At 54.4% G+C, this 67,155-nt stretch overlaps 1 protein-coding gene across 1 annotated transcript; it reads left to right on the top strand.

The window, feature by feature from the left end:
* Nucleotides 1–25,560: 25,560 nt before the first annotated feature.
* On the top strand, nt 25,561–53,571 carry DRGX (dorsal root ganglia homeobox). Its single transcript, XM_084903615.1, has 7 exons — nt 25,561–25,589; nt 25,807–25,878; nt 29,916–30,013; nt 30,878–30,979; nt 33,770–33,948; nt 34,037–34,149; nt 51,893–53,571. Exons 2-7 carry the CDS (start codon nt 25,845–25,847, stop codon nt 52,156–52,158), a joined length of 792 nt encoding a protein of 263 aa, XP_084759741.1. The 5' UTR covers nt 25,561–25,589; nt 25,807–25,844; the 3' UTR covers nt 52,159–53,571.
* Nucleotides 53,572–67,155: the final 13,584 nt, after the last annotated feature.

Here is a 67,155-nt window from a genome sequence, read left to right as displayed (position 1 = left end):
TCCGGGCCTGGCCTCTGTTGCTCTGGTTCATTCCACAACCAGCTGCTCCGGGTCTGGTCACTGCCGCTCCCGACCTAGTTGCTCTGGACTTGGCTGTTGCTGCTACAGGCCTGGCCACACCCGACCCGGCTGCTCTGGGCCCGGTTGCTCCGGTCCCGGCCGCTCCGGGCCTGGCCGCTCCCAGCCTGGCAGCCGCTGCTCCAGGCCTGGCCGCACCAGACCCGGCTGCTCCGGGCCTGGCCACTCCCAGCCCGGCAGCTGCTGCTCTGGGCCTGGCCGCTCCCAGCCTGGCAGCCGCTTCTCCAGGCCTGGCCACTCCCAGCCTGGCAGCCACTGCTCCGGGCCTGGCCGCACCAGACCCGGCTGCTCTGGGCCTGGCCACTCCCAGCCTGGCAGCTGCTGCTCCGGGCCTGGCTGCTCCCAGCCTGGCAGCTGCTGCTCCGAGCCTGGCCGCTCCGAGCCTGGCAGCCACTGCTCCGGGCCTGGCCGCACAAGACCCGGCTGCTCCGGGCCTGGCTGCTCCCAGCCCGGCAGCTGCTGCTCCGGGCCTGGCCGCTCCCAGCCTGGCAGCCACTGCTCTGGGCCTGGCCGCACCAGACCCGGCTGCTCCGGGCCTGGCCGCTCCCAGCCTGGCAGCCGCTGCTCCGGGCCTGGCCGCACCAGACCCGGCTGCTCCGGGCCTGGCCGCTCCCAGCCTGGCAGCCGCTGGTCCGGGCCTGGCCGCACCAGACCCGGCTGTTCCGGGCCTGGCTGCACCAGACCCGGCTGTTCCGGGCCTGGCCGCTCCCAGCCTGGCAGCTGTTGCTCTGGGCCTGGCCGTTCCCAGCCTGGCAGCCGCTGCTCCGGGCCTGGCCACACCAGACCCGGCTACTCTGGGCCTGGCCGTTCCCAGCCTGGCAGCCGCTGCTCCGGGCCAGGCCACACCAGACCCAGCTGCTCCGGGCCTGGCCGCTCCCAGCCTGGCAGCTGTTGCTCTGGGCCTGGCCGCTCCCAGCCTGGCAGCCGCTGCTCTGGGCCTGGCCACACCAGACCCGGCTGCTCCGGGCCTGGCTGCTCCCAGCCTGGCAGCTGCTGCTCCGGGCCTGGCCGCTCCTAGCCTGGCAGCCGCTGCTCTGGGCCTGGCCGCACCAGACCCAGCTGCTCTGGGCCTGGCCGCTCCCAGCCTGGCAGCCGCTGCTCCGGGCCTGGCCGCACCCGACCCGGCTGCTCCGAGCCTGGCCGCTCCCAGCCTGGATGCTCCATGCTTAGCTACTGCTGTTCTGGGCCTGGCTGCTCCCAACCCGGCTGCTCTGGGCCCGGCTTCTCCGGGCCCGGCCACTCTGGGCCCGGCCACTCCGTGTCTGGGTGTTCCTGGACTGGCCACCCTGGGCTTGGCCGCCTCTACCTCAGGCCTGGCTGCCACTGCCCCAGGTCTGGCTGCTCCAGTGCTGGCCGTTGATGCTCTTGTTCCTTCTGCTGCTGCTCTGGGGCCTGGCCACTGCTGCTCCGGGCCCAGCTGCCACTGCCTTGTGCCTGGCCACTCTAGGCCTGGTCGCCGCTGTTCCAACATTCTGTCCCTTTTTTCTCTTTTTTTTTTTCTTTTTTTTTTTTTTAAACAAAAAACAAAAAACACATTTATGTTGCAATGTTGGCTGGTGCATTGAGTTCTGACTTAGTCTTTGATTTTTCAAGATCTTCTTTGTATTCTTTCTTAAGTAATTTTACTATCATTTGCTCTCACTTGATTTCTTTACATTGAGGACTTCTTTGGTTTCTTCCTCCTTGTCCTGGGAGCTCAGCAGGTTGGCCTGTGGCACCCCTTTGTTCTCCGCAGGCTCCTGTGCTGCTTCAGCCTGTTACTGGGGTCGGCGCCGCCCAGGAAGCAGCCCCGTCCTTGGCTCCGTTGCCCGCGCTCAGCAGTCGAAGGCTCAGGGGCACCCCCCCCACCCCCCCCCCCGGGGACCCCTTCGCCCGGCTCCTTGCTGGCGCCCGGCTGGCCGGTGTTCGGCAGGGGCTCCTGCTCCTCGTCGCGTTCCTCCAGTCTGGAGCTTTCTTTCTCCCTCCCACTAGGGGAGTCCAGGATCAGAGTCAACAGACTGTCCTCTGCGTGCAGTGTGCGCGACTCCGGGGGCTTGGCCTTTCGCCGCGCTCCCAGGACTCCACCTCACAGCCCCGTCTCCCCCTGCCCGAGCCTGGGTCCCCAGGGACTGGCCCAGACCTGGAGTTCGGGGCGGTCTGGACTGAGGCTCAGCGCCGCCGCCGGAGGCTTTGTTTCTTCCGGCTAGGGTAATCCAGCATCAGAGTCAACATTCAGTCCTCTGCGCACCATGTGCGCGCGACTCCGGGGACCCCGCCTTTCGCCGTCCCCCGGGATTCCGCTGCACAGCCCCGTCTCCCCTTGCCGGAGCCTGGGTCCCCAGGGTCTGGCCCATAACTTGGGGGTCAGCGCTGCCGGTTCGGGGGTTCAGCCCAGGCTGGGGGTTCTATTTCCTTCCTGCTAGGGAATGCCAGGCAGCACCCAGCCCTCTCCTCCTCTCCGGCTGCGACCTCTCCGCGCGCGCGTGCGTGCGAGCGCGCAGCATGTCTCCGTACCTTAGGCTTTTTTTCAGCTCCTCTAATTTTCCTTCTGGTTTTCTCCCTCCTTCCTATTGTAGAGTTTTCAGTCAGTCGACTACCTGTAGCTCTGGGCAATGTCCACTCTACATTTTAGTTGTATTCCATTGAAATTGTTGTGAGCTGCTGCGGCTAGGTGTCTACCCGAGCCGCCATCTTCTCTTTTCATGTTTCTATATCTGTATGCCCTCTTTGGATAATGTTTATTCAGGTCCTCTGCCCATTTTTAAATCAGGTTGTTTGTTTTTTTGGTGTTGGATTGTATGAATTCTTTATACATTTCAGATATTAATCCCTTATATATTCTGCCATTCAGTGGGTTGTCTTTTCATTTTGTTGATGGTTTATTTTGCTATTAAAAAACTTTTTAGGCCGGGACCAGTTTGGCTCAATGGATAGAGCGTCGGCTTGGGGACTGAAGGGTCCCGGGTTTGATTCCGGTCAAGGGCATGTACCTTGGTTGCAGGCATATCCCCAGTAGGGGGTGTGCAAGAGGCAGCTGATTGATGACTCTCTCTCATCGATGTTTCTAACTATCTCTCTGCCTTCCTCTCTGTACAAAATCAATAAAATATATTTAAAAAACAAAAAACAAAAAAACCTTTTTAGTTTGATGTATCTTTCATTTTGTGTCCTTTGCCTAGGACAATATGCCAGAAAAAATATTGCTACAAGAAATGTCCAAGATTTTACTGCTTATGTTTTCTTCTAGGATTTGTATGGTTTCAAATCTAACATTTATGTCTTTAATCCATTTTGAGTTTATTCTTGTGTATGGTGCAAGAAAGTGGTTTAGTCTCAATTTTTGGCATTTATCTGTCCAATTTTCCCAGTACCATTTATTAAAAAGACTATCTTTTTCACATTGTATATTTTTGTCCTTTGTCAAATATTAATTGACTCTAAAGGCATGAGTTTATTTTTGGGCTCTCTGTTCTGTTCCATTGATCTACACTGAGTGGCCAGATAATTATGACCTCTGAATGTACCTATAATAATTTGGCCACTCAGTTTATATCCTATATAATAAAAGGTTAACATGCAAATTGTCCCCTTCACCAGGAGTTCGACCAACAGGCAGGCCGGCCAACTGCCCATGTCCCCTCCCCCTGGCCAGGCCGGCCAGACCCCACCCATGCACGAATTCATGTACTGGGCCTCTAAAAAAAATACACACACACACACACACACACACACACTGCTGAGTGGCCAAGTTATTATGCATTCAGAGATCATAATAATCTGGCCACTCAGTGTATATGTCTGTTTTTATGCAATACTATTCTTTTTTTTATGACTATGACCTTGTAGTATAGTTTGGTATCAGGTAGCATAATACCTCCAACTTTGTGTTCTTTCTCCAGATTACCAAGGCTATTTGGGGTATTTTGTGGTTCCATATCAATTTTTGGAATATTTGTTCCAGTCTGTGAAATATATGATTTGATAGGGATTGTGTTGAATCTATAGATTACTCTTTGAGTATGAACATTTTAAAGGTGTTAATTCTTCCTATTCATAAAATGCGAAATGTGCTTCCACTTATTTTTATCTTCTTCAATTTCTTTTTGCAGTCTCTTATAATTTTCTGTGCACAGGTCTTTTATACTCTTGGTTACATTTATTCTTATGTATTTTATTCTTTTTGAAGCAATTGTAAAAGGTGTGGTTTCTTAGTTTACCCTTTCTGCTAGTTCACTACCTGTATATAAAAATGCAAGTGATTTCTAGACATTTATTTTGTATCCTGCTACTTTCTTGAATTCATTGATCAGTTATGGTAGTTTTGTTGGTGGAATTCTTAGGATTCTATATATGTAGTATCATGTCATCTGCAAATAATGAGTTTTACTTCTCCCTTTGGACCTTGGATGCTTTTTATTTCTTTTTCTTATATGATTGTTGTGGGTATGACTTCCAGTTCTATCTTGAATGGTGAAAGTGGGACATCGCTGACTTGTTCTTGATCTTAAGGGAAATGCTTGTATTTTTTTGTCCATTGAGTGTGATGTTGGCTGTGGGTTTGTCATGTGTGGCCTTTATTACATTGAAGTATGTTCCCTCTATTCCCACTTTGCTGAGAGTTTTGATCATAAATTGGAGCTAGATTTCATCAAATGCTTTTTCTGTAACTATTCATATGATCATGTGGTTTTTATCTTTTATTTTGTTTACGTGATGTATACATTTATTGATTTGCTGATATTGTACCAACATTGCTTCCCAAGAATAAATCTCACTTGATCATGGTATATGATCTTTTTAATGTATTACTTGATTTGGTTGCTAATATTTTGTTGAGAATTTTAGCATCTATCTTCATTAGGCATATTGGTCTATACTTTCTTTGTTGTGTTTTTATCTGGTTCTGGAATTAGGATAATGCTGGCTTCAAAGTGAGCTTGGGTGTCTTCCCTGCTCTTGAATTTTTTGGGATAGTTTAAGAATAGGTTTTAGCCTTAGTCAGTTTAGATAAGATAGAGCGTTGACCTACGGACTGAAGGGTCCTGAGTTCAATTCTAGTCAAGGGCACATGCCTTGGTTGTGGGCTCAATCCACAGTAGGAGGTGTGCAGGAGGCAGCTGATCAATGATTCTTTCTCATCATTGATGTTTCTCTCTCCCTCTTCCTTCCTCTTTGAAATAAAAATACATTTTTTTTGAGAAAGAAAAAGAATAGGTTTTAGTTCTTCTTTGAATGTTTGATAAATTTCACCTGTAAAACCATCCAGTTGAGGACTTTGGTTCACTGGGAAATTTTCATTCCTACTTCAATTACACTAGTTGTAATCTGTCTATTCAGATTCTCTGATTCTGTCTGATAACATTTTCTCATAATTCTTTGTATTTCTTTGGTGTCAGTTATTACTTCTCCTTCATTTCTGATTTTATTTATGTTTCCTTTCTCTCTCTCTCTTTCCTTCTCTCTTCCTCTTTTGATGAATCTGGTTAAAAGCTTATCAATCTTGTTTATCTTTCAGAGAACCAGCTCTTGTTTTCATTGATCTTTTGTATTGTTTCACCAGATTCTATTTCCTTTATGCTACTCACTTTGGTCTTTGTTGTTCTTTTTTGAGGTTCCGTTAAGTGTAAAGTTAGATAGTTTATTTGAGATTTTTCTTGATTCTGGAGAGAGGCAGCTGACTCCTCAGCAGGGTGTAAGCTCCACAAGGTGGGGTGAGAGTGAGCCCAGAGGGTGGGGCTATTGCTTTCTTCCAGGCTGATGCCTCTCGAAGGGCAAGAGAGATGGTGCCTTAGGTGCCAGAGGGTGACTCAGCGCAGAATCCTAGGGGCCTCTGTTCAGCTCTCTGCCCAGAGCCACAAGCCCCAGTCTATCCTCATGCAACTCTAGTCCACTCTATCCTCCTTTTGCCAGAGCCCAGGATGAATTGCTGCAAATGAAATTTTGTGCATTGGCCTTTTAAGAGGGTGCCTATGTTTCTAGGGGACTCTTGTCTTCCCTGGCAGACGGAACCCCATGCTGTTTTCACAGCAAATATTATGTGGGCACCTCTTCCCAGCTCTCGCACTCTGGGCTTGGAGCTCAGCCTGAGCTCCCACATTTCTCAGGGGGAACACCCTCAGCTGAGATATCCTCCAGATCCTTAGCCGCAGCCTGTGGGAGCAGAACCAGACTATCATGTCTTACCTTTCCTCCCAGTCTCCACGTGACTTCTCTCCAGCTCATCTTCAGTTGGTTGTTCAGGTTGATTGCTCTATAATTTAGTTGAATTGCCATTTGGCCCTGAGAGAGTGCCTTCTTGGATCTCTCCTGTTCGTTTTTATTGGGTTGTTTGGCCTTCTCATACTCTTGATACCAATCTGGTGTAGGGTATATATTTTTCAAATATTTTCTCCCAGTTTGTAACTTGTTTTTTGTTTTCTCTTTAAGGTGTTTATTGATGAATATGAATTCTTAGTTTTGACATTGTCAAATTTATCAATCACTTAATTTAATGCGAGTGCTTGCCATGTATTGTTTGAAAATCTTTTCCTACTGTAAATTCCGAAAAATATTTACTTATATTTTTTACTAAAAATGTTACTTTTGCTGTTTAAATACTTATGCCAGCCGGAACTGACTTTTATGCATGGTGTGCAGTAGAGGTTTAATTTCATTTACTTCCCCAAATGTTCACGATCTCCACTATTTTCTTCCTTCTAGAGTTTGCATTTTAGGGTTTTAGCTTGTTATTCTTTTAATGATGTCTTGAGTTGGACTCTTGTTTCATGATTTTTTGTTCTTCCTTGTTTTTACATGAATTTAAAGTTTAAATTTCCTTCTAAGTATCACTTTGGGAGCATCCTGTAGCTTCTGATGTTATGCATTCATCATTATTTGATTTTAATTTCTAATTTCCAATATGATTTCTTCTTCACCTCTTAAGCTGTTTACAGGTTTGAATTTTCAAATACACTTGCAAGACTCACTCTTTCCATTTTTGTTTATAATGCCATTTTTCTGTGGTCAGAGAATTGGTCTACATGGTGTGGGGTTTTGATATTTGTAAAGGCCAACCTTTTTGTCTAGAAACTGGTTAGATTATACAGAATTCTGGGCTTACTATAAATACTTATTAAATCAAGCCCGTCAACTGTGCTATTTAAATGTTTTGTGTTCTGCCTTAACCAGTTTGGCTCAGTGGGTAGAGCATCGGCCTTAGGACTGAAGGGTTCCAGGTTCAATTCTGGTCAAGGGCATGTACCTTGGTTGCAGGCACATCCTCAGTAGGGAGTGTACAGGAGGCAGCTGATCGATGTTTCTCTCTCATCGATGTTTCTAACTCTCTATCCCTCTGCCTTCCTCTCTGTAAAAAAAAAAAAAAAAAAAAAAAATCAGTAAAATATATATTTTAAATGTTTTGTGTTCTTATTAATCTTTTTTTCCCCTATGCCTGATCTATCAGATACTGAGTGGGGCTTTATAAAAATTTCATTATGATATCAACTTTAAAATTTCTCTTTACAAATATATTGACTTTTGCTTTATTGGTCTTGTGACTGTATTGTTAGAAACGTACAGATATGGCCGGGGGTGAGCGGGTGTGCCTGGAGGATGAGGGAAGCATGGTGTCTGTGGTCTCGGGACTTGGCTGGCCGCGCAGAGGGTAAGGGAAGCCCAGGGCCCAGGCGGCGGGGTTGTCGGTTCAGTTTTAGTCCCAGGTAAAGGCTGACTACAGGCAGGGAAGTCGGGGAACCCCCAGAAGAGAGAACGGAGGCGTCCTGTGGTCATTTGGCTTCTCCTCGGCAGCCCTTCTGCTGCGATTGCTGTGAGCAGGGCCTGCCCTGGGCCCTCTGGGATGGTAGGGAGGGGGGGAGTAAGGGAGGGTGGAGATGGGCATGTCCCCCACCCCGGGGCTGGTGGTGGGCAATCCGAGGCAGGAGGGCCCGCAGGAGCATGGCCTCCGCATGCTGGAGTCAGCTCAGGTCCTGGGGAAGAGGCCTGGAGGGCTCACACCGGGGCCAGCCCTGCAGGTGGAGGCGCTGGGGAGGGGCAGAAGAGAAAGGCAGGTGGTGTGGGCAAGATCAGGATGGAGGGCAGGGGCTGGGGGAGGAGAGGCGGGGACACTCTGCCAGAGGGCACCGGGGACGTACCGAACTGTGGCCACCGCCAATACTTCATTGTTCCTCCTGAGGGAAGAGGGGTCAGCTCTGCATTTCGAAGGAACCCAGAGACCAAAGAGCCACGGTGGGGGTTGCCCTGTCTGAGGAGGCTGAGGACGAAGCCGGGCTGTGGGGGCCCAGCCCCGGGCTGGGAGAGGCAGTGACACCCTTGGGACGATGATGAGGGTAATGAGAGGAAGCTGTCACAGGGCAGTTTGCAAGGCTTAGCACATGGCAGGTGCTGCTTCAACACATTCCAGACATTGCTGACTTAACAGCCGAAGCATCTCAGGAGCTGGGTGGGCATCACTGCTGTCCCATCTGACAGGCAAAGAACCTGAGGCTCAGAGAGCTCAGATCTTGCCTTGTCTGAGTCAGAGCTGTGACGAGAACCAAAGTAGTTGGTAACAGACTGAATTGTGCGAGAGAACATGGAAGGGGTCCAGGCTGAACCCCAGGGTCCCCTTATGTAGCTACTAGGGCTCGGGGAGGGGCCCAGTGAGGGTGTCCTTACAAAGGAGTGTGGCCCAGAGTAGCCAGAGGGGGCCTCTGGAAGGGCAATGAGGAGGAGCCTGGCCCAGAGGGGCCTGGGGCCTTTCCGCAGGAGGGACCGGGGGTCCTGCTGGGCTCAGGGGCTCCTCACTGGGTGACCTGGCCAGCCCTCTCCTCTCTGCTCTCAGACTCCGTGAGGCAAAGATCAATGTTATGGGCTTTGGCAACATTTCCGGTTCAAGGAAAGATGTTCCTCCTCCTTTCCCCCCTGGGAGAGGCTGCCTGGCCTGGGATGCTGCCTCGTGGGCGGGGCGGGCTTTAGGGCCAACCCAGGCCCCGGGGAGTAAGGGAAGTTATGCCAGTTGTCACTTACCCGCCGATCCCCTGAGACAGGGATGGCAGGGAATCTCCCCCCCCCCCCCCCCACGGGGCTGGAGGCCTGAGCCACAGTGAGCAGCTGCCAGACCCTCAGGACAGGAGGAGGTGAGCCAAGAGCACTTGGAGAAAGAAGGGCAGAGAGTGGACCAGGCCCACCAGACACAAAAACAGAGCACAGAGCCGCAACAGCAATAACAATAACAACAACAGCAACAACAACAACAATAACAACAACAACAACAACAACAATGTCATTGGTGTGGGAAGGACACAGACATGTCAGGTAGCTGGAATGGAATCCAGGAATAGCCCCAGTGTACATGGAAATTAGTATATGATTCATGGGGCCAGGGAAACGAGGCTGAATCATTTAAGAAGTGGCACTGGAAGCCTAAATATACATTTAAAATACTGTAGAGAGTTGTTAGATGATCATATAAAAATAAATTTTAAATTAAAGAACTAAAAATAACTATAAAAGCATTTTGAGAAATTACTGAATATTTTGTCTATCAAGTTGGAATGGGAATGACCTTCAAAAGCAAAATAATGCCCTCCTTCCCCCCTGCACCAACACACACACACACACACACACAAGAAAATAGAAAAACGCAGAAGAAAATGCTGACAAATTCCCTACCAGGAGGCTCAGAGAAACACCATCTGACCGAAACCCGGGAGGCCCCGCCAAGCACTGGCTGCTTCCTGGTCACTGGGGTTTCCTGCTGCGGGATCCAATGGGAATGCTTACACTAGTTACTATTTGCAGGCCCCACTCAGCCTCACACCTGCTTTTGGGTCCCCGCGCATGCTCCCTGCGGAGGCCTTCCCCACTGCTCCCCCTGCCCCCACCCTCCAACTGCTCCTCGCCCCCCGGCCCTCCTCCCCCCGTCACCACCCTCCACCTGTCCTGCAGTCCCCAGGCCACACAGAGCAGAGGGTGCCCACCCCCCAGGCCCCTGTCCCAGGGCCCAGGGCGTGTGCAGCCCAGAGGGTGGCCGCCCGGAGCTCTCAGCACCAGCCGGCCAGCGGGGCCAGGGCAGGGCCCACAGGGCAGAAGCTGGGCGAGGAGATGGAGCCTCCCACGAGAAGGCCGCTCCACCGCTGCCTGGACACACACATCTCACTGGTGTCCCGGGCCGTTTTTCCTCTCTGGTTCCCTCCTAGACAGAAACAGCTTCAAAGGAGCCAGGAGCCTGAATGCAAGACTGAGATCGGAAGTGTTTCTACTTCCTGAGGCTAGCCATGCGGGGGTACAGGGGTGCAGGGTGGAGGAGGGAGATGGGGTGACGCAGGGAAGATCGGGGTCCTCCCGGGACTGGAGTAAAGGGGTCCCTCCTTCTTAGGCAGCAGAGAGCCAGCTCCCCAGTGAGGAGTGGGGGTGCCTCTCCCCCTGCCTTGTCAGGGGGACGGGGAGGGCAGCTCCTGTGGTCAGAGGGTGGAAGTGCAGAGCAGGTGAGAGTGTCCTGTGACCGCCCAGCCGCTGCCGCACAATAAACCAAGCAAAACGTTTGCCACAGGGGCGGCGCCGAGAGGAGGAAGCCTTATTGCGCGCAGGGCCCTCGCACAGCCTCCAGCAGTAATTACGCTCCCTCCGGCAGGAAAGGAGGCTGGAATAAAGAGATGCCTCCCGCCAAGGCCCCAAGGAAATATAATGCATTATGGGCAATATGTGCATGGTAAACTGTTTAACCCATAAAAATGAAAAAGAAATAAAAGCGAGATGGCTTTTTTGCATGTGGCTTGTCAGACGTCAGGAATTATTAAGTCGCCCGCCGCCACATGGGGACGGGGAGCAGGCCCGGGCGCTTGGCCGGCGGGAACGGCCGTCGTCCCCCGGGTTCCTGCTCTTCTCACGAGGGCAGACATCCTCCCGGGTTGGCATGCCTGGAGCTAAGGCAGAAGGGCAAAGAGGTGAAGGGTTTGTGGGCACAGGGAGATGGCAGGGATTCCAGCAAGTGAGACCTGGACAGCGAGGACCCCACTCGCCAGCTCCCTGCACCACATGAGGCTGCCTCCATGTGCTCTCTCACCTGCAGCCTCATTGTGACCCGTCAAACAGCGACTGAAACAGAACCTCCTGGGTGTGTCCACCCTGGCTTTGTAAGGAATGAGGCGTGCAGGGAGGTGGTGCAGAGCAGGGCTGTGGGACTCGGAACAGCAGGATGAGGAAGGAGAAGTTGCCTTTGTCGCAGGAAGGTGCATTTCCCAGGGTAATGAACTCTCCTGGTGGTGGGGAGTCCTGCCGGGGTGGGGTGGGGTGCAGACGGGACCAGAGGCAGCCGGAAGCTGGTCAGCCAGAGAACAGCTGGGTTTGCTCAGGCTGCAAAATGCTGCGGGCCAGGCGCTGTGCTAGACTCGGATGCACCCCGAGCTTGCGTGCTAGCAGGGGGTCAGGCAGACGCTAAGCTTGAGCCAGTACAGTTTGCGAGAAGGGGTTGATGGCTAACAAACAGCCAGAAAAGAGCAGAAGGTGGGGGTTGTGGGGGAGTGGGGTGGCAGCTTTGGAAGGCTCTGGAAGAGGTGACATTGTGCTGAGAGGAAGTGATGTGAGGGCCAGAGCCTGAGGCCTGCCCACACAGAAAGCAAGGTTGAGACTTGATGAGGACGGGGGGCTTCTCTGGATGCCCCCGTGAGACGCAGCATTAGGGGGCATTAGGAACCGCTCACACACTTCCTGCTTTTCACCCCAGGCATGGAGGGTAGGCCTGGTCTCCACAGATCTGTGTAAAGTGTAAGATCCTCTCCTAGGCTGTGACGCAGAGGGAGCCAGAGGCAGAGGCGCTCGGGAGGCCTGGGCTGGGCTGGATCTGCTTGTGGGGTCCAGGGCACATCTCCCGCTCCATCTCAGTGCCCGCTAAAGGAGAGGGTGACAGCTCCTGTGGGGTATCCGTCAATCCGGCAAGCAGCTGACATACTGACTCCCACTCTGTGCAAGGGTCTTGGTGGGAGCTGGCAGTGCCCAGTGAAGCTGAATCCACAGTATTTCCTGCAGAAGGAGCGGCTCGCTTTGCAGTCTGGTGCCACCAGGTGGCAGTTGGCTCTGGATTAAATCAGTGAGGGGAGATTCTGGCTGGGCAGCCGGAGGCTTCAGGACAGCCACAGCCAGTGGGTCGGTGCCGCCTTCTCAGCCCAATCAGAGGAAACCGGGCTGGGAGAACTGGGGGCTCAGGTCCCTCCTCCCTCCACTTCCTGCTTCCTGAGGTGCAGTGGCCAGGGTTTCCCCTGCCACCTTCCTTCCTGTGCTCCATTGGAGGCACCAGTTGCTGTACTGAAATTTTTTTTATGGAGTTTACAGAACTGACCTGCGACCCAGGAAGTATGGCCATTTTGTAGGAATGGAAGCAGAGAATTCTATCTGCTGGTGGCAGCTTCCTAAGACCGCCCTCCCCCCCCCCCCCCCCCCCCAGAGGAGCTAAATGGGGTCCCGAGGATCACTGCTAACCCACCTGTTTTGGGGAGAAAGCAGCCAGAGGCCTGGAGACTTGATGCCTCTGCTACTTGACTTTGTGGATGAATATCTTCCTCCCTCGCCCTGGAAAAGAAAGCCTTCACTTCATGCCTGCTCCAGGACCCGCCTCCACAGCGCTCCAGCACCACCCCAAGGTCCTATGCCTTCGGTTCTCTGATTGTTGCTCTTCCCTGACCAGCCTCTTCACCCAGTGATCTGTCTGGGGCTCAGGAGCTTCCATCCAGACCTCTGTCCCCTGGCCTGGTGTGGGTCCTCACCAAAGGCACCTGACTTCCCAGGTCCCCTCTGCGACTGTCTGGCTGCAATGTTGCCACCCCCAAACAGAGGGAACTGACTCAGGCCCGTGGGATTTGCATTATGGACCTTGTTTTCAGTTGGGATTATGCTCACTGATGTCTACTACCCAGTGCAGACTGGTCCCCTTGTTAGAGACAAGGAACTGTAGGGTGCTCACGGTGAATGGGAAGCCAGAAAGAAAAACATTTAAGTGGGTCTGGGCTTTCACAGGAATGGGAAAAGTGCAAACAACTCTCAGGAATCTTAAGTATGCTTATTCATTGATCAAATAGTTTGTCTGCTGAAAACGTATCTTAAGAGCATCATAACGGGAGTGCAAATATTCCACAACAGTCCAGGCTCTGTCAGTTGGTTCTTATTCTCCATTGTAGCAGGCATGGAAAGTTTCCCTCAATACTCATTCTCTTTTCACCCCTAAGAATAGAAACTGATATTTGTGTGGGCAAATGGATGCCGAGGTAAAACTGTTCCCCAGCTTCCCTAATGGTGGGTGTGACCGCAGTGCTGGCAGGAGAATGAGAGCGGGGAACACAGGCAGCTTCCAGGTCCTGGGAGGGCTGAGCCCTCTAAGCAGGACCAGCCACCAGCCCTCCTCCTCCCTGCCCTTCTTGGCAGCTGCAGAGCAGATACGGTGAGGGGTCCTCTTGGGCCACGTGGATAAGGGTCATGGGAGGGATGGTGGGAAAGCACGTTATAGAGACTATTAAGGAAGAACATTTAATTACACACACAAAATAAATACTCACAGTATATTGTTAAGTGAATAAGAAACTACAAACCCAGGTAGTGGTATGATCTCATTTTTTTTTCTTTGAAAAGTATACATATAATAAATTCATATAAAATTGGCAAACTATACAATAAAAAGTTACTAATGATTATCTTTAGATTGTAAGGCTACAGATGATTCTGATGTTGTCTTATGTTCTATTAGAAAACATCTTAACATTTCACTCATTGATTTATTTTTCCTTTAGACAACTTTTCCTGAAAGGCACAATAAAAGGAAGTCAGCCATATACTCAACACTATAAAGAATCTATCCACCAACTGCCAGGAATGACAATTCATGGAGCTAAATTGGCATTCAGGAGCAAGTCTCCTGGCTTCAGGTTCAAGATTATGAAGTAGGAAGATCTTGAGCTCAGCTCTTAACATTGACCCCAGAACTATAATACAACTACAAAAGCAGCTGTCTCTAAGAACAACAGATATTTTACAACTTCACATATAAAGGGAAAGAAACACTGAGACTGGTAGGAAGGGCAGAGACTCAAGCTAGTCAGGACCCACCCTATCCCCCATTTCCCAGGTGGTGACCCACAAGTGGGAGAAATATCACAACCATGAAGGCCCACCCCTCAAGAGTAAGGGTCCAGGCCCCAGTCTGGGGACTTGAGACACGAAGAGAGCCCCCATAATATCTGGAAAGCAGCAGGGTTCACATTGGGAGAGTCAAAGGGCTGTAGAAAATGGAGGTTACTCTTCTCTCAAGGCCCAGTGTGAGGCAACGGTTGGAAAAGAATCTGGGTCATATGTGAAGGCAATACATGGCCTCATGTTAGAGTGTGTGCTGGTGGAGGGGCTGTCAGGGACCTGTTGGAACTTTCTCCAGAGTGAGAAGTGCTGGTGGGAGCCATTGTCCCCTTTCTTTATTCTTTTTCCACCCAGCCATTCTGATTCTGGCAGGTGCCATTTCTGACACTTTTCATTAACATTGCTAACACTGCTCACCCCAACCAGGCATTTTCCTGAGGACCCATCCAGGCTGGCACCCTTCCAAAGTGACTCCTACCCTGCCATACCCAGTGGGCAGCCTCAGTAGGCACCGGCACATAGCAGTGGGTCTGCAATAGTCAAGGCTTTACAGCCAGACACATGAAGTCCTTCACAATTGCAGCCAAGTCTCATAGTCCTCTGGGCCAGGGACCAGTCTTACCTGCCAGGGTGTCCATAGAAGTTGTGGCCCAACCACAACAGGAGGTCACTAGTCCACCCAGGGCCACCTCTGGACCACATGGCTCTGGTGACAAAGGGGGATTTCACCACTGTCCACAGGACACCTCTAAATGAAGCCACTTTTTCAAGACCAGAAGATATAGTTGACCTACCTAATATATATAATAGAAACAAATAGGCAAAATGAGAAGAAAGAATATGTTCCAAACAGCAGAAAAAGGAACAAAACTCTAGAAAGTGAACTAAATAAAAAGAAGTAAGCTGTCTACTATAGAGTTCAAAGTAATAGTCATAGAGATGCTCATCAAACTCTGCAGACAAGTGGATCAACTCAGCGAGAACTTTAACAAAGAGATAAAAATTATAAAATAAGAAACCTATCAGGATTAAATAATATAAAAGCTAAAATGAAAAATTTACTGGTGGGCTGAAACCGGTTTGCCTCAATGGTAGAGCGTTGGTCTGCGGACTGAAAGGTCCCAGGTTTGATTCTGGTCAAGGGCATGTACATTGGTTGCAGGCACATCCCTGGTAGGGGGTGTGCAGGAGGCAGCTGGTCGATGTTTCTCTCTCATTGATGTTTCTAGCTCTCTATCTCTCTGTAAAAAATAAATAAAATATATTTTTTTAAAAGAAAGAAAAATATACTGGTGGGAATGAATAGCAGACCAGGTGATGCAGAAGAATGGATCAAGGAGATAGGATAGTGGAAATTATTAAAAATAAAAAAGAATGAAAAAGAATGAGGCTATCATAAGACACCTCTGGGACAACATCAAGTGTACTAACATTTGAATCATAGGGGTCCCAGAAGGAGAAGAGAGAGAAAAGGACAAAAAACCTATTTGAAAAGATAATGGCTGAAAACTTTGCTTACTGGAGAAGTAAACAGACATCCAAGTCCAGGAAGCACAGAGAGTACTAAACAAGAAGAACCCAAAGAGAACCACACCAAGACATGTTATAATTAAGTTGTTAAAAGTTAACTATAAAGAGAGAATCTTAAAAGCAACAAGAAAAGCAACAACAATTTAGTTACATACAAGGGACTGCCCATAAGATTATTGAATGTAGTGGCATGATATATTTGATACAATGAAAAGGAAAAACCTACAACTTACAACACTCTATTCAGCAAGGTAAACATTCAGAATTGAAAGATTAAGATTTTAACAGGCAGGCAAAAGCTAAGAGTTCCTCACCACTAAACCAGCATTACAATAAATGTTAGAGGGAATTCTTCAAGTGGGAAAGAAAAGGCCAAAACTAGAGATAAGAAAATATATGAAAGAAAAAATCTCACTACTAACGATAAACATATAGTTAAGGTAGTAGGCCAACCACCTATAAATCTAGTATGAAAACAATTAAAATTGCAATAAGTACATATTATTGATAAATAATTATTTTAAAGGTAAATGGACTAAGTGTTCCATTTAAAAGATATAAGGTGATTGAATGGATAAAAAAACAAGACCTTTACATATTCTGCCTACATGAGACTCGCTTCAGATTGAAAGACACACACCAACTGAAATTAAAGGGATGGGAAAAGATATTTCATGAAAATGGAAACAAAAACAAAAAGCTGGGTTAGCAATACTTATATCAGATAAAATAGATTTTAAAACAAAAGCTATTACAAGGGACAAAGAAGGATCCAACAATTCCGCTATAGGTGCTTATCTGAAGCAACAAAAAATTAATTTGAAAAGATGTATGCACCCCTGTATTCATTGCAGCATTATTTCCATGTTAATAGCCATGATATGGAAACAACCTAGGTGTTCATCAATATATGAGTGGTCAAAGAAGAAGTGGTATAAAAGTTATTTTTATGACTGAGTAATATTCCACTGTGTGTATATGTGTATATGAAAAAGAATGAAATCTTGCCTTTTGTGACGTGGATGAACTGAGAACATTTATGCTAAGTGAAATAAGTTAGAAAAAGCCAAATATTATATCTCTCATGTGGAATCTAAAAATCTAAGCAAACACAAACAAAACAAAACGGACTCTTAAATACTGAGAACAAACTGATAGTCGACAGAGGTTTGGGCAGTGGGGGTATGGGCAAAAAGGTGAAGGGGATTAAGAGGTACAAACTTATAAATAAGTTATAGGGGTATGAAGTACAGCATAGAGAATACAGTCAACACTATTGCAGTTATTTTGTATGGTGGAGATGGTTACTAGACTCCTTATGGTGGTAACTTTGTAAGGTATATATATGTTGCACCCCTGAAACCAATATAATATTATATGTCATCTATACTTTAATTTTAAAAAATCTATTCAGGAATTGTAAATTCAGATGCCTTCAGTCAGGCAGAAATCATCACTGTGTGAAGGGGCAAGATGCTACAAAGGGGCAAGGTATGGACCTTGGCCAGTTGTGCTCTGTACAGTTGTTTTCACATGTTAAACATGACCAAACAAAGCTGATATGGTCTGGTACACCCACCCACCCACACACACACACACACACACACACACTTTTTGCCAAGATAGCTAGGTGGCAAACTGTGCATCCTCCATCCAAACAGTTTTCTGGGTAAAGGGGTGAAGGTAAAGGGGTCAAAGCCAATGTGAACGCTCTTGGGAGAGCCACTGCAGAGGAGGAAGAGACAGGCAGGCCTGGGCAGAGGGGAGTTGAGCATAGGCGCTGCCAGGAAGAGGCCGGGGGTAGAGGGTGTGGGAGAGAGAAGGCAATGCTGGGGTGAGGACAGAGTGCTGAAGTGGCAGGGCTGTGACCCCCTCCCCGCCCCCCTCCTGTAGTTTTAAGAAAGGAGGATCACACAGGTTAGCTACCACATCTGTGGGGTTTTTTACCATTTCATAACCAGGACTTCTGAAAGGGGAACCGTTTCTCTTTTGCAGCCGAGAGAAATGATGTTCAAAAAGTTCAGTAGCAACAGGATTTTGGACACAAGACACCATACCCACTCCACTGTTTTAGGCTGCTGATCAGGGAAAGAGAAGGCACTGGAATGGTGTAAGTCAGGCAAAGCAGGCTCAGAGAAGCGCCCTCTACTGCGCAGTCTCTCTGGTAAGACAGAGTGCCCGCCTTGCTCTGCAGAGCCAGTCATTGACTATCATGGAGGTGATTGCTTGTGACTCTCCCAAAGCCCTCAGCAGCTCTGAGCACGAGGTGCCGGAGAGAGGAGACGATTGATTGGCCCTGGTTCATGCGCTTATTTATGGCCTGACTTGTCCCAGAGAGCACCGAAGGACATGAGACCCGCACTGCCGAGAGAGGCATCGATCGCCAGTGCTCTGTTTATGTCTGTGTCCTCTCGTACTTGAGCCTATAGATCTTGTCTCCCTCCTTTATGCATTCAACAGATTGCACAGCACGCCCGGTGCTGGGCTAAGGGCTCAGAACATCACGATGAGCCTAAGCTGAGCCGAGCTGCTCTCCTCCTTCAGCTTTACAGTCTACATGGGGACAGAACATTAATTCAAAAATCACACAGAGACACAAAAAGATTTAACACAGTGAAAGAAAAGAACTTTCTTTCCTCCTGTCCCCAGCATAAGGCTGGCACAGACATGGTTCTCGGGGAGCAGCTGGCAAAGGAATCAGAGGGTGAAGGAGCAGAGGAATGCCCAGCCCAGGATGGACGCGGGGGGCTGTGCTGGGGGTCTCCATCCCCGATCAAATGGGAGCCCTTGTCCATTCCTGATGCAGCTGTCCTCCGACACAGCTGGGGCGCACCCTCTCTGGCTGGGCTCCCTGGGCCAAGCCTTGGACAGCGGGGTCTTCTCCAGGGGTGTGGCCGGTCGTGGAGATCTGGCCTGCAAGCTCCACAACAATGATTATGAGAAGCTTTCCTGACAAGCCAGCCTCCTAGATCCCTGGGGCAGTTTACAAGGGCATCCGCAATGCCACGGGCACCGGCCCCACAGCGCCTTGTGGAATGAATGAAGCAGCACATGGGTGGACAGGTAATGGCGGATGCCTCCGTGTGTACTGGTGTGCTGTACTGAGCCCCGCCCCTCGCCAGGATTTCCTGTGGGGGCTGTGGGCCGGCTGGAGACGAGGCTGAGTGGGGGAATCGCCTGGCCAGCCTTGCTCAGACATCAGTCAATTTCATTCAATAAATATTTATGTTGGGATTTAAGTGTGCTCTGAGAGCCTGCTGCTGGGTGAGCTGAGGTCAGCAGGAGGGAGGAGAAGCGGCGGATGCCCTGCCTCTGGAGTGTGCTGAGGAGTCCTGTGTGCACACATGCTCTGTCCGGACTGGGCGCGGTGATGGAGAGGCAAGTCACAGAAGGAATGAGAGGGTGTGGGAAAGCAGGGGAGTTCTGGAGAGGGGGACGCTGTGGACAGGAGTGAGCTTCCGAAGGGAGGAGGGAGGGCCCTACAAACCAGGATGACCAGGGTCTCCCGGAAAGTCCCTGTCATGAGCGCCTCCTGATGGCTGGGTCAGGTTCGGGGAGAAAGGCATCTCCAGCTCCACTGGGTAGACCAGGAGAGGGGGGTGAGGAAGACGGCATCTTGGACTCACGTCCACCTAATTGAAAACCCACTCTTCTCCGACTGGAGATGTTTACATCGCTCAGGCCTATTAGGAATGGGAGGCTTTCACCGTGTCTACGCATTATTCATGGAGCGAACTTACTTCATTTCTTCAGTCGTCGTGGCAGTTAATCCTGCACACTACTGGACACGTGGCATGGCAATAGCCGTGTGTTTTGTTTCAGGAGAGGCGAGTCTTGGTAGGAAGGAGCAGTGGCAAGTGCTGAGCTTGGAGCTGGGACCGGTGATGCTAGGCCTTCTTCTGTGGTTTACTAGCTCCACACTCTTCTCCCCACTCCTCCTCTTAATGCTCTGCAACAGGTATTTCCTGCTCTTTTTTTAAAGGCTGGACAGCGAGGGTCTGAAGGCTGATGCTGAGTCCTGTCAAGCCCCTGGCCCTCTGGTGCGGTGGCTTGGACACTGGGCACAGCTGGGAGACTGTCTGGGGACTCTGGGCAGAGGTGCGTGAGGGTGTATACCAACAAGGGCCCTCCCCCGCGGGGCATGGGCTGTACTCAGAGAACTGCCCTTCCCAATGCTCTCCGTGACAGCTGAGAGGAGGCCCAGTGAGGCCCGCGCCTTCCGGTGGGTACCACATGGTGTCGGTTTCCCTTCTCCCTGCCATGCCTTCTCCTTTCCTCACCACAATCTCTAGGGGCTGGGTCCTGACACTGACAGCTGGGGTCTCTGCCCCTTGTGCCAGCACAGAGTGGGTGCTAGAGAGGCATTTGTTGAGATGGACTTAGGAGAAGAAAGACATTGACAAAAAGGTATTATTAGTCTGGAGGCTGTGATAGACTCACAGAGAATGTAAGTCAGGCCTGGAAAGCCTGCAGGAACTGGAGAGTCACACACATGTGGGCCGAGGCCTGGAGGGAAGTAGTGTGGAACATGGGGGCCCGTGGTCAGGTGGAGGTGACATGCCCAGACTACAGGCGGTCCATCCGAACCTGTAAAAGTTTCTGTTGGTCAAACAAAGGCCTCTGGTCCAGTGTAAAGGCCCGTGGCCTTCATTTCCGGGTGAAGGAAGTGTGTGCCCAGTAAAGCTGGAAAAGCCGGACACGGAAGAAGATGAGGTCGGCGAACAGGCATGGCGACTGGCAAGGGTGGGAGGAGCCACAGAGGAGCTCTCCCGGGTGCTGCTGATCTGGCGCCAGCCGGGCTCTCCCTGGAGACAGAAGAGGCCGGTGACCGCCACGTGTACCCAAGGCGGCTCTGGGCAGCATCTCTCCAGGAATGTGTCCCTCGTGGGCCATGATCGCAGCAGGACAATGGTGCTGATAATAACGGACAGTCATAGCTGGTGTTTATGGAGTGGCTTCTGTGTGCTGGGCATTGATTTCAGCACTGCCTTATTCTTTATTTTTTAGAGCAGATTTTGGTGCACAGCAAGACTGTGCAGAAAGTCCGGGAGTTCCCATGTCCCCCCGCCCCACACAAGCACATCCCCCACTATCAACATCTCCCACCAGAGGGTACACTCGTTATAATCATTGACAATCATGCTCATCCAGAGCCCGTAGTTACATTAGGGTTCACTCTTGGTGTCATATACTCTATGGGTTTTAACAAAAGTGTAATGACATGTATTCCCCACTGTGGTAGCAAACAAAATATGTTCACTGCTCTACACACCCTCTAGCACTGTTTTCAACCCTCTCACCAGCCCTGGATGTAGGCATTTCTGTCCCCCTCCCCAGAGGAAGTCCCTGAGGTCCTGAGCGACCAGGGGACTTGCTCAAGCTCAGGCGGCCCAGGACGGGAGCCAGCTCCATGGAGGGAGGTGAGCACAGACTGTGCCCTGCTGCCTCGTGCAGCGCCTTCCTGGCCTGCGCGGACCAGGCGGCCTGGGCTGGCTGTGCGGTTCCTCAGGAACCACAAGGAAACACTGTGCTGTGGCCACTGCCCGCGAAGCTATTGGAGGTTGGTTTGCATCGAAGTAGCTGCTTTTACTCTCTATACGACAGTAAAAGTAATGAATGAGAGGGGATTTCCAAGATAAGAAAACTCAGATCTATCCCCGTTGTGTGTGTGTATGTGTGTGTGTGTGTGTGTGTGTGCGTGCTGTTCATACTCCCCTGTTCATCTGGAATTTCAATTAACTGTTATTTCCCCTCCACATAGTCCATCACATTTAGCTAACCCCAGCTTTCTTGGCAATTTCCAAAACTGCATGACAATGGAATGTGGCGTCCACACTGAGGAGGCACACAGCACTTCCTGCCTGGGAGAGCCGTGTGGCCATGGGATTTTAATAACAATAAAATTTTTATTAACAATATTACAAGCCACCGGAACCCTTGCAGAACACAGAATTAGGAATTTGGTGTGTTTTCTCTTCCTGAAATTGGAGTGTCTTATCTGCTGTACCCCGTTGTCCGGACAGTAAACAAGCTCACTGAAATGGTTTCTGCGAAGGAAAGCTTAAAAAGGGAGGCTGGGACGAACTCTTCTGAGAACAATTTACATGTCAAGTCCAACATACCTGCTCGTGCATTGGGGCTCAGAAGATGTGACCGTGGTGCCTCCAATGACACTCCAGTTTTCCTAAAACAAGCAAACTGTCGGAAACGGACACCTCACCCGGCGTCTGAGCCATCCACCTAGAGCCTCCAAGCCCCACGTTTTCTAAGGATTTAAGGTTCTTTTCAAGAATCAATTTAAAATAATTCATATTCCAACCGAAAGACAATTTAGGGCTTACACTGAGAGACGCTCCAACTTCCAGCGTTTTATTGCTGCTCTCAGGGTTTTTGAGATGACAGTTTTCCCTTCATAGAACAAGTTTAAAATTAGAAAAATCAAACACCCATTAGAGAAAGCAGGTTTCCCCTCCCATTAATTGATGGGGAGATGTAAACTCCTCGCACCCGGCACCGCCAGGCCTAAGCAGGGCTATGCTGCCTGGGGGAGCCGCCTGCTCCCCACGCACAGACATTAGGGGCTGTGTGGCTCTCGTTCCACGTTTATTTATTTTTTTTTAAGTGAGCAACCTTGAAAGTTGAACTCCCCGCCCTGTCTGGTTTCTCTGCTCTGCTGGACAGAGGCAGTGTAGCCGCCTGTTTAGCGATCAGAAAACTATTCTTACAGGGAATGGAGCCTGAGCATTAAACAGGGAGAAGAGCACGGAGCGCCGCCTTCCAGAGGCTGGAAGCAGTCCAGGGTAGGAAGGACGCTGTTCCGTGAGGATCTGCTGAAATACGACCCGCGGTTTTGACTTGCAGCCCTGCCATCCTAACAGAAGCCCCTCTAATGTCTGCTGTAGCTTTGGTTTGGGAACACGTCACATTCCTCATTAAAGCAATCACTGTTAAAACATAAAGCAACACAGGATTTATTTCTTCATTAAACTGATGATCCGTATATGAAGCCAATTAACATTATGAGGCTGGTGAACATCAAGTGTAAAGAGGTTAGAGGAAATTAAAAGCAGTCACCTTGGTCTTTAGATAAAGAAAGTACACTTTTAGGTTGTAAATCATCGGAATGTCCAAGCGGGACAGATCGGTGAATTTGGTTAATTGGAAAATACATTTTACGGCACAGAATTAAGGAAAAATAACCTTTTTGTTACTAACGCTTTTCCCCCGGGTGGAGGTGGGGAGGACGGTAGGGAATTTAGTCTTCTCCTTGGCAGGGCTGTGCGAGGCAATCCGAGGGAAGAGGGGTTTCCCGCCATCAACGTGTGCGGGAGCCTCTCCCTACCGACTCCGCTGGGCCGTTTCTTTATTCGCTATTTTGTAAAGGGAACAGCCCGCCGCGCGGCTGGGGCGGAGGGGACGTCGGTTGAAGCGGGTTTTAACAAAAGTATAATGACATGTATCCACCAGGGGAGGTGGGTGTTTTCGGGGAGCCCGGGTGGTGGCCCGGCCGGGGAGGCGGCCAGGCCAGCCTGGGGGGCCCCCGGGGAGGGCCGGGAGCTGCGGGCCGGAGCCGCGGGGGGAAGCGGGATGGAGAGCCAGGTCCCTGATGGGAGCTCTCAGCGCGCGTCCCGTCACTTTCTTGTGGTTTGGACTCGAGAGAATGCCAGCGGGTCCCGAACGCCCGAGATCAGCAGGCGGGACCCGCCGCCGGCAGCCCAGGCCCCAGCAGGACCTCAGACGCGCCCCGCTGGACAGGGTGTGGCCGGCGGGGAGGCGCAGAGAGTGCCGCCCGCAGCCCCAGGACAGCCTGTCCCGCCGGGGACGTGCCTGGGCCTCATTGCCCAGCAGATGTGGGGACGGGCGCCGAGGCTGCAGCTGGGACCTCGATGGCGTCGGCGCCTGACGCCGAGTCCCCTCGCACAGACCTCAGTGCGCCCGGGGCTGAGCGCCCGGCGCGGCCTCGCCTCGCTGCCCGGCGCCGGCTCGGAGGCTCGGGGCGCGGGCCGGGAGCTGCGCCCGGGGCCGGGGCGGGAGCCGGCGGCAGACTCGGCGGCGAGGGGAGCCTGGGCTCCTAGAAGGGGCTCCGAAGAGCAGGTCCTCGGAGAGGACGGCGGCCGCGAGCTGCGCCTCCTGCCCGGCTAGGACAGGTCCGGCCCCTCTGGGTGAAGTGCGCCCGGCTCTCTCCCTGCCCCCCGGCCCCGCCGGCTCCGCATCCGCCCCGGCCTGCCGGCGCGCTGCCCGCGCTGGCGGAGCCGAGCCGCGGGCTGTCCTCTTGGTGCCGAGCCGAGTTCCAGCGGCTCCTCCGTGTGCCGGGCCCACTCCCGGCGCCGGCGGGCACTGCCCGGGGGCCGCAGGGGCTCCGTGGGCCTCCGGGAGGGGTGCCCCGTCCTCCTGGACCAGGCGGCTTTCGGAGCGGTCCCGGCGGCCAGCGCCGGCCCGCCCTCCAGCGGGGCGCCCTCGCCCGGAGCGGGCGGCCGGACCTTTGTTCCAGCGCCGTGTCGGTATCGGTGAGGTCCAGGCTGACCCGGGGCGGTGCGCGGACGCGACCCCCCGCCTGGCCGCGGCCCCAGCATTAGAATGTTTATAAAATATTCAATTTATGCAGTCTGTCCAAGAAGCCATCGGCCCGAAATAAAACCGGCAGTCTAGACGGAACACAGACACCAGAACTTATCAACAGTTGTCTGACTTGCGTCTTCTGATGCATCTTGAGTGGGTCATAATACCAACTTTATTTTCAGTGGTGCATAAATTAATTACACGCATTTAATAACCAAAATATCATTATATTCCCCCTTTAATATCATAAAGGCTTTCCGCCAGGGAAGCACTTAATAGTGCAGGGGGCCGTAACGGGCTATTATCCTGGTGTAATGCTATTACAGAACCAATTATGCGCCATTAGACTTGCTTTTTTTGCAGTTTATGTGATTTGATCCAATCCCGCGCCCCTGACTTGAAAATTCCAGCCCGGTGCTTTGGAGTTTAATTTTCGCCCGGGCAGAGGGAAGGGCGGTCCCTCTCCGCTGAGCCGCTGCCTCGGATGCGTTTTAAAAGTAATTGCGGAGGGTCCCACCGCAGATCATTTGCACGGAGAAGCAGCCATAAATCGAGGGACCCCTTGCTGAGAACAAAATCAAACTTTCCTTCTGTACGGCCGCTTGGAAAGGGAAGCCGTGTGCCAAGAGTCCCCCCAAAACCCATCGGGCGGCGAAAATTAGCGGCGCTTTGTCAACTGGAAGCCGGAGCCGCGAGCCGGGGACCGGGCGCGCCCGCGTCCAAACTCCGGGAGAAAGAAAGCAGGTTTGCGTCCGGGGACTTGGTGGGGGTGGGGCGGAGCGTTAAGAAAACATTGCCTTTTGGCGGGGGAGGCGGGAGTGATGGTGGTTACTATTATCCTCTTGGAAAAGAAGCGAGGGGAAAGATTCCCGGCGCTTGCTGAGAAATGACGGATTTTTTTTTTTTTACACCACGTGGGCCATTTGTAAGGCCCCATAGACCTATCCAAGTTACTCGCTGTAGACAGCGCTGGAAATAATCAGATTAAGGCCAATTATGCGTGAGATTATAAAGGCGAGCGCCGGGCCGCGGTGCGCGCTGTAGACAGACAGCGAGACATCTGGCCGCTTCCCCGGCCGCGCTCTGGGCCCGCGGCGCCGGCTGCGCCCCGCCCGCCTCCGCCCTCCGCCAGCCTGCGGCCCGGCGGCCCCGCTCCGGCCCCGCGCCCGCCGCCGCCGCCCGCCGCCCGCCGCCGCCGCCCGCCGAGGTACGGGCTCCGGCCGGCTCTCCGCACCCCGCGCCCGGCCTGGGGTTCGGCTCTCCGGCGGGGCCGCTCGCGCAGAGGACCGGCCGCGGGGGCCGGGGCGCAGCACTGGCTCCGGGGACCCTGAGAGCCGGGCACTGAGCGGGTTGAGTCCTGGGGCCCGGGGCGAGCACGGGGGTAGGGGAGGTGACCCGAATGGAGGGCTACCCCGCGGGGACCTGCTGGGAACGGCGCCGTCACCCTCTCCACGCCCCGGAGTGGCCGAGGTTCGCGGGGAGGGCGCCTCCGGGTGGAGCTCGGTGCGCTCCCGGCGGCCGGGCCCGGGCCTGGGAGGGAGACTGACTGTTCCGTTTGCTTTGCAGCGGCCGGAGCCGGGCGCCCAGAAGCCCCGCCGTCGGCGATGTTTTACTTCCACTGCCCGCCGCAGCTCGAGGGTGAGTGAGCGCGGCCGGGCGCGGAGAGCCTGCGGCCCGGGAGGGACCCGGCGCCGACGGGGCTGGCGGGTGGCCGGGTCCCCGCCCCGCCTGGGGGCCGCCGCTGGACTGGGGTAGGGGCGCCCGTGGCTCCCTCCGGGTCCCGTTCAACCTCCCGCCAGCCGCCACCTGCCTCCCACCTCTCCCCGCCGCCGGAGCCCGGCCTCGGGCTTTGCCGCGGGAGCCGTCAGGGTCCTCCCAGCACAGATGCCGGTGTCACGCCTCTAATCGCTCCCCTCCCACCCCCGCCCCCCGCCCAGGGGCCACATCAATCTTTCACGGTATTTTGCAAACATCCCGAAAAAACAAGGTGGCCTGCGGAGTTGGTTCAAAATTGTCCTGGGTCAGACCGAGTCAGAACAACCCCTGCAGGCTGCTCTCGCCGGCACCGGCATGGGCACCAGCACCGGCACAGGCAATATTGTGCGGGCTGCTGCCAGGGTTTGTTCCCGCCACCTTGGCCTTCCTGGAGCCAGCCGGCCCTGGCCACCAGGGGCCCGAGGCCCTGCCTGGCTTCATCGCGGTGACTCACTGGATTTCTGACCTCAAGCCACCACTGATACTCCGGGGCAGCCCCAGGCCAGGATTTGGGTCCTTGAGGGTCTCCAGGATTTAAAAGACATTCCCTTTAGGGTCCCTGTGGCGGCTCTGTACTGAGTTGTTAGGTGGGGGTAGGTGAGAAGGGGACAGCGAGGCTCTCGGTGCCCCCAGGGGGGGAAGGGGCATCTCCAGGAGTGGGCCCTCCCTCCACACAGGGGGGTAAGCATGGGCCAGGGCCTGGGAGCAGTGGTCCCAGCTGTGGGGCAGTTAGGACTTTCTAACTGTGGGAGAAATGCCAGTCCTTGGCTTGGGCAACCTACTCTGGAACGGCAGGCTTTTGGAGACCCAGACATGAGGCAGGCGTGGGCATGACAGAGGGGTGAGGCACCGAGACATCAAAGGAGCTGGTCCACCTTGCCTGGCCACCTCCGCAGTGGCTGAGCCTGGGCTGGGACCCCACAAGGACTGCAGAAGTTCATGCTCCCAGGGAGGCTTGCACAGCTCAGTAGGGTTTTCTAGAGGCGGCTGATGGGGACCGGTGGTGGAGCCCTGTCGCTGGGTCAGCATTTCTAAGAAGGAAAGGCCAGGCACTCACCTGCGTTTTACCTCCGAGGACCTGGTGATCGGCTTTATGGAAAGGCTGCAGAGGTACCCCGCTTACATCAGACCCGGGGCTGGAGGGAGGCCCTCTGAATGTGTGGTGGACACATCGCCCCTGCTTTTCTGAACCTTGGGTTCAGTGATGGATGCCCAGTGGCCCACCTCTGGTCAGAGTGAGGAAGGCTGAGGTTTGGGGTACTAAGCAGGCAGTGGGCTGTGTGGATGGCTTATGGGGAAAGCCCTGTCCGCAGGCGCAGGGTGGAAGCCACTCACAGAGTCCTCAACCAGCTGGTCATGAGGTCCTGCCTCCGCACACTGAGCTGCTTACTGCGCCCGCTCCGCCCAGTGAGCTTCCCTCTCACCCACACCCAGGCACAAGCTGTCTCTATGCTGGTTCTATTCAGAAGCAGAGGAGGTCCTTCAGAACCTTTGGTTTTATCTCCGCAGATGATTCTAAGCCAGTTCTGCAGATGTAGGACTAGCGTTGCTGGAGAAGGTGATCTGCTGCCGAAGGGAAGGCTGAGAACAGAATTTGGAATATGACATCGCATTGTAGCCCGTCAGCTTTTCAATTTTATTTTTTTGTTAATCTGAAGAGGCATGAAGTAGAAAGCACAGCATGGTTCAGAATCGCACTTCTCAGGCCATTTTTTTGTGGTGTTAAATTAAAAAGTACTCCTTATAGCTGCTTAGGAAATTAAAATGGAACAGAAACCTAAGTGAAAAGTGAAATCCTCTTTCACTTGTTTTCCTTTTTTTGAAAAGCACTTCTTATTGCTGGTTTCTTGTTATTCCTTCACAGGCTTTTACCATCATTTATTTTTCTCTCTGTGTTACACATTGTTTGTACTGAAATCATACTACCAGTCATTCAGGACTTTGCTTTTTTCTTTGCAGAATAAATATTGGGAGGATTTTTCCATGTTGCTGTACCCCGATCTCCTGACTTATTTTAAATAGCCGTGTAGTATTCCACCAGGTGCCGAGCAGAAGTGTCCTGGTGGGAATGCTGGTTGTTTCCAGGTTATTTTTATTACGGTGTTGCCAGGATCATTCTTCTCTCTCTATGTTGCCACCCTTTATAAAAATATCCATGGGTTAAATGTCTGTATGTGCACTTACATTTTTGACAGAAATGGTCGTTACCCTCTAACAAGGCTACACCCATAGATGCTGCTACAAATAGGTGAATGGCAGCCACGTTTCAGTCCACTCCCATCATGAGACCCTGATGTTTGTTTTCTTGCCAAAAAACACGGTGGAAATAATAATGAATGGTTCTGTTTTGTTTAATTGTCAGCAAGGTTTAACATTTGCATTCATTGTTGACCATTCTACTTATTTTTAAGTAAAAGGCTTTTCCCATATTTTCCTCTTTTCTATTGGGTTGTCAATCTTTGTTCTTATTAATTTGACAAGGTGTCAGCATTTTGTAAGGTTCAGTTGGATGCGCAGTGTTTCATTAAGGTCCTGTGTGCGTCCGAGGTGAGCCAGCGGGACCAGCGGGAGCAAACCAGGAGCCTGAGGCTGATGGTGATGGAGACCCTCAGAGGCTGAGTCCCACCCTCACTTTGTTTCACAAGGAAGCAGAGACTGGGAGTTCGACTGCCACGAGTCTGCTCCTTTAAGCTCCTAGTGAACCGGACAGAGATTTGTAACTAGGGTTTTGAAGAAGAGTGCAGCGTGGACAGGAGGAAGCGGGGAGAGGGTATCAGCAGAGAGTGGGGTGTTATGGCAAACTGCGTGGCCCTGGAGGGTAGAATAACAAGTAGGAGGGGCTCCCGTTAGTAGATGGAGCTTTTTAAAGCCTAAAGGGTCTTGCTTCTTTGGGACTGAGGTCCTTCCGAGGGACGCTGTCCTGGCATTGCGGCTCGCCGGCTCCTAATGCCGAAGGCGGTGGTTCTGAGCCCAGGGCCCATGGCAGGTACAGCATTCACTGGCTAATGGGAACTTGCTCATTTGTTTTCCTAAGGAGCCATTGTGGACTGTCAAGTAAATGGTGCACATTTGGAAAATGATCTGAATGCACATTTGGGGCCAAAGTCTGTTCCTGCTTTATAGGCGCTGTGGGGGCTGCGGGGAGGACAGTGGGGGGATGCCCTTCTTTCCAGGGAAGCAGAAGCAGGGCCCTTTCTGAGCCGGGCCAGAGGGCGGGGTGCCCTCTGAGAGCAGCCTGTGTAGGTCTGCGGGAATTCAGGACAGCCACTATTGGGGAGAGCTCTTGGCACTGACATCCATATAACGGACCCACTACAGTGCTGATGAGCTGTGACCAACGATAATCAATACTCGTCTGTAACTTCTTGCCTCGTCGTGTGCTGAAGTTCTAGGAGGAAAGTGCTGTGAAAAGCTCTTGGTGTTTTCCTTCCTTTCCCACCCCCAGCCTCTAGCCCTAGTTGTTTATAGAGATACAGGCAAGTAGACTAACAGGTGACCAAAGGGAAGCAGCAGCTTCTATGCCAGGCTCTGAGGCGGGGAGTGAGGTGCATGGGACAGAGTGCAGCTGGGAGCTGGGACCTGGGACATGGGAGGTGGATGAAGGCTCCACCTCAAGACACTGGCCCTTGCTTGAGACCTGAATTTCTCCAGAGGAGAACTTTGCTGTCTTGGGAAGTAAGGTCGCCTCCCACCCTATGAAACAGGCATAGTTGGGCTAAAGTCATAAGTTATTGGGAGAGAGAGAGAGCACAAGGGAGTGGAAAAGAAGGGGGTTAATAAGAGGAGCAGAGAGACACTTTGGGGCAGCTAGAGCTCTGTCTGGAGGGGACGGGCCGATGCCCTGGATGAGCCTGTGTAGCCAGGGGAAGGTGTGAGGTCTGGGGTCACCTGCTCAGGCTGACTCCGTTTGCTCCCAGCAGGCACTGCGCCCTTTGGCAACCACCCGCCCGGAGATTTTGACGATGGGTTCCTGCGGAGAAAACAGCGCCGGAACCGGACGACGTTCACGCTTCAGCAGGTAATGACGGTGTCTTCTGCAAGGTAGCTGCCTCCCGCCTCCAGGAAAATCAGAGTCTCAGCTGCTCTCCTCTGTATTTTAGAGTAAGGCCAACTGATCCTGTTAACTGGATCCTTCTGTTTTCTCAAACAATGTATGTGCCAAGGAGAGGGCAGAGGACGTTGACCTATGATCCTAGATAAAGTGAAGAGGCAATACTGATTGCACCATTAGCCCGGGGCTGATAGTTTGGGGAGCATTTTAGCATCAGGAATGCCATTTGAACCTTGAGCAGGCAGGCAGGACCGTCTTGTCCTTGGGTCGGTAGATGAGAAGGCTGGAACCCAAGAAGTTGGCCGATCTGTAGGAGGTATTGTTGCCCTAAATGGAAGGGCTACAGTCACAACCCTGATATTGTGTTGCCCGGCCTACCCGTGCTCTTAGACCTGTTTAACTTCTGGATCGAACCGGAGCCAGGAAGTACTCACCCCCTCGCAGTCTGTGGGACTGGCGGGGAGCAGCTGCAGGTGGTTCTGCCCCCATGCCCGTGGTGGAGGCTGTGCGGATGGCTCTCACTCACAAGGCCACCTCCCGTTTTGATTCTTCTGAATATATTGAAATGCAAACATATAAATATTTGCATTTCTCTTCTTACTTCTGCTTCTTGGGGCAGCATTGAGGTTGTTAGCAAGACTTAGCTCCTAAGTTATCAGTGGTTGAAATTTTAATTCTGTGGGATCTCTTCAAACAGCTCTTCCCCCTCTTCTGTCCCGATCTGATCTGTGAAACAGCTTCCTCACCACTGTTAGCAAATGTGAAATATGCCTCTGCTTCCTCTCACCTAGCCACAACCTCTCATCAGTAAATAGTTCTTCCTTTTACCAGCTGGAAGCTCTGGAGGCAGTTTTCGCCCAGACGCACTACCCCGATGTATTCACCAGAGAAGAGCTGGCCATGAAGATAAACCTCACGGAAGCCAGAGTGCAGGTGAGCCTTCTGCTCAATTATTTAACTCCCTGATATTGAAACTGGCAAACTTTTTTTTTTGACATCATGACTGCAGAGTGCACATTTGGCCAAAGAAAGCAAATGAAGACTATCTGTCATTTTCATGATGCACTTTAATAACATCAACATAATGTGGAATATTAGATTAGGTTGATTAATCGGTCATTCATAATTAACTAGTGATAATGTTCTACACTAATTTGTCCGCGTCTCTAAGGTACTAAATTACATCAATGCACATCCATTTCCTTGCTTTGGAAAAAAAAAAAAAGAGCTGAGATGCTATTCTCAAAGCCGCTCTGACCACTCCGGGCGAAGGCCGGTCAATTGCAGAGAACCGTGTTTTCAGATGGGAGCGGGGTTAGGATCTGCTTTCCAGAAATTGCATTATGGCCAACTTTTCCCCCCCGCACGCGGGCTCTTTTAGGGAAGTGAATCCGGAGAACGTGTGCCATTTAAAAATCTTTAGAGGGGGGCAGCGAAAGGGCTGCTGAGGGCTGAGCGTGGCCTGCAGCGACCGGCTCGAAGCAGGCGTTCTCTCAGAAGCCACACGGCGGTTTCGTTCAAGTGCACAGACCGCCGAGCCCAGCAGATGTGCCGCGCTCCGGGGGGCGCACGCACAGCGCCGCCTCTCCAGGCAGCTAGTCTTTGAGCACAATTATAGATTCATTTTATTTATGGGGGTTCCTCCGTGCTGTTTTTGTTCCTTTTTTTATGTAGGGGCTTGGGGTTAAGGCTATGCAAAGATCTAATTGTAGGAAATATAATAGTTTGCTCTCGGTTCCCCTGGGTCATGTTAGTATCTCTTAAAAACCAATGGCTGAAGAGAGATAATGGAATTCTGAGCAGTAAATTGGGGGTTGTAAACAAATTATTTCCCCTATAATCAGATTATGTGATCCTGATGATTAAATCTGAACATGAATCATTGGTCATATGTGGGCAAATTAAACTGATTATTATTTGGAAATGAAAATCTCCTTTGGCCAGGATGCCGTCTCTCCTTTCTCTAATGCCAGCTTGCCAATAGCTGCCTAAAGACCGCACTGCAAATTGAGATAAATGACACAATTATTGAGCATTCAGAAGTGGAAGATCATAACTTCTCCCTGAAAGGTGCAAGGGTGAGATAGGGGTGGTGACAATTAAGGCTGGGGATTGTTGTGGAGGCTGTTGTTGGCCATTATGCAAACAGACAATGGCTTCGAAGCATTGTTTCTGAGCCCCGTGCGGGGAGCCGCTGCAGGCCCGGCGCGGGAAGGGAGATGTGTTTACATTTACACTGCTTGCTCATTCAAATATGATTAATGTTCTATAAAGCAGGGCCTTAATCGAAGCTGATGTTGTCAAACAATAACTAAATAGGGAAATAAACGACTCCATCATGCTCTTTCCTCAGAAGCAGGCGAACTGTCAGTGCAAAGTCATTAAAATATGATAATGAAAAATAGCTCAATTAAATGTTGTCATAGCTGTGACCTTCATTCAATTAAGACGCAAGAAAGTGTCTGCATTTTGCTTTGCATTTAACTGCCCTAAATTTAGAATATAGATAAAATCATTATTCAACAGTTGCTGATATGTGCAATTAAAAGCCAACGAGATTTAAAAAGAGAGAAAGCAGGACCGAGAAAGGAGGCTGAAATTCGGGGCGGGTGGGCTGGCAGGGCTCAGCCTCCAGACCAGGCCAGGCAGCTGCAGGAGGAGGGGACGCCCTGGGAACAGGAGGGAGTGTGATGGAGCCTTGTTCTTTAAGCTGGGAATTGTCTCCGGGAGAAGGGACCGGTTTTGCAGGAAGGAGTGAGAGCAGCGGGCCTCAGTGACCTCTGGAAACACCTGGCCAGGGCGCTCTCCTGCACATGCAGCCTCGGCTTCCAAGGCTTCAAGGGTCCCACACCGCCTCTAAGGAGGCCCTTAGAGCAGGCAGATCCTTATTCCCTGCCTCTCAGCCTGAGGGTGGCAGAGATGGTAACACCAGCTAACGCTGACCCAGTGATGGGTTGCTCTTTGCCAGGTACTGAGCCCAGTGTTTTTGTACATCTGTTGTCGCCTAATAACGCTGAGGTGGCCACTATTATTACCTGATCTGGGTCATGGCTCCTGGCCAAGCCACTGGGTTTCGAGTTGTGGATCTGCCGCTTATCCCCTGAACGACCTTGAGCAAGCTACCTGACCTCTGTGCTTAGTTTTCTCACCTGTGACGTGGAGACGGTGGGCTGTCTCCTCATAGACTGCAGTGGACCCTGGACAAGATGCCAGGGTTCATAGTTCTAAACCAGAAAGGACTCAAGAGTCAGTGTGTCCAGTGGGCCACTGCTCACACACTTGCCATCATGTGCAAGAGGTGATTTCAGGGATCATCGCATGTGTGAGGCACACACTCAGGTGCTCAGGGCAACCAGCTGGAAGTGCCAATGGGTATAGTTGACAAGAAAACCCCAAGCAGTGCTTTATAAATAGCTTCATAATAACCACCTCTCCAGGAAATAATTGTACTCACACATTGAGAATTCCCACAAAACAACACTTCCCCTTGGCTCTGGGCATGCATTTGGATGCTTTCTGTGACTTCCCACTCCGGAAGGGATGCTCGTCAGTGCCCTCTGCACTGACCTGGCCGTTGTCGGTCTGCGGCTGCAGCTCAGGGCGCTGCTTTGGCCGATGACCTTGAGGCCAGGGGAGTGGACCAGGAGGGCTGGGCACGGAGGCCGGGCGTGGTGCTGTGTCTGACCTGCCTCTGCTGGGTGTGCTTTCCGATCGGGGATGCAGGTTTGGTTCCAGAACCGAAGGGCCAAGTGGAGGAAAACAGAGAGAGGGTCCTCCGACCAGGAGCCGGGAGCCAAGGAGTCCATGGCAGAGGTGTCGTCACCCCCAGTGAGAAATGTCAATTCCCCACCCCCTGGGGACCAGGCCCGGAGCAAGAAGGAGGCCCTGGAGGCCCAGCAGAGGTGAGGCTGGCGGGACCCCGGGGCCTGCGGGCTGCCCGGTGGGCGCTCAGGGTCGGTTGGGAGCTCATTGCTTTTCCTTCTCTGCCAGCCTGGGGCGAACTGTGGCTCCCACAGGACCCTTCTTCCCCTCCTGCCTGCCGGGGACCCTGCTGAACACGGCCACGTACGCCCAGGCCCTGTCCCACGTCGCGTCCCTGAAAGGTGAGTGGCTCTGCGGGCTGGGAGCCTGGTGACAGTCTACCCACCTGCTTTCTCCACGAGCTCGTGCTTGCGCCTGGGCTGGTACAGCGCCCGCCTCCTACCCGTCATGCAGGGTCTGTTCCCACACGCCATCTCGGCTGTGTTCCCTGTGGCCCGAGGACTAGGTGGCTGTCTCAGGATCACTGCGTCTGACGGGGCTCGTCTGAGGGGTGCTCTGAGCTCATAGATTCTCCTGGGCACATCCTAGGCGAGGCTTACAGGCCCCTCTGCGTCCTTCCGTCCGTCTGTCCATCCGTGGAGCCTGCACCTCTGCCCCAGGAGCTCCTGCTGCCTGAGGCTCTCCCTGTCAGATTGGCTTTCTTATCAGTGGCTGCTGTTGTCTGAGTGTGGAAGCCACTCGGGTGATCTGTCAGGTCCGGAGAGGGGAACCCTGTGGGCTGTCCCTCGGAATTTCTGGGCCCCCCGTGGATGAGGGGCCCCCAAACCTCCTCCTCCTGTAACGGGTCAGGCTGCTGTGCGCCAGGAGCAGGGCTGGGCCCAGAGAGGGTGGGGGGTCCGTGTTAGTGTTCCCCTGGGGCCTTGCCTGTCACAGGGTCCGGAAGGTGGGGGTCCGGGGCAACTCTAGGCTTCTTCCTGATAATAGGGTGGGGCAGCTCTTCCCCCACCCCCCTGAGGTGTCCCCAGCTGGTTCTTGGTTAGACTCGGGGGGATGAAGGAGGGCGTGATGGAGCCTCCACGGAGTGTCCTGAAGGAAAAGAAAGGCATTCTGGGATAGGGAACAACAGCACATGCAGAGATGCTGGGCGGGAGGGAGGTGTGTTGGGGGTGGAAAACCAGGCTTTTCTGGAGGATGGCTGGTATGTTGGGTGCCCATGGGAGGTGCCTGGCGCGGCCTGAGCTTGAAGACCCCAATGCCATGCTCCTGGGTTTGGACTTTCCACTGTGGGAGGTGGAGCCCCAAAGCCCGGAGCCACCTCTGGGCGGTCAGGGAGCTGGCACGAGGGGATGAGGCTCAGCGCCATCCAACCCCCTAGCGCTTCCTGCAGCGACTGTGACTGGTTCTCGGTGGCCACATGGAGCCCCCAAGAGGGACTTGGGGATCAGATGGGAATAAATCTGGAGTTTTATTTGAATCTTTCCATCTTTCACATGTTGCCTCCAAGTCTTTGGGGCCAAACTGGCAAACCCTGGGTAGGACCAGCCTGAGGCTGCTGCTCATTTGTGAGGAGTTTTCTCCCTCCCGCCCCCTCTCTGCTTTCTGTTTCCTTCTTCCAAGTGTCCTCTTGGATATGTAGCTCCTATGGGCCTGCCCTCCCCGCCACGTCCCTGCCCGGCTGCCCTGACCCCTCAGCACTGGCCACTCCCAGTTGGCCCCCTTAGCAGCCGGCCTGGCCTCTGGTTGGCTAAGCCCTGTTGGGAGGGAGGAAAGCCAGCTTCTGTGCTCTGCCAGCCAGCCCGGTGATTTTGAGTTCAGTTTGCCTTCATAGAAAGGACCCCCAGCGAGGGCCTGGGGCCGCAGGTAGCTCTGGGAGCATGGCTGCAGCTGGTGGCTGCTGCATTCTGCAAGGCCGACCCCAGGGGGCCTCCAGAAGGGCTGCTCTGAGCTGGGAGTCCCAGTGCCTCTGGGGCTGCCCTCAGCACAGCGCGTCAGGCCCCGTAGGCCCCGGAGAGGAGCTTGGGGACCAGCCTCCGCCTCGGCCCTGGGGAGAAGTGTGCGCCTGCGGTCAGGTTTGAAGCACCCCTGCGGTTAACGCTCAGTGGTTTTGGGGAGCATGAGTAAGAGGGGCTGGGCCCACGATGGCTTTCTGACCTTGCAGCCATATCTTCTCACTCCCCCAAGCTACAGAAACCAAGTTCATAGCCCAAATGGGGCCCAAGAGACCACCAACCCCAAGTTCCTAGGGCCTAGCTCAGTGCCAGGGTCTCTGGGCTGTAAGCAGCCTCCCTCACCTCAACTGTCCCCTCAGGTGGCTGACCCAAGCTCTCCTCTGGCCTGAGCATCCCAGGGGCTGCTGGGCACCGAGGGGCGGCCCTAGCAGCTGGAGGACTCCCTGCAGAGGGTGCGAGAGGCCCCCTCTGGGCTCCCAAGCCCACTGTTCCTTTCTAAAGAGAAGCTGAGGCTCAGGGAGGTGAAGGTACTTGCTCACAAGCCTCTAATTCAGCCAGTCTCCCTCTGTAGTCTGGCTTCTCTACGTTCCCCCACGCCAGTCAGTCATTCCCTCCCCTGCCGCACTGCTGGTAGGGGCCAGTGAGGAAGCTCTGAGCCCACGGCTCTGAGGCTTCCGGGACTGCCCGGGGCCAGGCCAGTGTGAGCTGAGTACCACAGCCCTCCCAGCTGAGATTCCAGCCCGCTGCTCCAGGCCCGAGCAGCTTGCAAATGACAGAAGAAAGACGTCAAAGTGATTTTCAGCTTCAAGAACCAAACCAGTGCCGTCTCCTTCCTCGGGCTGAGGGGTCCCAGTGGGCCACCTAGTCCTGCACTGAAGTCAGCAAGTGTCCCGGGAAGGCCTCAGCCGCACCTGGCCTCGCTCCAGCGCTGCTCCCTGAGGCGCAGGCCTGTCCTCGGCTCGAGGACCCGGCCTGGGGAGCGTTCTGTGTAGTTACATGTTAAAGGCCTCTGCGCTGGGGTTCTGGCTTTCAGGCTCTGGGCACTGAGTGACAGGTGTGCGGTCCCTGCCCGGGACGTGCCGAGAGCCTCCGGAAGTGTCTGCGCATGGCTGGGCGTCCCCAGTGCGGTGCTCAGAGGTGCTGCTGGCAGTGACCCGGAGGCCGCTGGGTCCTTTAGCGTTTTATGGGAACTCAAACTCACTTGCCTAGAATGGGCTCTGGAAAGAGGGGTGCCTTTGGAATACGGGCAGACAGGGCAGCTCGGTGCTGATGTTGCACAGGTCCCTGGCCTCTGAGTGCACAGCTGCTGCATGGTGATGCAAGCCCCGCCTCCCCACGAGTGGGCGGGCAGGCTGGGCCCCTGAGCTCACCTCCTGACCTCAGCCCTGCCCCGAACATGCAGGGACCTGGCTCTGCCTTTCAGTGTTTAGGTCTCGGGGGGGAAAGTGCCCAGAAAAGGTGAAGGCAGCAGCCACTTTGCTGGGAATCGCACACATCGAGCGAGTGGTGAGGAACTGAACCATGGTTTCTTACAAACTAGCGACTGGTTTTGATTCCTTGGAGATACCTGTTTCAAGTAGAGGCCTGAGGTTTGGCGGCATTCGGAGAGCTGGGGAACCAAGATCGGCCTGGGAATTGCCCTGTGCTTGGACAATCCGCCCAGCTTAGAAAGGCCCAGCACATGCCGCAGCTCCACTCGGTGCTTAGAGACGTGGCCTGGCACTGTGACTGCGTGTGGGGCTGTGCTCTGTCTGAGATGTCCATGCCAGTGTGGTTGTCTGTGTGCCAACGGAGGTGTCTGCATAGGTCAGACACTCCCAGAGGCTCTCTGTGGGGCCACAGAGAAGGGCAGGGGGTGGGGTTGGCACTCTTGATGAACAGGAGGGCATGGCCGGGTGGCTGGTCAAGCAGAGTGTGCCCACATGGGGGAGGGTGGCAGACTAGCCTCCATGCTCTGCTGCACAGGCTCCCAGATGGGCATCAGACTGCCCATCAGGAAGTGGGCAGCTACTTTGTCAGGCCAGGAACCGGCCTGTTGGGGCCAGAGCAGGGCAATAGAAAGCCAGGCATTTGTGGGGCTTCCTCCTTCAGTTACCCTTTCCTCACCCAGCGGCCACTAGCAGTGTCAGGCAGGGACTCGGTGGCTGCCTGTGTGAATCCTCCTTCATCCTCTAGCCTCGTGTGCCTGAGTGAGGCACTGGCTCTCTGCCTCTGCTTCCTCTTCTGATGTCATGGGTCTGCGCTCGGAGGGCTGAGTGGGCGGCAGGAGTTAGAACAGCTTAGGGCAGGTGTGCACATGCGCACTCAGCCAGGTTCCTCCGCTCTCGCTGCTGAGTGACTGGGTCCCCTCACCTTCAAAGGACCCGATGAACTGTCTGCTCCTCCCAAACGTCTCCCATTTCTCTGAACTTCATTGCCGCTGACATCACCCTTTTCTTACAGCCCATTGCTCCAACGTTTCCTCCCGGCCAGGCACCCACCTCTCCCTGGCTCTCCAGGCTGCAGGGGGCTGTGCACTCTGGGCTGGAAGGGAAGACTCGCCTGGTCAGGGGGCAGCTAGTGTGCTCCCTGAGTGAGGGGAGTGCCAGGGAGACTGCATAAAAGGCAGCAGGACCGGCCCCCTGGCGGGAGGTTTGCATGACAATAATGGGGTCCAGACAAAAAGCCTCAGCCGCGCAGAGACTTTTCCTGGCTGACTTCATGGCCAGCCTGTGCTCACAATTCATTAAGGCAGAGCAGGCTGTTAATGGCCGAGGGAGGTGCTGGGGTTTGCTCAGGGGAAGTGCTGACCGCAGGATGGCGGTGTGTGGGGGCGGGAGAGCGGAGCCTGCTCTCCATACATTCAGCGCCTGGAAGCTGGGAGTCGGAGAGCTGGGTGTGAGATGGACACTGATTGCAAGCCGGGGGAGAGCTCTCAGAGCTCACTCAGCCCGCGCTCCAATGCAGGGTCACAGCCCCGCTCTGGAGCTGGGCGGAGGCCTTGCCACTGCAGGCTTTCCCGAAGCAGAGCAGGCAGGAGGGGTGGGCAGGCTGCTGGGCCAGTTGGACATGTGGGGGCGCCCCGTTCCTGCTGTGGCTCCCTGGAGTTAGGCCAGAACAACAGCAGCAGCAGAGCAAGAGACTCAGGCCTGACCCCCCTTTTCTCTCCCCCCACCCCTCCCTCTCCTGGATGGGGGAGGCAGCTCCAGCTGTCCCAAATGAGGGCTGGGCTGGGAGGAGCTGGAGGCACTTGGCATTCTGGTCATACCTGCCCTGCATGGCTGAACTCGGCCAGTCCAGGCCTTGGTGTCTGAGGGACTGAGGGATGTGTATGGACAAGGGTCTGGCCATGGCCTTCCTGAGAGCAAGGCCCCTTCATTAGCCCAGAACATGCCCTCCCTTTGTGAGATTGGCCTCGGCCTCCTGGCCTGGGTAAGGGGTCTGGGTTCTGAGACTGCCAGGGCTTTATTGGCCAATCAGCATTCACCCTCCAAGGCTAGTCTCTGCTGAGCCCCGAAAGCTCTCCACACTCCCATTCCTCTTTAACCACTTTCCCTTTGTGTTGTGATTTTGTGAAAAGCACAATTTGTAAAAAGTGTTGTATTGTGAAATACAATGGTCATTAGGAACATTCCATAGAACACATTAATGATTAAGAAAGGATTCGTGAATGAATGATTTTAAGCACCTATGGAACCACCCTCGGGGACTTTGTCTGTACCCCGAAACCCCTTTCTACTCGTATCACCTTCCTTCCCCTAAATGAAACCCTTTGCTAACTTTTATGGTCACAGAGCTTTGCCAACCTCCTAAGCAGGCTTTCTGAAACATCATTGTTTAATCTTGACATATTACATATGTAATATGTATATAATATACATATAACATACAGTATGTATATTTCACGTCTGGCCTCTTTGGCTCAGCATATGCTTGTGAGACTTATCTATGTGATTAGGGTTAGTTATAGATTCTCTGTGATATTCTATGTACAAGATCGATCGTCTCTAAAGACAGTGCTCGCTTCCCAGTCGTTTCCTTCCTGCCTGACTGTGCCTGCCGGACCTCTAGCGCAGCGTTGAATGGAAGTGGTGGTAACAGTCATCTTTGCTTTACTCCATGTTTTATAAAGTCTCATTGAGATGTAATTCACATAACATACCATTAACGTGTGTGACTCAGTGGTTTTTTGGACGTCTAGTGAGCTGTGGAACGGTCCCTCCGATCAGCTCTGGAAAGTTTCATGTCCCATACTGTGAGCAGAGCCTCCCTGGTCCTGTGTCTCTATAGATTGTGGCATTTCATGTGAATGGGGTCAGACAGCATGTGTCTTTGTGACTAACTCTTGCCTTCTTCTTGATCTCCTGGGGTTTCCCAATTGTGTTTATTTAGAGTCGGAGTATCAACTGAAAATATTTTCTTCTTGCTTGAGCTTTATAGGAGTCTTTGTTTCATTATTATTTTTAAAAAATCATGAATATGAATCATCAAATACTTTTCTGCTGATGTTGAGATGATCACATGGTTTTTCTTTCTCAGTATATTAATACAATAAATTATATTGATTGATTTTTTTTTTTTACAAGTTAAACCACCTGTGAATTCTTGGAATAAACCTAATTAGATGTGATAAGATACCATTTTTATAGATAGTTGGGTTTTGGTTTGCTAATATTTTGTTTAAGGGTTTTGCATCTGTGATCACGAGGAAATTGTGACATATATGTTTTAAAAGTCTCCATTCCAGGTTTCTGTATTGCTTTACTTTACCCCAAAATTTAACACGAAGCAGTAGCAGACCTGCCCGCTGGCTTGCTATCTCTTCGCCATGAGGACTGGCTGCGTTCAGCTGGGCAGTTATGCTGCTGCTTTGCCCGGGGTCTCGTGAAGGTGGAGGTGCAGTCAGATGGCTGGTGCATAGGAGATGGAATCGTTCTGTGTCTGGTGCCTTGGCAGGGATGCTGAGAGGCTGGGAGCCCTCTGTCCGTGCACAGCAGGCCTAAGGGGAGGCCTTAGAATCTAAAAACAGTTTTAGATGGACATCTAACCGTTAGATGCTGTCTGGGCTCCAAGAGTGTAAGAGCAGAAGGTGCCAGGCCTCCTTTAGGCTCACACCCAGAACCCTGCTGCTTCTGCTGCATTCTGTTGATTGAATCGATCACAGAACCAGCCCAGACTCAGTGGAGGGGACTGCACATGGGTGTGAATACGGGGGGATGCTCCTTGGAAGGCCCTCTTTGGAGACTAACTGGCACCTGTATTAAGGATACTCCGGGTCTATGACATGGATCTAGTACACGTGGTTGAACCTACCTTACATCCCAATCCTGACCATAAAGTACTTTCAGGCAACTGGCAATGCCTGGCTCACCTCTGCCCCTGACAGAGCTTGGTGCAGAGTAAAAGGCAGAGGGATTCGGGTAAAGAAGGAAAGAAGGCCATGCTGCTGTAGGCCTGGAAGACTCTAGGTCTAGCACCCTGGCACCTCCCGGACCCTGGGACTACTGGGACCTCCTGTTCTTCCCAGCACCCCCTGAGAACCCCACTTGGCCAGAATGAACCAGCGGCTGAGCCTCTGGTAGTAAATGACACACAACCCTACCTCAGGGGCTTGCAGGCTGGGGATGGGCGTGGAGAGACCAAAGAATGCCATGCCATGCGGCATAATCACCAGAGGCAAGGAGGACACGCAGGCTGTGGGGAGCCGGGAGGAGGAGCGCTCTCTCTGTGGGAATGGGGACAGCTTCCCGTGGAGATGCTTGAGTTGGGCTTCAAGGAAGTGCAGGCCTTGTCCAGTGGGCACGGCACTCTGGACAGGGAGGGGAGCATGGGCAAAGGCATGAGGCTGGCAAGCTGGTAGGTTGAGGAAGGTTGAATGGAGCCATGCTCCTGGGAGAGGAGTATAGAGTGGCCACAGAGTCAGACCAGCCATGGCCAAGCCTTCTTCTTGCTGTAGGTTCAACGTAGGACAGACCCCGTCTCGCTGTCTGTGACATGAGGCTCGTGAGGACCCTCCCTGTAGTGCCTGTGGTCGGTGGAGTGTGTACACGCCTGGCACATCCTAAGGCCCAGTAGGTGCTGGTGGTGGTTGGCAGGACTGTGGTGAGGCCCAGAGCTCACTAGGGACCTGGTCAGACTCCGGTTGACAAGAAAAGCAGCTGGGTCAGCCCTCGCCCCTCCAAGCCTGGCTGATGTCAGGAAGACGGGTGGAGAGGGAAGAGCCGTAAGGAATCTCCTCCATGCGTGATTCCTGCTTTTCCTGGGTCCTTGGGGGTCACTGAGGCCCGGAGAAGGGACAGGACTTCCCAGATCACACTGTGTGTCTGTCGGAGGAGGACAAGCCAGAGGCCCCGGTGTCCTACCCGTAGGTATTGATTCTGCTCCTTTTACAGGCACCTGCTGTCATCCTCTGGCTTTGAAAACTGCAGCTCACTTTCCAGAAGCCATTTCCTATGGGTGCTGATGGTTTGCCCTTCCTGTTAATCAATGGGGCCAGAAGTGCAGGGAGCTGAGTGGAGGCTCTGGCCTGTGCCCAGCGGCAGGAGAAGCCGCCTGCCCATCCAGAGACTGGCTCTGCTGGAGGGAGTGGGCAGTGCTCCCTGGCGCTGCCCTGCCTGGGACACATGTCCCTGCGGCTCCTGGGGCTGTGCCCGCGTTCTTGGATCTGGGTCATTGTTGGTTTGCCCTTCAGAGACATCCAGGCTGAAATGGCAGCCTGGCACTGGCCCCGAGACTGTATCACAGCGAAGGGAATGGTTGGTGAGCCCACTCCTGTCACCGAGTTTGCTGAGCGCATGAGCAGGTGGGGGACAGGGAGTGTAGAGTGACATCTGGAATAGAGACAGGGCAGGGCTTAGCTCAAGTCACCAGATCAACCTGCCAAATTAGCAGGGTGGTTTTAGTGTTAAGAAGATTGGGTAATTTTTGTAAGAACTACAATTTTCCTTACCGTGGGATATTGAGGAAGCTGAGAACCTGGGAAAGGGCACTTTGAGGAAGTAAAACATGCCAGCTTGGTCAGGAAAGACAGCTCTCCCTTCCCCTCCAGTGCTTACTCTGCCCCAAACAGGACGCTCTAGTGTTGGGATCAGGAGTGCAGGGTGAGGATGGGCACAGGGCACTTGCAGCAAGTTTGGGAGGTGAGGTGGACACTCAATAAACTCCCAGAAAAAGGGCCATAAAAACCATCCTGCAGAGACAGCGGTGCTTCAGGGGCTCCGCGGTAGAAGCCGTCTGGAGGTGATTTGACCTTGTTGTGGTTTGGTTGTTGGTGAGCACACTAAGCCACAGCATCTATGAATCTGTGTGTAAATACTGTAGGCTTTATACCAACATTCCCATTCAATGCTCCTTGCAGACTATAAATAACCAGTATTATGACGCACAAAATGTTTGTTTATTTGTTTTACTATAAAGTGAACACGTGAGCTGCAGAACCTGGGGTAAACATCTCAAGCCCACGCACCCGCTTCCTTGCTCAGTTCTGTCCCCTCAGCTGGAAGCCAGTGTGCTGACCAGCCATGACCAGGCTGCCGCTCATGGCCCCTGTGATGAGGACGTGCCATTGGCAGAGACGAGACAGAACTAACTTAATTTTTTTCTGTCAGTCTCTGTAGTAGATCAATTAAACTGCCAAGGAGATCAAATATTTCAGACTGTATTTATTACATTAAGTATTTATGTTCAGGCCAAGCCTTTAAAGCATGATGTCATAGAGGAATGTAGGCTGATTGGATCAATTCAGCAGAATTTGCTGTAGCTTAATGGGAATCTGATTGTACGTTTTAATTTAGTGTCCAGCAGGTATTGTGTTCTCCAAACAAACAGCGCTCAGGCTGCAGAGTGGCCTGTGGCTCCCGGGGCCTGGGTGAGGGCAGGTTGGCGGGGCTGGAAGGAGGTGTGGCCTTCTGGGCCGCCACGAGCTGGGGGCTGGCTGCATCCCATGCAAACGGACTCACTGACTTCGAACCCACAGAATGGAAAGTGGGCCGAGTGTCGCTGGTGGGTTTTGCACGGTGAGCCTGCCAACAACGCCAGCGGAGGCCTCTGCAGGCCTGGAGGCTCAGACAGCCTTCGGACCCTGCCGCCTCCTCCGGACACTGCTCTCACACGGGACCACCAGTCGCAGAAAGGACACCATTTAAACGAGGGTAATATCTGGTTAGTTTAGAAAGAGTGGAAAATATAATAAAACACAAAGGAAAATATAAATATCATTCATAACCTGGTACTCAGAATCAACCACTATGAATATTTGTTTTCTTCCCATTTATCTCTAATAAATTTATGCATTTTATAACTTATTTGGAAGTTCTAAATTTTTATATAAAAAAGTTGAAATTTATAAATATTTTCTATTTTTAAATAAATTTATATATGTACAAATACGCCTATGATCCCCTGTGGATATGGTACATGGCCATACATATATGTATATCCAGATATACTATGTGTATATGTATTACCGGTATGTATTCATGGGCATGTATGTATATACACATGTATACATGTACCAAAAGGGGATCATATTAACTTACTGTTTCTGAACCTGCTTTTTAAACTTAATATTTCATTATTATTTTTTCATGGCACTAAATAGCCTCCTAGAATGTGACATTGTCATAGTTTCAGTGTGTCCTTTACCATGACTGCTACTTGGAGTCAGGTTACTGCTTTTTTTTGCTATCCACTCTGGGAATTTTCCTTGTAGCTAATTTAAATTTCAGCTCATTCATGATTATAGCTTTTTTATTGCTTAAAACAGCAGCAGCAACAACAAACTACAGCAGCAGCAACAACAAACTAAATTACTAGATCTGGAAATCTAGTAATTAAAAGGTGGAACTTAGAGTTTGTTTGGCTTACCCCTCAAGAGTCTGTTGGCAGAGTCAGTTACTCTCCTTTTGGGTCAGACAGGACAGGTTCACCCAGACCCCTGGAGCCGGGAACAGGTGGGGGCTGTGCTGGCACCTGGGGGGGCGAGGTGCTGGGAGCAGGGTGGGAGGGGGGGAGAGGAGGAAGCTCAGAACATCTGAGTTCTTCAGCTGATGGTGGAAACAAATTGGTAATGGAGCACGCTGTGACTTGTGACTTTACTTTGCCTGGGTTATAGAAATAGTAACTGTTGGAAGACTTAGTATCAGGTGTGTTGTAAAATTTCTCTCAGGTGGGGAGGCCACACTGGGGCAGACGGGGAGCAGCCAGGACTGTGAGCGGTGGGCCAGCAGCCCAGTTCACACAGCTCCTTCTGCCTCAGCTCCTGGGCCCCGATGGCATCTGTCTGTAGGCTTTGATACGGGCGACTTGGCTTTGGAGTCAACAGTTTCCAAAGTGCCTTCGTCACCGTCCCGCTGTAATACAGACAGCCCGGGCCCTCCCTCTTTGGGCCGACCCTTATTGGTCTCAGGCCCCTCCACACATCGCCTCTGTGCCGGCTCCTGCTGGGCAGCCGTGACCTCAGCCACCCTCCAGGGCCCTGCGTGCCTGCCCTCTGCTGAATGGCCCTGGTTCCTGTGCACGTTGGGCTTCTTGGCCATTACACCTCTTGGTCTATTTTCTCTGTGTTGCCCCTCAGTATGTCTGCCGTTGGCAGCCACATTGCTCTAATCGAGCGACATGTTGGAAGTGCACTCGGAAGAGTCTTCACACCCTTGGTGAGGACATGGGCAGAGGACATGGTGTGGGGTCTGGGTTTCCCGCCGCTGCCCTGGCACCGCAGAGGACAAAGCTCCCGTGTGTCTCTGGGTGTCCGTGGCGTCAGGCTGAGGGAGGTGTCTGGGCAGGAGGACACATCTGCCGATGCTATTGGTGCCGTGAGATTACGGAGAAAACAGCAACAGTTTCATAATGATCCTATTTGTGGAAATATTTTTTCCTTTGTTAAGAAGTGGTTATAGGAGTTAAGAGAGATGCTGGTTGTTGGAAGCTTTATATCTGATTGTAAGCATTGAAATTCTGAAACTCTAAGTTAAAGTTGAAGAGAACTCCACTTTGGGATTCACACTGCACTCTGAAACTCATTTTTTTTTTGTGTGTGTGTGCTTTTTTTTGTTGTTGTTGAAAGAGATTTAGAAACGTGTCCAGGGCAGACCACACTGTGCAGTGTCTCTACAGCGTCTGTCAGGGGCCTTCGGGGTGTCATGACCAGAACCACCACTCCCAGAGCGCCCGTCTCGCATGCTTGGCACACTGACCGAAAGAAAGAAACCCCTCTTCTCCTCCCTCCGTCTTTGCTTCTATCCCACCCTCCACACCAGAGAGAGAGTTGGCAGCAGTTACCTCACATCCACTGTGCCCGGGGCAACCCCGCTAAACGTCCCACTTCTTCCACTTCTCACCCATCTCCCTCCATTCTCTCCTCCCCTCCCCTTCTCTCTTTTCCCCTCCTTTCTCCCCTCTCCCCTCCCACTCTCTAGTCGGATGGTCTGACCATGACACAGGGAGAGGACTTCATCCTCCTTTTTTCCTACAGGCTCTGCCTCTGTGAAGGCAGCCACCCCCATAGGGTGTCACCGGCTCCCGGTGAAGGCACATTGACCACGTGCTCTGCTGCTGAGCCACGCTGCCTGCACAGCGGACTACTGGCAGAGGTCAGACCTCACAGCCTCCTTGACAAGTGTCATTGCATTAGAGCTGTCTCCTGTTTGCCTTTGGTCTCGTCTGTTGCGCGGATGGCCTCCCGGTCTTGCCGTCTACACTCTGATCTGCAAGTCGGCGTTCTCATCCAGGGCAGGCCAGGGCAGGGAGAAGGGGACGCCTCCGGCTCATTTGCAGCATCCTGCCCTGTGACTGCTCACCTGTGAGCATCCTGAGCTACTGGTCAGACTTGGAGTGCAGATGAGGAAAGAGGTGGCGTCTGTGAGGGGCTGTCTGCATGCAGTGTGGGTGGCCCGCGTGGGTCCGCTGTCTGCTGTGGAAACGCCCGCCCAGCCGTCCGGGTGCAGAGTCTGGGGACAGAGGCCGGGCCCAAGGATGTGTGTGAACCGGGCGACGCTCCCTTAGCCAAAGCCGCGCAGGCAGGCCAGGCGGAGGGCGTCAGCCCGTGAGGTGAGGCGGAATGTTGGGGTGAAGGACGTTCAAGGTCTTCACCCCGGGAGGAGCCCTAAAGGGGTCTTCACAGCCTTGGGTTTTCCTCCTCTTTCTGTAACCTTGACCTGTACGCTCGTTTGGTTCAGGTTTAAGAATTTATTTTATTTCGTTTTAGTTTTAATTGTGGTAAAATACACTAAGATGCAGTTTACCATCTTAACCAGCTCTAAGTGTACCTACCGTTCAACTGTATTAAGCACATGCCTCTTGCTGTGTGACCACCGCCAGCCTCCATCTCCAGACCTCTGTCATCTTCCCAAGCCCAGACCCTCCCCATCCGACCAGAGCCCCCGCCGCCCTGCTCCCCTCCCGCAGCAGCCTCTGCTTCCTCTCTCTGTGACTGCCTGGAGGTGGAATCACACAGAATCTGACATTTTCAGACTGGCTTAATTCACTTAGCATGATGATCTTGAAGTTCATCCATGTTACAACAGGCGATAGGATTTTCTTTTCTTTCTTTTTTTTTTTTAATGGCCTCATAATACTACTGGAGGCCCGATGCATGAAGATTTGTGCAAGAATAGACCTTCCTTCCCCTGGCTGCCGGCACTGGTTTCCCTCTGGCACCCGGGACCCGGGCTGCTCTGCTCTGGCTGCTGCCGCCACCCACCGGGGTGTGATCTGAGCTGCACCACAGGTCGCTGGGGACACACCCCAGTTCGCTGGGGCAGCTCACACTCCCCTCCCACCCATCTGCATGCACAGCTCCTCTTGAGAGGTCGTGATGCAGCCTCCTTGAGCCAGTCATGACTAATTTGGCTAATTTGCATAATATATACATACATACATATACATACACACACACACACACACACACACACACACACACACATATATATATATATATATATATATATATATATATATATGCTGTCTGTATAGCGCTTACAGTTTTTAACCAGTTTCCGGGTTGTTGGGTTTTTCTGGTCCTCAGTTTCCCCACCTGTCCAGTGTGGGGGTGAGCTGGAGGGTGTGCCTGGTGCCTCTCTCTCTCCCGCAGCCTCACCTCAGTTCTGTGAGTGAGTTTATTCCTCTTGCCCGCACCTGGGTTCTGCAGGCCAGCAGTGCGGCTATCGGTGGCTGCTGTGGCGTGTGACCTAGCGGGGCAGGCTGTGGACCAGGCTGTGGACCAGGGGAGGGAGCCCTGTCTTGTCCCGGTGGCACTTGATCCTGCAGGTGACACAGCCATTGGGTCTCAGACGATGTCACTCCCCCTTTGCTGCTTACATTGGAGCAAGAGGCAGCCTCAGACAGGCTGAGTGGCCCTGACTGGGGCGGATGCCCAGGGCGGAGCCTGCAGACAGCGGCCCTCCCAGGTCCCTGACAGCCTCAGCCCCGGGAGGCTCCCCTGTGACCTCCGCACCTACGAGCTCAGAGCTCCGGCTCCCGGCCCCCCGCAGCCCCTTCTCGTGTGCGGACGGCGTCTGACTCCGTCTTCCTTCTTTTTAACGCCCATTAAAATTAGTCAGGATTCTGAAATTAAAAGAAGTTCACATTCACTGCAGAAAAGTGAGACAAACCCTACAGACACAGAGGAGGAGAGCTTCAGTGTTTCTACGCCGCGCTGCTCGCTTTCTTCATGCTGTGGGTCTCCGCACGTGCGCTCCCCGGTGGGAGGGGAGTGGAGGGAAGGCAGCCTCCTTCCCCAGTCACCCTCCAGGGGGTCCCTGGCTGTGGCCGCACTGTTCCCAGCAGCGCCCTGCGGGTGGCGGTGCCTGTCAGTGTGGCTGTGTGAGAGGCCTTGGGGCTGACGCTGTCAGTTCTTTGTTTCCGCTGGAAAGGCCCAGGCTGAGGCCCGCCAGGGGTGCCGGCTTCGGGCTGGCTCTCAGAATTCCCTTAAACATCAGCTTGTGGTCTGTGTTGGTGTCTGCTGCCTGCTGCATCGGCCCGGTGGTCAAACAGGCAGGAAGTGACCGCTGCCTCTCCTCCCGTGGCACCCAGGGAAGGCCCGCGTCCTGGTCCCCTGCTGAGCGCTGTGCCCCCCCGGCAGTTCCCCGGGCACAGCCCTTACCCAGAGGGCGGCTGGGCAGTGCCACCCTCTGGGCAGTGCCACCCTGGGGCGGCCAGAGTGTGATGAGAGTCAGCAGTGGGTCTGGTTCTGCCCACACAGGCTTGGGGAGGAAGAGAAAGGGCCCACAGGTGTGTGAGGGAGGCGTGCCTGGCTGGCACAGGAGCCTGTTGGAGGAAGGGGGAGGGAGTGACAAGCGGCTGCTGTGCCGTGGCCCTGGCTGTGCTGTCCAGGCTGCCTCCTGAGGCCATTCCACAGGGGCGTGGGGCCAGGCGCCCTCCCTGCCGCCGTCCCCGCTTCCACAAACACTTCCCCGGGACTGACCCACTGCTGGGTGCTGGGGACAGAGCCACACTGACAGGCACACCCCGCAGGGCATGCAGGCGCTGCTGGGAACAGTGCCTGAGCCTCAGCCCAGCCCTCCCCCACCCCCCCATGGGGAGCCTGCAGTTTTTGGGGGGTGTGGGGGAGACAGACAACAAACAGGCCTGCAGCATTGGATTGGCTGCGCACTGCCCCCGAGGCCCGTCTGTGAAGCTGAAGGCAAGGGCTCTGAAGCAGCATAACCAGGAGCCCTGAGGAGGCTCCATGCTGGGTGAAGCCCCAGGAATGTGAGGAGAGCCTGCCAGGGTGGAGGTGTCCTCAGTCCCAGCCTGCACCCCCAGTCCCAGCCCGCACCCCCAGTCCCAGCCCTCACTCCCAGGCCCAGCCCGCCCCCCCAGTCCCAGGCGCACCTGCAGGAGGCCCCTGGGGGGAGGGGACTGTGTCCTCTTTAATGAAGGGACTCAATGGTGAAGGGCAGGCCTCTGCCTGGTGTGAGGTCAGCTCGGCCCCTTAGTGTTTAACCCAGTCTCCTCCTCTGCAAAAGAGGCTCCCGGCAGAGTCAGTCCTGGAGCTGTTGGGAGGTTGTGCCCGGAGCGGCGTTGGCCATGGTCCCCACAGCGCTCAGGGCGGGCTCGGCTGCGCCTGCGTGTGGGCCTGCCGGGAGGCCTGCAGCACCGGAGAGGGCCACGGAGGGCGGTGGTGCCCAGCACAGGAGGGTTGGAAGGCCACACAGGGTTCACCAAGCATGGGTTTTGGTCCAAAACACTCCTTTTGCAAAGCTGCTGTCCCCAAAGTCGGTGAATACTCTCAGAAAGGGCGGAGGGCCGGTGGGGCAGCAATGGAGGGACAGGCACTGAGTCCCAGTGTCCTCGGCATGGCCGTCGCGGCCCTCTCCTCTCCTGGGGAGGCCTGGCTCCGCAGCCCCTCCCCGCTGGCCGCAGGCTGAGGCTGCTTCAGCTCCTGCAGGACCACAATGGGGGCCACCTTCGACCTACCAAGGGGCTCTTAAAGTCCCTCAAATTATGTCATGTTGGCAGCTGAGTCTACCCACCCCTTCTGGGTGCAAGGTCTGTGCACCTCGGCCGCCCCACCTGCCAGTGCTGGGCCCTGGCAGCCCATGGGCAGCCCTCAGGGAGGAGGGGGTACAGCACCGCCGAGCACTGCTCAGCTCTCCCTTGGAACTCAGATGGCCAATAGGACCATGGCCAACCCCCTCCCCCTCAACACCTTCCTCTCTGTTTGTCCCCATCTTGGAAATGGCACATTCATTCGTTTATTCATTCATTCATTCAGATGCTGAGGCCCAAACCTAGGTGTCATCTGTGTCTCCTTTTCCCTTTCTCTTCTGGCAGTCTGTGAGCAACCCGCGCAGGCTCTCACCGTTGGCAAAATCCCGGGTCCGGCCCCTCCCGCCACCTCCCCGCCCGCTGGGACTGCAGGGCTGAGCAGCCTCCCCGGCCCCCGGTGCAGAGAAGCTGGAGGCTCTACTCAGAGCATCCAGGCTTCCTCTCCCTGCGGCCTTGGTGGCCCCCGACCACCGATCTGCCACCCCCTCAGCTGCAGCCTCTGGCTTTAGGCACTCCGAGCGCCCGGAGACTTGTCCCCGCCTGGCGGCTCCTGCTCTTCCCCCAGCTGTCAGGCTCTGCACACGCACACCTGTCTCCCCAACTCCCGCACTCAGGTCTCTGCCAAGCACTGTGTCCCGTTCACATAGCCACAGCCCTCGCCACCCTGCCTCGGCATCAGAGACACGGCCTCTGCATGCCCCCTCCACCAGAGGTGCTGATTAGTCCCCAGGCCGAGAGCGGGGCCAGGTGCCCGTGGGCAGTCCCTGAATAAAGGCAAGGCCGAGGACGACCAGTGGAGAGGGCCAGGCAGGGCCGGTGGGCGGGCTGGGCCAGGCAGTGGCTCTGAGACCCCATCCACACAGGACCTGTGCCAAGTGCTGGCCAAACCGGTCCCTTCAGAGGGTCTCAGCCTCAGACCACAGCGCCCGAGCGTCTCACACTCTCAGGACGTTCTTGGGCAGAAGAAATAGCCAAAGGTTCTGCTCAAAACTGGTTAGGCCTGAGTAGCTCAGTATTTGTGTCCCAACAAGTTAGTAGCCACTGGGTGGATAGTTTTTATACGTTAAAAGGAAAATAATATTCTCCTCTCATTTGTAAACAGCTACCCTGGTTTCCCAATGGGTGAGCCCAGCGGGCTCTGTGGCTTCTGTGACCTTGGAGGCCACGCCCCCTCTTATGTTCCACGTGGATTTTTGCATGGTGCTTGCAAAACAAAGGAGTCGGGGTGCTCGGGGTAAGGCTCCTCTTTGGGGGGCCTGTATAGCATCCGGCAGAGGTGGCTGGGTTTCCCCGCCTCCCACCACTAAAGTCTAACCGCGGGCCCCGGAGTTCTTAGGGTGCTTTGCACACAGTGTAGGGATGGTGGGCTTTTATCATTAGGCTCTGTGAGGTAGGTATCCCTCCATTTCACAGAAGTGGATGTTCAGGCTCAGACAAGCCCAGACCCGGCTCCGCACACAGGTGGCTGGGGAGGGCAGGTCTCTGATGCTCTGACGATCCCTTGGACGACCCGCTGGGTATCGAGTTGTGCAGCTTCCGGGCCTGAGCATTTGTGACCTGGCCCTTCAGTGTCCAGAGCTGCAGTATGGAGCAGCCCTTTGCTCCCACGCAGATCCTGGGAGACAGAACACAGACAGTGATGGCAGCCTCTTGTGCTTCCTCCCTCCAGGGGGCCCGCTGTGCTCTTGCTGTGTCCCGGACCCCATGGGGCTCTCCTTCCTCCCCCCCTACGGCTGCCAGAGCAACCGCACGGCCAGCGTGGCCGCCCTGCGCATGAAGGCTCGCGAGCACTCGGAGGCCGTCCTGCAGTCCGCCAACCTCCTGCCAGCCACCAGCAGCAGCCCGGGCCCTGCCAGCAAGCCAGCGCCCCCCGCCGGCAGCCGGGACAAGACCCCTCCGGCCACGGAACAGAGTGAGGGTGAGAAGAGCGTATGAGGGAGTGCCAGCTGGCACCCTCCCCCATCCCTGCTCCTCCCGCCTCAGCCCCGTGGAAAACAGGGAGAAGCCAGCCGCCCAGAGCCTTCTCCTGAACTCTGGAAGGGATGAGAGCACCGCTCCCTTGCTGTCTGGGGAGTGCCCTGGCGTCCTGCCAGTGGCCCGTGTGGTCCTGGCTGCTTTGGTGACAGGTCCTGATGGCACTGGTGGCACCGGAGCCGCCTCTGTGGTGGGACCTGTCGGGTTTTGTTCTGTGCCCAGAAGGCTTGGGGGGAAGTAGAGTGCTGCCCCCATCACCTTCCTGTCCATTTCCTGGACGCCATTGATGGTCTGGTCACCTCCAAGAACTGTGACACGAGATGCCCAGGGCTAAGCCTCATGCTATGAGATGGGACTGTCCTTGGTCCATTAAGAGCCAGGAAACTGCTGGAATTCCAACCAACTCTTCCCTCTACCACGCCCAGCAGCCACACCCATGTCTCCTTGAAACCTATTGGTTGTGGGATTGGATAGTCAGAAGGTGAGAAGATAGGGGCGGGGGCAGAGGCTGATGGTGCGCAACTCTCTTGGGGGACACGGCGGTTCTCACTGGGCTCTTGTGGCCAGACAGGCTGCCAACCCGGGAGCTGGGGCCGCATCCTGACCCTGAGGGCATGGCCGGTGTGGCCGCACGCTACAGGCCCTGCCATCGGGACTGGCCTCTGGGTCAGCGGACAGCAGCGCCTGGTCCAGGGAAGCTGCTCGTCCTCGGAGGGGAGAGCCCCAGGATGCCACGGACAAAGGTCGCACCGGACTGACTACCTGACCGCAGGTCCCCGGCGCACAGAGAGAGCTCTCGGGTGGTGGTTTGGTCCTTTTAACTGAAGGAGACACAGGAGGAGCCAAGATGAGGGTGCCTGGTGCAGAATGGAGCGGGCGAGGGCTCGTTCAAAAGGGCCGGACGCAGCGATCTCTGTTGGCCCAGGGTGTCCGTTTCCTCGCCTTCTCTGTGGGCAGTGGACTTGCGAGATGAAAGGGAAATGTGCAATAGCGCGGGGCCTGCTTCCCCGGCAGGCGTCTGGTCCCGGGGGGCGCGGTCTTCCACGGCTCACGGGGTGTTTCCATGCAAACCCTTCCACCATTACGACGATGATTCTCCTTTCAGTTTCCGTAGTCAAAAGGCTCCACCTTCAGATCGCCCGGCCCGCTTCTTACCCTCCCCGCCAAGCCCCCAACAATATCCCTGAGTGTGTTGTGCCTCGTCTCTGATTACTGCAAAGCGTTTGATAAAACACACGGTCTCCTCAGAAACACACACGCCCTTTTCCTGCTGTAGGTTGCTTGTTGAGTACCAAGACGAAACGGCTTGCCAAAGAGCGGCAACGGCGCTTCCATTCCGCTGTAATTACGAATGTTGGGTTGAACGATGCAAGCTCCAGCCCTTATGTACACTAACTCTTCAATCTAATTGTTTGATTAAACTCGTATTTCCTCCAGAAAGGTACATAAATAAGTGAACTGTTGAGCAAATTAAGAATACTTAACAGCATTGCATCTGAAAAGTAGTTACGCTGATTAAATTTTGTGTCCTTGAGGACTTTCAGGAAATTACTTTTGATCGTCAATAACACAATTAAGTAAACTACACACACATTAGCATGAATAATTGATAAGAAATTATGTATTACCACGAAGTACTGATTTAATAATTCATGATGCGACACTCTAGTGACTGTGCAAAACTGGAAAACACCGAGAAGCCTGCCTGCCGGTCCTGAGGAAGGAAGATGGCAGCCCTCTGCAGAGAAGCCGGGACTTGGTCTTGTACACAGGCAGAAAGGACCCCTGCATGCCGTTGTCTCTGTTTGTTTAAATATCGAATAAATGTAGAGGAGTTGCAAAGAAAGACCCGTGGAGCTCAGGTCCCCTCTGTTCTGGGCTGGAGGTTGCGTGGGGCGCCCCCCTCCGCTGGGGCCGTGCAAATGGAAATCTCTTGGAGCTTCCAGGCCGAGGGCTGGAGGCCGGGGCTCAGGAACCCTTCAGCAGATGCTGGGACAAGACAGGGTGCTGGGCAGGCCAGAGCCCCTGGAGCCAGTGCCTGCAGGAGGCTGCCCGCCTGTCCTGGGCGTGAGGGTGGCCGTCGACGGAGCCCTGTGGCTGCCCGTGTGCAGGAGTTGGTAATGTGACTGTGACAGGCAGCTGGGCTGCAGGCTGGGCGGGGCCTGTAGGCCCAGATTGATTCATTGGCGATTATGATTCATCTGCGAGTTGGAGCCCTCAGAAGAGCCTTCCTTAATGCACACACCGGGTGGGGAGGACCGCCTCAGAGGCGCCCTCCACTCCTCAGTGGGGGCTTGATTAGGAATACCCACTGCCTCCTCTCAGTGGGTAGGAGGCTCTCCCTTCATAAACAATCCCATTTATAAGACGCTGCCACTACCTCATTGCCTGGATCACAGAGGATAGCTTCCCGGTCCTACAGGTGAGTACTGCCCAGTTCACAGGTGGAAAAGCGATGCAGAGTGAGGTTGGACGACTCCCCCAGAGTTCCCTGGCTGGAGCTCTGATGGGAAGAGCGAGAGCTGGGCTTCATGACAGCTCACACAGGGAGTGCTAATAAATGACTTATGAGGTGAACTGGGCTCAGTCTTCAAGGCCCAAGAGGGGAGTGGAGGCACGACAAGGAGCAGTTTGTCCTGTGGGCTCTGTCCGGGTGGGCCTGTGGGAGGGGAGGGGAGAGAAGGGAAGGGGAGGGGAGGGGAGGACATGCTACCCCAGCACCTCCTTCTCCTGGGTCCAGGCTGGCAGAGGCAGAGGGCAACCTGACCCATTTACTCTGCCACTGGGCCAGTGCCCTGGCCTCTGTAGCCGCACCAGCCTGCCCACGGGCAGCCCAGCAGGGGCTCCCGGCATTGCTGGAGCCCAGGTCCCCGGGCCCTCCATCGGCTCTTCCGGCAAGAGGGGCTCCAAGAAGGAGCCACCACTCTGTACGCAGAGATGCTCCCTTCTGGATGTTCTGGCTTCACCAAGGACAGTGACGCTTTCATGAACTCAGAAGGGGCTGAGAGCATGTTCTGCCTCTTCAATACCCAAGCGTCACTGGCCTGGGACCCTGGGTGAGCCACCAGCCCTCCCTGGGTGTCGTCCTCCCTCATGTAAAATGGCACAGCAATGGCACCAGCCTCACACACGTCTTCGGAGATCCCAGGAGTCCATTGCTGGCTGCGGCCCGCCCAGAGGAAGGGCAGTGGAGACGCCCGTCGCTCTCGCTCCACCGCACAAGGACGTTCACCTCTGGCCCCATCGGGCGTGGCTGCCCTGGCCCCGCCCTGGGGAGGGGACACGTTCTCGGACATGGGCGTGTGCCTGGCAGACACTTGGAGTGTGCCCAGCCTGGGAGGCCACACTGGAGGCAGACGAGGGCGCAGATGGGGAGAAACCAGCTCCTGCTGAGGCAGTGAATCAGAGGCTGACATGGATGGCCAGAGACAGGCTGGAGGGACGGCAGGACTTGTCTTTAGAAATGTAACAGCTCCATTTCTGGGCTCGCTCCTGGACAGGGAGCCCAGCATGTGGCATTCTCCCCACTACGTGGTCAGCACCTTGCTGTGTTCACACCCATGGAGTATGCTCCGCCTCACACCCACGGAGCTCCTGGGCCCTGGGCTGGGGAATACCCAGGGGTCCCCTGAGCTGTCCTCCTCAGCCTGCCCATGTCTAGACCACGCCCCAGGGACAACAACACTCCATTCTGGAGCCCAGGGCTCAGCACCACAGACTGCCCGGGGGAGAGGGGAAGGGAGAGGCACAGTGCCGGGCTGTCAGGTGCAGGGTCTGTAGCGTCATGTCCCGGGGCAGCCTCAGCCTCCTTTCTTCCAGCCGGTGCTTCCGGTCCTGCAGCAGAGGCAGGGCAGCAAGTGTGTATAAACCAGGACCTGCCTATAACCCCCCAGGAAGGGCATTTTATAGGAGCGATTGCCCCTGCCCGATGTGGGCTTTCCAGCGCCGTCTTTCTGCGCCTGGCATCCTGGAGCACCACGGCCTTCTCTCTGCGTTCTGTTGGGTGGGTCTGAGGAGGCTGGGCCTTCTCTCGCTGCTGCCGCCTGCCGCCTGCACTCAGGGCTCTGAGCCGGAGGGTGGCCTGTCGGGCTCGTCTGCTTCTTTCCCAAGCCCGGCTATGTGCAGGGGATGGGCCATTGCTCCCCAGGGCTCTTCTTTGGGCCTTGGGCACTGCCCCCTCCCACTGCCCCTGGCTCCCCAACTCTGCTGGGTGTGTCCAGGCTCCAGGGCCCTGCGGGGACAGAGCCCATTGTCAGAGCTCTGGCCTGGAGCAGCCAGGTGCCCAGCTGTCACAGCTGCCTCCATCCTGAGATGCTGGTGGGGACAGGTTTGCCAGCTGCCAAATGCTTTGAAGTCTGCTGGGGGCCCTTGGCTGGGAGGGCACACCTCTAGCTTGAGCAAAGGGTCCAGAGAATGAGGGAGGTGTTGGATACAGCGACCTGAGCTGGTGCCTGCCAGGTCAAGGGCTGTCTTGGCTCTGCCAGTGGGGCAGGTGCCCCTGGGGGCGAGGACTCACACTTTTGCTCAACAGAGGCATGCAGCCGTTGGCCCGCCCTGGCCACGGGGCCCTGCTCTGAGGCTGTGTGAGTTTCCCACGCACCCTAACCTCTCACCAGGACCCCGCAGTGTGGGTGGGCAGTGCCCCACAGTCTGGGACTCGGCGGCCCGAGGTCGGCCCCTTGACTGACACTATTAGCCGTGGGGTCTCGGGCCAGCTCCGCAGCCTCTCTGGCCCTCACTTCTTCATCCGTACAGTGGAAGCAATAATCCTCATTTCGCCTCCACGGGGATGCGGGAGGATCAAGGGAGATGATGCATGTGAAGGCAGTTTGTGAACAGCTCTCCGGAGAGCAAGGTCATTGGCAGCCTGAGACCCTGCATCTGAGGAGCTGCCTCCTGCTGCAGCAGCTGCGCCTGAGGAACCAGCCTGGGGCAGAGGGGAGGCGTGGCCAGGAAGTGAATCTGTGGACCCTCCCCAGGGCTTTGCAGGCCTCGAGGCCCTCCCCCTCCCAAGGTCGGGATGGGGCAGCTGGAGGGGCTAAGTGATTGTGTAATGGCCACATCTGTCAGCGCTGGCCAAATGGTTTTTCCAGGAGGCAGCGAGCTAATGGCCCCGCAGCCGGAGAGAGCTCTAAGTGGAGCACTTTATCCACCAGGAGCATAAGAGCGGCGTGGCCCCGGGCGCAGGGGCTCGAGCAGCTGCTCTGCCCACAGCGTGAATTAGTGCCCTGTCCCCACTGGCTGGCCTCCCACCTGCTGCCAGAGACCAGTCTGCAGGTGGCAGCCCTGGTGGCCGGTAGGGGGTACGGGAGCCTGGCTGGGGGCGTCACCAGATCTGGCCTTGGGACCTTGGCAAGTTCGTTGTCTCTCCAAGCCTCAGTTTCCTCATCTGCAAGGGTTAGGCAGGGAGGGGTATGGGGGATGAGATGAGGCGGGCATGGTGCCGGCATTCGGCAGTTACTGCCGGAGGCCCTGAGCTCTCCCAGGTGATGGCGGCGACGGAGGTTGAGGCCCATCGGGCAGGAGAACCCGTGGAAGGGATGCGAGCACGTGGTAAACTGGGCACCATGCAGACAGCGCATGTCGTGGGTGGGGGTGGGGGCAGCACCTGGATACAGAGGTAAAGCTGTGACTGCACCTTATAAAGTCGGTTCTATCCCCAGAATGCTACAACTGGCACACATTCTTCAAATAGTGGAAACATTTTTAAAAGTCTTTGTATTGTGCAATAATTTTAGATCCACATTCAAGTTGCAAAAAGAGTACCTGTCCCGTGTACCTGTCCCCACCCCCAAAGGCAACATTGACATAAGCCTAGTTCAGTGATTGAAACAGGAAGCTGCCACTGGACAAACTGGATCCCACCAGTTTTCACATGTGCTATATCTTGGGGAGGGTTAGGGATTGGTGTTGAAACCTCATCATCCACATACATTCTGTGGAACCACATACAGTCAGGATACACACCTGCTCCAGCACCCAGAAACTCTCCTTACCCAGTACCCTGCACCCCTGCTCTCTTCCCCATCTCTGAACTTTTCTCATTTCAAGACTTACATGCATGGGGTCATACCATGGCTACATGCATGCTTTTTAAAAAGGCAGGGTTAAACAATGGTTTGCACATTGAGTATGGGGAGAACACATTATATACAATACTAGGGTCCCACTGCACGAATTTGTGCACCTTGAAAGGAACTGTGGGCTGTGAGGCTGCTGTAGGCACAGGGACAGATCTTTGCCCTTCCTTCGCACTGCCTCCCAGCCCCTCCTGCCACAGTGCCCCACTTTGGTCTGGTGCTCCTGCTCACCTACTCCACCAGCCCATTGCGGCCAATGCCTGCCATGTTCCACACGCCCCTGGTGGTCAGTGTACGTCATAGTGATCAGTTGTTCGGTTGTTATGGTTGTTCTGCTGTTTAGTCTATTTGCATATTAGCCTTATAGTATATATAAGGATAACTTCTCAGGGGCTCTGTCAATAGCATATGATGATATTTATGAGACAGAGGGAATTTACTTTTACTTATTTCTTATTGTGGTTAAACACATATAAAAATTTATCATCTTCATTATTATGCAATCTCCAGAAGTTTTTCATTTTGCACAATGGAAACTCTGTACCCATTAAACAACAACTTCCCCGTTTTTTCTCTCCCAGCCCCTGGCAACCACCATCCCACTTTCTGTTTCCTTAGGTACCTCCTGTGAGTCATGAATATTTATCCTTCAGTGACTGGCTTATTTCACTCAGCATAGTGTCCTCAAGGCTCACCCATGCTGTAGCATGTGTTAGAATTTCCCTCCGTATTACAGTTGAATAATATCTTGTTGTATGGACAGACCACATTTTGTTTATCCATTCATCCACTGGTGAACACTGGTTGTTTTTACTTTCTAGCTGCTGTGAATGCTGCTGCTATGAACATGGGTGTTCAAATATCTCTTTAAAACCCTGCTTTCATTTTTTTTTTGGGTGTATACCCAGAACTGGGATTTCTGGATCATATAAGTCTAGTTTTAATTTTTTGAGAAGACACCATATTGTCTTCCACAGTGGCTTCAACATTTTAAGTTCCCACCAATAGAGCAAAAGGGTTCCAATTTCTCCACACCCTACCAACAGTTGTTGATTTGTCTAACTGATAGAGGCCATCTTAATGTGAGTGAGGTGGTTTTGATTTGCATTTCCCTAATGATTAGTGACATTGGTCACATTTTCATGTGCTTGTTGGAGAAAATCCATTAAACATGATTTCATATTTTTAATATGAAAAAGTCTTGCTGATGGAGACTGGAAAGAACTGAGCAGGAGAAAGTGAAGTTGATGATGTCTTATTAACTCTTTGGGGTAATTTGTCCAGAGGAGATGGAATGCCGGGTGCTTGTCTTGGCCAGGGAATCTGCAGGAGGCTCTGAGCACACCACACAAGCGCTTGAAGTCTCTCTGCATTTGGGTCGTTATACTACGACCTACAAGCTCATGGAAGAACGAAGGGAGGGGGTGAATGATATCTTCTCCTTATTGCTGACCTTCCCTACTTCGATTTTCCTAGGGAGACACCGCTGTGCCAGATCTGCATGTCTGCCCGGAGAAGGCACATGGATGTCCTTTCTTCCACATAAGGAGTTACACATCATACACACTGTTTGGTCTTTGCTTTTCCTTCTTAAATACATATTTTGGGAAGAGTTTCATATTAATGTGTACGGTTCTGCTTCTGGAATGTTCTTCTGAAGCTAATTCTCAATCCCACTCCTTCCATCGATCACTTGGCCTCCAGGAGCTTCTCTCCATATCTCCTCCCAGGGTTTGGCCCACGCTCTTCCACGCTGACTCCTGGAGCAGAGCACACAGGCAAAGGGCAGACAGGGGGCACCTGTGAGCCAGTGTGACTTTGCCCAGTAGATGATGCTGGCAAGTATGGGCTGGGTTGATGTTGTCTTTATTATAAAACTAGAGGCCCGGTGCACAAAATTCATGCATGGGGGGGGGGGGGGAGGGGAGGAGGGGTTGTCCCTCAGTCCGGCCTGCACCCTCTCCAATCTGGGACCCCTCAAGAGATGTCCGACTGCCAGACATCCCTCTCACAATCTGGGACTACTGGCTCCTAACTGCTCGCCTTCCTGCCTGCCTGATCACTACTAATCACCTCTGCCTGCTGGCATGATCGCCCCCTAACTGCTTCCCTGCTGGCCTGTTTGCTCCTAACTGCCTTTGCCTTGGCCCCCACCACCGTGGCTTTGTCCAGAAGGAAGTAAGAGGTCCGGAAGATATCCGATTGACCTGGTCTAATTAGCATATTACCCTTTTATTAGTATAGATTGTGATTATTTATGGAATCGATCTATGTACCAGGCATTCTACCAGATGCTTCTCACATATTATTTCTGATGCTCACATACATTTACAAGGTCAGTATGGTTCCCCTCACTTTACATCTGAAAAAAGGGAGGCGCGAGGGTTTAAGTGCCGTATCCAGAGTCACCAGCCAGGGAAGCGGGGCCAGCGCTTTCACGGGGCATGCGGTGCAGATGCCCTGGCTCGCTGCCTGCTGCCACCTCACTCCTTTCCGCTGTCACTGCCTCAGAGAGGAGGCCTGGGGGTGGTGGGCACCAAACTGCCAGGAGCACCCTCGTTTGGAGGGACAAGAGTGTCCTGCTGGCTGTATAAGTTGGCGGATTGACAGTGCCTTCCCCATGGCATCCAAGAAGAGGCAGGCCCTCTGCCATGCCCACTGCAAGGCAGATGGCTCATTTCTTTGTCTATTGGCACCCCACTTTCCACCCCTCCCAGCCTCTGCAGCATCATGCCCCGGCCCGGGAGCCAGGGCCGCTCAGGGAGCTGGAGCAGAGCTGCCTGGAGTGTGGGCTGCTGTGCGCCTCTGCACAGCCGTCAGCTGTGCCACGGGGCTCGGCCAGTGTCGCTGCAGCCTTCCTCCTTTGTGTCCATGCTCACTCCACCCTGGCACCCCAGTTCCCAGCTCTGGGCTCACTCCACGCACCCCTGCCAGTCAGAGCCTACAGGCTCCTCCCCTGGGTGCCGAGGAGCGCTGACAGGGGCCACTCTCAAGCATGCAGGTGGGGTGAAGGGAGGCCAACAAGAGGTGACAAAGCACCGAGGGCTGGTGACCTTGGAAAGCCACTCCCAGTGCTGGGCCTGCTGGGAGGGCACTTGGGGGGGAGGACCTGCTGGGGAGGCACTAGAGGGGAGGAGGGTCTGCTAGACAGGAGGGCTGTCCTGGTAGAGAATCAGCACTGCAGCCGCAGTCTCCCTGCGGGAGCAGAGGGTAAAACGGTCCTTCCCACTTTCCTCCTGCTTTGACTCCCTGCCAGTCTTGCCCTGATGGAAGCCAGAGGGCAGGGAGCCCGGGAGCAGAGTGGTTGGAGGACATGGGCAGGGATGTGGGAGGTCACCTGGGAGCCAGGCACCGGGCACCGAGCCCTCCCGCTGGGGCCTGGGGACCGGCGTGGGTGTCAGCCTTGGCCGGACTTGGCTGGCCCTCTGCTACTCCAACATGGAAGGAGGACCCGACCAGCCAGCCTCCCCCGCGTCCTTGCAGGTTTGGGGGTAAGTGGCAAAACGGGGACAAATGTGGCAGAAAGCAGGAGACTTTGGAGAAGTCCTGAGCAGATGGATGAGGGTCTTTGGGGCTCCCGGGTCCCATCTTCGGGGCACACGGTGACTGCCTGCCACCCTGGCTCTGCTGGCCTCAGCACCGGCTGTGCTCTGCCTCCCCTTGGGCTGAGTGGTCATCAATTACTCATGAAAACAAATGGCATCCGCTTCCTTGCTTTCATTAATGTCCGTGCCTCTTTCTCTAGATGTCTGTTCAGAGCGGGCTCCGTGCTGGTCCTGGACCCAAGGCCGGGGTCCTCCTGAGCGCCTTCCTCCCAGGCTCAGGAAGAGCCACCACTGCTCTGGGCTGGCCTGATGCGGGGCCAGAGGGTGAAGCCTAAGGACAAGGACGGACAGCTTGGCGCAACTCAGGAGGCACTGGAGCAGACCCAGCCACGCCCAGTTCCTGACTCAGGGAACTGCGGGGTAATCATATTTGTCCTATGCTCCTGCATTTTGGGGTAATTTATTATGCAACAGAGGAGGGGGGACACTGACCCAGGGGGAGGGGGAATCTGGGCCCCAGGCAGCTGGCAGCAGGAGCCCCAGGAGTCCTGCCGGCCTCTCTGGGGTGGGAGTCAGGGAGGGGGGCCTCCCGGGCGGGGCCCCTCTGCCAGCCTCACCAGTCTGAGCTGATATCCGCTACAGCTCAATGCCAAGGTTAGGGAAGGTGGACGGCTATTGGGGTGGAAGAGGCCGGGGTCCTTTTATTACCAACCGAACTCTCTGTCTATTTTATTAATAATGCATGCCGGGTGGTGATGTCTGAACAAATGCTCATCTCCCGAGTCTAATTGTTCAGTCGGGCATCCCTCCCGTAGATTTATCATTCTCTCTGTTCTTTATTTAGTAGTTTTATTGCCGGTGATTAGTAATGGCATCAGTCGGAGTCCCTCTTTATGGGGAAGATTCATCTCTGCTTCGAGTGGGATGGACCTGAGTGGGCAGGCCGGTGGGCAGGAGGCTCTCCCCCGGCTGCTCACTCCCCCGCAGCCCAGCCCTGGGCCTCCACGCCAGGCTGCCCGTCCTGCTGGGCCTCCATGCCCCTGGGAGGGAGCTTGGCTCTACCTCTCTGGCTGTCATGGGGGACAGAGTATGAATAGCCTCTTACTCTCCCCCCCCCCCAACCTATTTAAGGGAACGCAGAACCCAGCGCCCCTCCCCCAGCAGCATCTCCACCACACTCAGGAGCCCTGAGCTGAGAGGGGCCCTGCAGCAGACCTGGGTCGGAATGGGGGTGGGGGGGACTCTTCTCTCCCCGAGCCCCTATTGCTGCCTGGCCCACTCAGGGCCCAGGTATGGAGCTTTCCAAGTCCAGGTGAACCTGACCTTCTGTTGAGTGTCCCTTGATGACGGCTATGCCTGGGCATTGCCCCAAACCTATAGAACCCAAGGCCAAGGTCCAAAGTGTGGGGCTCTCCTCCCCAGTGCAACCTGCCCAGGCAGGGCCTCTTTCCGATGCACTGCTCCCTGCAGGTCCCTGAGCGCTAGCTGGGTGCTCAGGCGAGCGCACTGTGGAGTGCCTGAATGGAGAGCTGCAGCCGTGACTCGGCTGGCAAAGGGGCTGTGGCCGGAGCAGGCTGCTGCTGCTGGCCGGCCAGCATGTCTGCTCGTGGGGTGGGGGAGGAGCTGGCAGTGCTCCAGCTGGCCCCCAGCTGGCCTCCTGCTGCACGTCCAGGCTGGACTCTTCCTCGAGGACCCACGGTGCGGGGGAAGCAGCTCGGGCTCTGCACGTGGACAGACCTGCGGTTCAGATGCCGGCTCCTCCTCGCATGCATGGAGCTGTTGGACCCGGCTCCTCAGCAGGGAGGATGGTAGCAGCTCATCGATAAGGAGCACCACCTCCCGTCACTGAGCCCAGCCATCTTCCCCCCTTGTCTCTTCCCCATGTATTCACTGCACTCCAGGCATAGCTCCTGCCTGGCATGCCCTGTTGCTCTCTTATGATCACTTGCCTCCTCCATATTTGCTCCAAGGGGCGCTTCTCTTTTAACTCAAGCACAGACACTCTGTCTCTCCCTCTTCTCTCTAGCACAGAGGAACAGAGCGAAGGCCAGCTGGAATATGCCATTGTTTTGGTGTCTGTTGGTCAAAATTAGTGGCTCAGGACACTGACATTGGAACTCAGGGTTCAGTGGGGCCGGGGCTCAGGACCAGCGTGGCTGTGCTGTGGCTGTGGCTCTGGGTCTCTCAGGTGGCTGCCCTGGGACAGGCAGTGGCTGGAGCTGGCTGGTCAAGGGCTGGGTGACTTGGAGTTGGCTGGGCAGCGCTGTCCTCATGTGGCCTCCCATGTGGTCTGCTCTGTGAGCTGGCTGGGCTTTCTCACCACATGATGGCCTCAGGCTCCTCGCTTGGCAGCCCTGGGCTCCACAGCACCCAGCGAGAGTGAGGCGGGAGCGGTACCACCTTCGGTGGCCCCGGCTCTGAGGCAGCATAGGGTCACTTACACGTGCTCTAGGAGTGGGGGTGGGGGCAGTGGTCTACCCAAGGCAAGGGGAGGGGACACAGATGCGCCTCTTAGTGGGGGCTTGGCAAGCTTTCAGGAGAGCCCGTGGGATGGGAAAGACTTTTGCAACATTTTGGGCAAATACAACCTGTCACCTTTATCATACAGGGAAATGAGCTGCAAAGAGGCCTGGGACCCAGGTGTCGCACTGTCTTCAGCTTGGAGGCCACCATGATTGCCTCTCTCCTGCCCCAGGACCTCCACCAATGCAGCAGCTCATCATCGCACGGAGGCAGTCCATGTCTTCAGGAGGACAAGGCCAAGGAGGTTTGAGAGCCAGGCAGGCCTTCCTTTCAAGATTACTTCCTGTCTGAGGTCCTGATCTGACCACGGTGAGGGTCCAGCAGGGCACACAGCTCCAGCCCAGGGCCTGCAGAGGGCGCTGGTCCTATGAGAGGCTGTGCCAGTTTTAGCTGCTTGCTTCTCAGATTCACAGGGAAGGAGGGAATAAACTTTCAAGCACCAGCAGGGAACAAAGCTCCTATTCCTCCGTCCTTCTGACAGTTCCTCTGCGAGGTCCACAGCCCTCCCCTTCCACCTGGCTCTGACCATGACCTTTCCACTTTGCCTAGGGCCTAGGTGGGTGAGGCTTCTGCTGGCCTGTCAAGCTACCTCCTGGTAACTTCCTTTCTCCCCTCCCCTCCCCTCCCCTCCCCTCCCCTCCCCTCCCCTCCCCTCCCCTCCCCTTCCCTTCCCTTCCCTTCCCTACCTCCTGGTAACTTCCTTTCTCCCCTCCCCTCCCCTCCCCTCCCCTCCCCTCCCCTCCCCTCCCCTCCCCTCCCCTCCCCTCCCCTTCCCTTCCCTTCCCTTCCCTTCCCTTCCCTTCCCTTCACTTCCCTTCCATTCCCTTCTCTCTCTTTTCTGTTCAACATGTATTCACTGAGCAGTGACTGTGTTCTAGGTGCTGTGGATAAAGCAGAGAACAAAATAAAGGTCCCTGCTCTGTGGATTCTATAATCACAGAGGTGACAGGGATAGGATGAGAGATGTGATCTAACCCTAGATCACAGGATGCTGGCAGGCGATAAGCACTTGGAGAGTCACAGTGAGGAACAGGGAAGGGGGCTTGGTGTGGGGTGGGCAGCAGCAGGCCTCGGCGAAAGGAGGGTACCCAGAGAAGTCAGAGGTGCAGTCGGGATGAAGCCTTGAAGGAGGGCAGTGAAGGAACCGGGGGAATGTCTGGGGAAGAACATTCTTAGCAAAGGAAACCGCCATTGCAATGCAAAGGTTCTGAGGCCCCAGCATTAGAGGAGCAGCGTGGCCGGTATGACTAGACAGTCAGAGTGAAGAGAGGGCCGGGAGCCTTCATGGGGCTAGGGGCCTGGTGGGGGCAGGCTCCCTCTGGCCCCAGCTTTTCTCTCACCGGACACTGGGAAGTCCAAGGCCTGCCGGGAGCTCTGGGCAGAGCATCCGAACCCACCCCTCAGCGAGCACTCCTCACGGAGGGACAGCTCCTCATGGAGGGAGGAGAGCTCAGGAGGCTCTCTGCCGGGGCCCGCGCTGGGACTTGAGCCTCGAACACTGGTCCAGGGCAGGGCTCTGCTGGGCCACAGAGGGCAGTGTCTCCGGTTCTGTGCCAGGAGCGAGGCTGCTCTGGGAGGCTGTGGCCACTCTTAGCTGCTTGCTTCTCAGATTCTGGTCTTGGAATAGGCACAGGGAAGGAGGGAGTAACTTTTTCCAATTAAGATGCATTCGCTTTGTCATCTGAATCCAATTCCCCTTTAGTCCCTCAGCCTAGGAACGATCCTTTATTAAACTCTGCCTTCCCTCGTGTGCCAGGCTGGAACTGTAGCAGTAGGGGAATCTGGAGCCCCCACCCCAGCCCAGCCCCCGTGCTGCTGTGCGGAGTGGGGAGGGGGGGAGGGGAAAGAGGATGGGGGGCTTCCCCTCTTGCAGCTGTTTCAGGCCTGCCTGGTGGGAGGGAGGAAGCCAGTGAGCATTCAGGAATGGGAGCTATGGGTACCCCTAGCCCAGCTTGGAGGGCCCAGCCTGGCTCACTGGGTCATCTGCAGCCAGGCCACCCCCAGAGTGTGGGGCCTCTGCTAAGCAGTGAGGGGTGATGACCAAGGAAACCAGATCCAGATGATGAGCTATTAATCATGAGCTGAGCAATGGGGCTGAGTGTTTTACATGCACTAACTCACTCCTCATTATCATCACACTAGGGGCCCAGTGCACAAATTCGTGCACCTTGAAAGGAACTATGGGCAGTGAGGCTGGGGTGGGCACAGGGGAGATTTGGCCCATCCTCCACACCCCCACCCGCCTCCTCCTGCAGCAGCATCTGGTCCCCTGTCTGCCAGCAGCCCAGCTCCCACCAGTGCCACTCCCACCTGCTGACGGCACCGACCCCGCTTGCACCCACTGAGAGATCAGGGCCGGTGCTGGGTGCCAGCAGTGGGTGCGAGGGCCAGGCACAGCCTGTAGGAACAAAGAATTTTCAGTAACCACCAGAGGCTCGCCCTGATAACAGCGACATGCACCCTGCCTTGCTCTGGGGCCCCACTCACCTCCACCATTCTGCCGTGGCTGATGCCCACCATGTTCTGTGTGCACCCTCTGATGGTCAGCGCACGTCATAGCAAATGGTTGTTTGGTTGTTCCACCATTGGTCTATTTGAATATTAGCTTTTATTATGTAAGATGAGGCCAGGATTAGAATGGTCTCCCTTTTACAGATGAAGATACTGAAGGTCAGAGTGGCCTGCGCGTCACTGACTCAGTGGTTCAGAGGGGATGTAAATCCCTGCAGCCTGGTTCCAGGCCTGGGCCTTAGCTCTTACCGGAGGGCTCTTTTCAGTAATGCCAGTGAGGTGGCTCTGTGGGGTGGGGC

Source organism: Pipistrellus hanaki (assembly GCF_964339955.1).
Source record: "Pipistrellus hanaki genome assembly, chromosome: 14".
NCBI lineage: Eukaryota > Metazoa > Chordata > Mammalia > Chiroptera > Vespertilionidae > Pipistrellus > Pipistrellus hanaki.
This window is presented reverse-complemented; position numbering and strand designations above follow the sequence as displayed.

Bases quoted from the DNA above. Each gene is read 5' to 3' on its own strand.
- DRGX (XM_084903615.1), top strand. From the start codon at position 25,845: ATGTTTTACTTCCACTGCCCGCCGCAGCTCGAGG. The intron at 25,879-29,915 runs GTGAGTGAGCGC...TGCTCCCAGCAG, and splicing joins CTGCCCGCCGCAGCTCGAGG to GCACTGCGCCCTTTGGCAAC. The intron at 33,949-34,036 runs GTGAGGCTGGCG...CTTCTCTGCCAG, and splicing joins GCCCTGGAGGCCCAGCAGAG to CCTGGGGCGAACTGTGGCTC.